The 71,720-nt window shown below is 36.8% G+C and overlaps 6 protein-coding genes across 6 annotated transcripts; 2 read left to right on the top strand and 4 right to left on the bottom strand.

The window, feature by feature from the left end:
- Positions 1-6,149: 6,149 nt before the first annotated feature.
- On the bottom strand, positions 6,150-7,223 carry LOC142608827 (uncharacterized). Its single transcript, XM_075780512.1, has 2 exons — positions 7,032-7,223; positions 6,150-6,737 (listed from the first exon to the last, which is right to left on the bottom strand). The coding sequence occupies exons 1-2, from the start codon at positions 7,221-7,223 to the stop codon at positions 6,150-6,152; spliced, it is 780 nt and encodes a 259-aa protein (XP_075636627.1).
- A 2,315-nt stretch (positions 7,224-9,538) lies between these two features.
- On the bottom strand, positions 9,539-11,558 carry LOC142630910 (aldehyde oxidase GLOX). Its single transcript, XM_075804976.1, has one exon. The coding sequence runs from the start codon at positions 11,474-11,476 to the stop codon at positions 9,839-9,841; it is 1,638 nt and encodes a 545-aa protein (XP_075661091.1). The 5' UTR covers positions 11,477-11,558; the 3' UTR covers positions 9,539-9,838.
- A 12,272-nt stretch (positions 11,559-23,830) lies between these two features.
- LOC142608675 (uncharacterized) lies at positions 23,831-26,122 on the bottom strand. Its single transcript, XM_075780393.1, has 3 exons — positions 25,618-26,122; positions 24,418-24,662; positions 23,831-24,268 (listed from the first exon to the last, which is right to left on the bottom strand). Exons 1-3 carry the CDS (start codon positions 26,120-26,122, stop codon positions 23,831-23,833), a joined length of 1,188 nt encoding a protein of 395 aa, XP_075636508.1.
- Positions 26,123-27,079: 957 nt separating this feature from the next.
- LOC142608594 (uncharacterized) lies at positions 27,080-27,728 on the top strand. The gene is made up of 2 exons (XM_075780318.1): positions 27,080-27,479; positions 27,718-27,728. Exons 1-2 carry the CDS (start codon positions 27,080-27,082, stop codon positions 27,726-27,728), a joined length of 411 nt encoding a protein of 136 aa, XP_075636433.1.
- Positions 27,729-31,294: 3,566 nt separating this feature from the next.
- LOC142638592 (protein DECREASED SIZE EXCLUSION LIMIT 1) lies at positions 31,295-40,262 on the bottom strand. The gene is made up of 13 exons (XM_075812632.1): positions 39,972-40,262; positions 39,778-39,840; positions 39,607-39,678; positions 39,446-39,502; positions 38,338-38,543; positions 37,766-37,824; positions 37,581-37,674; positions 36,725-36,791; positions 36,549-36,631; positions 36,362-36,453; positions 34,545-34,651; positions 33,023-33,086; positions 31,295-31,993 (listed from the first exon to the last, which is right to left on the bottom strand). The coding sequence occupies exons 1-13, from the start codon at positions 40,073-40,075 to the stop codon at positions 31,895-31,897; spliced, it is 1,167 nt and encodes a 388-aa protein (XP_075668747.1). The 5' UTR covers positions 40,076-40,262; the 3' UTR covers positions 31,295-31,894.
- A 17,367-nt stretch (positions 40,263-57,629) lies between these two features.
- LOC142621542 (lysine-specific histone demethylase 1 homolog 3) lies at positions 57,630-70,897 on the top strand. The gene is made up of 9 exons (XM_075794822.1): positions 57,630-57,932; positions 58,084-60,702; positions 63,662-63,803; positions 64,040-66,331; positions 66,502-66,595; positions 67,177-67,664; positions 68,760-69,476; positions 69,628-69,702; positions 70,133-70,897. The coding sequence occupies exons 2-9, from the start codon at positions 58,385-58,387 to the stop codon at positions 70,196-70,198; spliced, it is 6,192 nt and encodes a 2,063-aa protein (XP_075650937.1). The 5' UTR covers positions 57,630-57,932; positions 58,084-58,384; the 3' UTR covers positions 70,199-70,897.
- Positions 70,898-71,720: the final 823 nt, after the last annotated feature.

The following is a 71,720-nucleotide window of genomic DNA, read 5'->3' as shown; positions in this document are numbered from 1 at the left end:
CATGGGCGAGTTATGGCAAATGAGGGATCAAAATGTCTTTATGACATTAAAAAATGAGCTTGCTATGGTAAGAATCTCATTTAACTATTGCTCATTTCATTTTTTGTTACACTTAAGATTTTCTGTTTTGACCATATATTTTTGCTCCACTTTACTACTGTATATAGGCTGTCCAATCTGCCCACAGAGCTGAAGAGATCATCATCAGCACTTACAAAGCCTTTAAGGATGAAGAAATAAGGCGCAACAACCCAGAAGATCCTGGAAATGAAAGACAAAAAACTACAAGATATTATTTCCCAATTGAACAAGGTAGAAAGTGAAAAAAATGAGCTCCAAAGCTGCTTTGAAAGTAGCCAAAAGGCAGGCTGAAACCCAAAGGCTGCAGCTTAGGCAGGCCGGCGAGGATTACACTGCAGCGAAGAAGCTGATAGAGGACCTTTAAGAGGATCTAAAGGAAACTGAGAAGGCGAAGGAGGAAGCAAATAAAGCCAAAGAAGAAGCTACCAAAGCCAAAGAGGAGGTTGAAAAGGCAAGGGACCAAGCTGAGCAAGATGGATACGAGGTCAGAGTGGCTAAGACAACGAAAAACCTTAAATCACAGATCTCGGAGGTATGTAGGCATTATTGCCTCCAAGTGTGGACAGAGGCACTTACCTGAGCTGGGGTTGATGCCTCTTTTGCCCTTTGGAGGACAGGAAATGTCTACTACCCCCTAGTCATCCGAGCTTCTACTCCATCCAATACCAAGGATGATACTATCACCCAAGGAACATATGCCGAACAAGGTAGCTCAGCTGAAGCCCTCGCCTCCACTAAAAGTCAACCCAAAGATGTTAAGCAATCTGAGGCCACCAAGCCCGAAGGGGTGGCCCATGATGATACTCAGCCTCCCAACGCCCTTAAGGAATCTACCAAGGAAAAGGGATCCAACGAGACAATGGAGCTTGTCCTGGCAACAATTCCTATCGCCATCGTGGAGGATCCAAAGGGCAAAGGGATTGCCTCTGACTCCTTGGCTCCAATCCAGCCTCCAAGGGATCCTAAAGGCAATTTGAAGATAAAACTGAAGCCATGATTGATCCTCGTCTTTTCCTCTTTCTAGCCTAGTTTTCCTTTTATTTGATGTAACCTGATGCTTTGTAAGCAAATTATCTTTCCAAAGGACTTTAAATTAATGAAAATGTCAAACTGTTTCTTTTATGTACCTGGCATTTATACCTTTTCTTAGCATCGCCTCTACCTTACATAATGGTTAATTAATAAGACAATGACATACGCCCAAATTTGCCATCAGCATAAATAATAAATCTTTTCTGATGAATTTAGAATTAGTTAGTCAATCAAATCTAGCAAATTCATCTTATAATTGAAAAGTCAATATGTCACAACAGAACAATAGCCTACATCATTTCCAATATAACTTAACGATTAAAAGGAAATACTCAGGCTCGAACTAGTCAAATGAATATGTTTTATACACCTACAAATGCTTTAAGTGATGCTCATGAACTTTTATTTGTTCGTCACTACCTTGGGGAGCTTCAAGATACTCAATCAAGATGACAAAATAGAGCTAAAATCCAATTTAGATATTGGTTGACCCAAGAATAGATTGCCCTCGGACCAAACATAGTTAAAATTCTGACCAACATTCAATGAAATATCAATTTATACAGGTATGCAATGCTAGACGCCAGGCATGATTAAGTTGTCGTTTGATAGTTAGAAAAATGAACTGGAGTGTTAATTTCCCTAAGTAGATGATCCGAGGACCAGACATAACTAAGGTTCTGTTGAACACTTAATAAAATATCAATTTATACGAGGTATGTGGTCGGGGGAGCCAGGCATAATCAAGTTTCAGTTTGATACTTAAAAATATGAACTGAAGTGTTAATTTTTCCAAAGTAGATGATCTGAGGACCAGACATAACTAAGGTTCTATTCAACACTTAATAAAATATCAATTTATACGAGGTATGTGGTCCGAGGATCTAGGCATAACCAAGTTTCAGTTTGATACTTAGAAAAATGAATTGAAGTGTTAATTTCCCCAAAGTAGATGATCTGAGAACCAAACATAACTAAGGTTCTATTCAACACTTAAAAAAATATCAATTTATACGAGACATGTGGTCCAAGGATCCAGGTATAACCAAGTTTCAGTTTGATACTTAGAAAAATGAATTGAAGTGTTAATTTTCCAAAAGTAGATGATCCGATGACCAGACATAACTAGGATTCTATTCAACACTTACTAAAATATCAATTTATACGAGGTATGTGGTCCGAGGATCCAGGCATAACCAAGTTTCAGTTTGATACTTATAAAAATGAACTAAAGTGTTAATTTTTCCAAAGTAGATGATCTGAGGACCAGACATAACTAAGGTTCTGTTAACACGTAATACAATATCAATTTATACGAGGAGCCATGTGGTCCGAGGAGCCACGTATACCAAGTTTCAGTTTGATACTTAGAAAAATGAACTGAAGTGTTAATTTTCCCAAAGTAGATGATCTGAAGACCAGACATAACTAATGTTCTGTTCAACACTTAATACAATATCAATTTATACGAGGTATGTCTGAGGAGCCAGGCATACCAAGTTTCAATTTGATATTTGCAAAAATGATAATCAATGTAACACAGTGTCAATAGAAATAAAATGGCAGAAGTGTCTTTCATTAATAATAATACTTTCGTAGTTTATTTACATTCTAGGGACGTGGTACAATTTTTTCATCTAAATCTTCAAGATAATATGCCCTTATGCCAGCTATCGAAGTGATACGATAAGGTCCTTCCCAGTTAGGTCCCAATTTTCCCCATGCTGGGTTCTTGGCAGTACCCAAAACCTTCTTTGATACCAAATCTCCAGGTGCAAGTGGCCTTAGTTTCACATGGAAATCATATCCCTGTTTGAGTTTGTGCTAATAATAAGCTAGATAAACCATGACACTTTCTTGCCGCTCCTCAACTACTAAGCTTCTTTCTAATAAACTATCATTATTGCTTGGGATGAAAGAACTCGTCCTTAATGTTGGAAACCCAGTTTCCAGAGGGATTACAGCCTTGACTCCATAAGTCATAGAGAAGGGTGTCTCTCCAGTGGATTTTCGAGGTGCAGTTCGATACGTCCACAAAACATGTGGCAATTCTTCTATCCACCTCTCCTTAGCATCATCCAGTCTTTTCTTGAGCCCATTAACTATAACTTTATTAACAGTCTCGACTTGCCCATTCCCTTGCAAATAAACTAGAGTGGAATATCTATTCGTGATGCCTAGATCACAACAATATCTTTTGAAGGCCTTACTATCAAATTGTAGGTCGTTATTTGAAATAATAGTATGAGGGATTCCAAACTTGGTAACAATGTTTGTTCAGACAAATTTCTTTGCATCCACATCCCTAATGCTTGATAATGGCTTAGCTTCAACCCATTTAGTGAAATAATCTGTTCCAATGAGCAACCACCTCCTATTCCATGTTGCTTTTGGGAAAGGCCCTACAATGTCCAAGTTCCATTGAGCAAAAGGCCAAGGACTAGACAAAGGATTAAGGACACCCTCTGGTTGATGGATGTTAGGAGCATATCTCTGACATTGGTTACACTTCTTTGCATAATCCCGTGCCTCTCTCTGCATATTGGGCCACCAGTACCCTTGTGTAAGAGCTCTATGAGATAGAGACATTTCTCCTGTGTGACTTCCACAAATCCTTTCATGTAACTCTTCCAAAAGTAATTCCGTTGCTTCAGGGTGTATACACAGCAAATATGGTCCTGAAAAAGAGCGTTTGTACAACTTCTGGTCCTCGGATAGCCAGAATCGAGGTGCTTTTTTGCGTATTTTATTTGCTTCAGATTTCTCTTCAGGCAATATATCATTTTTAACGAATGACACTATAGGATCCATCCAACTAGGTCCCACCCTAATTTGATGAATTCGAATGGTGTATTCGTTCCAGCGGGCTTAGATAGATCCTCAATAAGGATGACCCGAGGTAGGCCTTGTGCTGAGGATGTCGCAAGGGTGGCTAGGGAGTCACTATGGGTATTCATACTCCTGGAGATATGCAACAAGGTAAAAGATTCAAATTTCGATTGTAAATACCTGACCCGGGTTAGATATTCTTGTATTCTCGGATCTCTAGCCTCTAACTTTCCTTCCACCTGGCCCACCACTAATTGTGAATCTGAGAATATTCGCACTATTTTTCCACCCATTTTCAGAACCATATCCATTCCTACCAGTAAAGCTTCGTACTCGGCCTCATTGTTGGTGGCCGAAAACCCCAGTCTCAAGGATTTCTCAAAAGTTATTCCCCCAGGAGACACCAAAACTAGCCCCACACTAGATCCCCTTTGTTTCGCTACTCTGTCAACGTACACTTTCCATATCAAAGGTTCCTTGCACGAGATCATGCTAACTGATTTTTCATCCATGTCCGACCTCTTGGCATTCTCTTCTAGCGAGGGCTTAGCAAATTCTGCCACTAGATCAGCAAGAACTTGGCCCTTCACGGAGGTGCGAGGCATAAATTTGATATCAAAAGCCCCCAAAATGGTACCCCATTTGAAAATTCTTCTCGTATAGTCAGCACTCTGAAGTATAGACTTAAGAGGAGGTTGAGTTAAAACAACAACGGTATGAGATTGAAAGTAATGGGGAAGCTTAAGTGTAGCATGCACCATTGCTAGGATCGCTTTTTCCAACGGTAAATAATGCACCTCGGCCTCATGTAAAGATTTACTTATATAATAAACTGGCCTCTGTATATCATTATCAACCTGTATCAGAACCAAGCTAATAGCATGATTAGCCACAGCAATATACGCAAACAGAATTTCATCTTCTGGCTGAGACATAATGGGTGGTCGCGAAAGATACTCCCTAAGCTGTTGAAAAGCTAAATCACACTCCTCGGTCCATCCAAATCCCTTCCACTTATTCAGCAACTGGAAGAAAGGCCTGCCTGCGGCCCGAGAAATAAACCGGTTGAGGGCAACAGTCATCCCTGTCAACTTTTGAACCTCTTTAGGATTCCGTGGTGGCTGTAAGCTATTCATTGCCTTGACCTGCACATGATTAACTTCAATTCCCTGATGAGTTACCATATAACCCATAAATTTACCTGATCCCACACCAAAAGAATACTTTGAAGCATTAAGGCGCAACTTGTACTTTCTTAGCGTTTGGAAGGTTTCATTTAGGTCTTCCACATGCTTGGAAACCATTTTACTTTTCACCACCATGTCATTCACATATACTTCAATAGTCTTTCCCAACTGTGGCTCAAACATCCTGGTCATCATCATTTGATAGGTAGCGTCTGTGTTCTTCAAACCAAAAGGCATTACCTTATAGTAATAGTTCCCTGTAGGAGTGACAAAGATAATCTTCTCCTGATCATCCAAAGCCAAAGGTATTTGGTGATAACCTTGAAAAGCATCCAAGAAACTCATCCAAGGATGCCCAACAGTGGCATCTACCAACTGATCTATACGAGGCATTGGGAAAGAATCTTTAGGACAAGCCTTGTTCAAATTTGTGAAGTCTACACATACTTTCCACTTCCCATTCTTCTTCTTCACTACCACTGTATGGGCCAACCATTCAAGATTAACATTTCTTTGATAGCACTGGCCTTTTTGAGCTTGAATACTTTTTCCTTGAAGGCCTTAATATGCTCTTTAGATGAGCATCGAGGTGGTTGCTTCCTAGGCACCACAGTCGGATTGACATTCAAATGGTGACAAATGAAACTCGAATCAACCTCGGGAGCCTCATAAGCATTCCATGCAAATACATCCGCATTCTTTCTAAAAAATATAACTAGCTCCACCTTTTCTTGAGGTGGCAGCTAAACTGCCACCTGAAAGAATTTTTCAGGGTCATCATCTATAAGAACCTTCTCAAATTCTTCACATGCAGGTTCTTCTACCGTTGCTACCCTGGGCGTGGCCAGAGACATTGATTGCTATGAACCCCCTCAGCTGAGGTCGAGGACTCCGGCCCAGGTTGACGCAGAATTGCAGTCGCCATACACTGTCTAGTCACAGATTGACTCCTAATTAGTTCCTGGATCTTATCCCTAGATGGAAACTTGACTTTGACATGTAGAGTTGAGGACATGACACCTAGAGTATGCAACCAAGGTTTGCCACAATGGCTGTGTAGGGAGAATAGACATCTACCACAATAAAATCCACTTTTACCACTTCTGGGCCTGACTGCACATGCAACCTAATTTGCCCCTTTGGTATGACGGTCTTCCCCTCAAAGCTTATCAGTGGCGAATCATAAGAAGTAAGATCCTCAAGCTTTAAATTTAGCCCATTGAATAAGTCTGGGTACATAATATCTGCACTACTACCTTGGTCAACCATCACCCTCTTCACGGTGTAGCCCCTTATCCTCAGCGTAACCACCAAAGCATTGTCATGCGGTTGGATAGTCCCAATCTTGTCTTCTTCTGAGAAACCTAAAATTGGTGGGACATTCCCTTTAGTCCTTTTCGGCTTAAAACTAGAATCCTCAGCAAATATTCGTGCTACAGACATCACCCTGGAAGGACGAGAACCAGTCCTCCCAAGAGCAGCAAAAATAACATTGATCGTACCTAGAGGAGGCCTTGATGAAGTGTTCCCCTGGTTCACCGAACCTGAATGGTCTCTTTGCCCATTGGGCCGATACAAAAATTGCTTTAACCTTCCCTCCTTCACCAACTGCTCCAAATGATTTCACAGAGTCCTACAATCCTCAGTGGTATGACCCCTTTCTCGATGATAGTGGCAATGGAGGTTCTGATTACGCCTCATGGGGCCCCTTGCCATTTTGTTGGGCCATTTGAAATATGGTTCATTGTGGATTTTTTCCAACACCTGATGCACAGGTTCTCGAAATACAGTATTAACCACCTGATGAGTGGTAGGATTAGATTGCCTAACAAAATCTCTTCGGGGCTTGTTGTTGTTGTAGTGTCTGTTCGACCTGAAATCCCTCCTCTCCTGAGGGATAACCTTCACTTTTCCCTTACCTTGCTGCTGATCTTCTTCAACTCGTTTATACTCATCAATGCGATCCATGAGCCAACGTACACTCCTTACAAGCTTTTTGGTCAGAGATTTCCTTAAATCGTGCTCAGTAGGGAGGCCAATCTTGAAAGTCCTTATCGCTACATCGTCAAAATCTCCATCAATCTCATTGAACATCTCTCAGTATCTGTTAGAATATGTTTTCAGGGTTTCCTCTTCTCGCATGGCCATGGATAGTAATGAATCCTAGGGCCAAGGAACCCTACTACACGTAATGAAGCGAGACCTAAACGCTCGAGTGAGTTCCATGAATGAATCAATAGAACTTGCCCTCAAGCCATTAAACAACCTCACCGCAACAGGTCCCAGGCTAGAAGGGAAGACTTTGCACATTAAAGTTTCATTTTTAAAGTGTACTGCCATCATCTAATTGAAATGACTCACATGCTCCACAGGGTCCGTTCGACCATTATAAATGGTGAACGTTGGTTGGGTGAATCGCAGTGGAAGCTTCCCTTTTCCACCTTACGTGTGAAAGGTGACCTGAAAATTTGGTGCAACGCCCTACTCATAGCATCATTTTCCAAGCCCTTGGAGAATGGCTTCTTGTCCTCACGACCATGAAGATAATTCTCCTTGTGGGAGAAAGACTCACTAGGAGGAGTTCTTGACCTGGGCTTATAACTACTACCCTAGGAGTCCTCAGAAGAAGGGTCGGAAAAAGAGGGAGTTCGCCTTCGCCTCTCGCGGCACAACTTCTTCTTCAGGTGGTCAATCTCCTGCTGCATGGCCTTAGCATTTTCCTTGTGAGGAATTTTACCTCCACCTCGTGAATGACTTCTACTGGTGTGCGCTGTATGCACGCTGCCCTCCCAATCTCTTTCCTGCTCATGCAAGAAGTGATCCTCACGCTAGGATCCTATAGACTTTGCATGGTGTGGACCTGAGCCTACCATAATGCTGAACATCCTAAAACACAAGATTTTTCATAAATGACGCCAATTGTAAGGTCACAATTTGCACCCAAACCCAACAGTAAGAAGGGGATAGGCCCAAAGAGCCTAATACAATGAAATTTGTAGAGAATGGGCTTGAAATCTAGGTTCTAGTGATGTTGGATAGCAAAAATGATGGGCTTGATTGCAATATCACACACAATGAACTGTTTCTGTAACAGAATCTATCCTTGGACACAAGCCGAGGATGAATTGTATTATCATTCCCTCTTTCAAAGATAGATTACAATTATGGATGGTGATGTGTATAGTGTTTCTCCCTCTCTTCTCCGATCCCCCATTCTGAGCGTTTTCTTTTTCCTTTTATATCATCCACCTTCTTCTCTCCATCTTCCACGTATGGATCAGATTACTGATTTAGATACTTGTCCCATCCACCTCCCCTGAAGTCTTTAGAGGCAGCTGTAAGGCTGCACCCTGATGCTTAGGCATCACGTCCCCATTAATGCGGCCAGAGAAGCAGTTGCAGAGCATTCAATGAGGTTGTAACAGCTTTATCTTAGATATTTCACTACCCTTCTTCTTATTTTGTACATCTACTATGCTTACCCTTACCTATAGGATTTTCTAGAATATTGCCTGTGGACGTTAACCAGCCCTTCTCCTACCTCGGCTTTACATAGCCAATGACATACTCTTTCTCGGACCACCTTCTTGGATATACTTGATTAGATATCACTTTTTTACCTATTAGTATTTCTTCTTGGGTTCACATTCTTACATCCTCGGACCATTCAGTGTCCTCGAATTGGGCCTTTAGCCCAATAAATGCTCTTGGACCAACCTCACACATATTCCTGGGCCTATTGACCCTACAATATGCATTCTTGGTTAACCTAAAGTAACTTTGTTTAGTTCTGCCTTTGCCAACGTTTTGTAAATGACATGGTACTATTTCTGCATCATCTTCTTTTCAGCTCCTTTCTTAGGTTGCTTTTTGCCTATACGCAATGTTTACAATAAGTCCCAACGCATGCACAAACTTTGACGTTGACAAAATAACATTTATCTAATAAATAATATTAAGGTATATCTTCAAGTTGATCGTGTTAAGAAAATGATTTGCGACAGAAACCAAAAATGTTATACTAAAAAAAAGTCTTAATTTTTATAACTCTTTAACTGTATTTAATTTTGTATCACTGTCACTTTCTATATCATAGTCAAATTTACATACAAAAAATTAGACTTTTAAAAATAAAGCCACATTGCTTGTCAGTTAATATAAACTTTCCTCATTACTTAGGAATCTCAAATAATTAGATGTACATATACCTCTTTTGCTAGCAAATTGCCATATAGTTTCATTCAGATTACCACAATCAAAATTTTCCGAGGCTACCAACTCTTTTATTTTCTTAGTATTATAATTAACAAGGGCGGCACGTTAAATTCACTCCTGTATTGGTCATGAATCGTGATAGTACGTATTATTACCCTCATAAGTAATAAACAATTTAGTAAAAACAAAAGGCAATGAGACAACAAATCCCCGTGACTTTTTATTCAATTATATATTACAATTTTCATTGGAAACTTTTACATTGTATACAAATATATAATAACAACTTAACCAAAATATATATATATATATATAATAACAACACCAGGTAATTACTAAAACAACCTCTAATCTATATCTTATTTAGTATGTAGTTTGGCATTCAAAATATTGATTATATTACAATTTTTTTTTAGCCAAATTATTTCAAACAAATACAAATAATTAAATTAGAAAAAAAAGAAAAAAAGAAAAAGAAAAAAGTCACGAGTTTGTCACTTGATTTGGACCCATATGCCTTCGCTAGGAATATCTTGATGAACCACAAAGAGAAGATAAAATCCCGATGGTGCGAGAATTCCCGACCCGGGTGTCGTGATCTGAACTTGATACGTCGATTTCCCAAGGCTTGTCACCTTCCCAGCACCAAGTACCAACAGCCTTTGATTCATGGAGAACGAGTGGGTTGTCAATGGCGGCGCCACCATTGTTACCGAGACCAAGTTTGGTGCTAGTGTTCCCGTGACAGTGAACCGAACAAACAAGCTCTGCCCATAGTTTATTTGGGTTTGTGAAGCCGGTGTCACAATTTTTGGACGCAAGTTTGCAACTTGTGCATCTAAATAAGCTGGAGAAAACGCCTCCAACCTCAACTCTGTAGGAAAAAGCACATTTGTGAATGAATAGCCTATGTGAGGGTTACTACCACCAACAAGTACTCGACCATCACGAAGTAAAATTGCTGTGGAGTGGTACATTCGTGGAATAGTAGTCGGGTTTTGTGTCTCGAACCGTGAACCCAGCTTGTTATCGGGTCGGTAAATAACCGGGTTCAGAACCGGGTTTCTCCCTGATTCCCAACCAGCTGTCCCAGAAGCCGCACCATTTATGATTAAAACGTTGCCGTTTGGAAGCAAAGTCATGTCACCCATGACCCTAGCTAGAGGCATTGTTTCCATGACCCACTGGGGATTTGAGTCCGTGATTTTGATCCGGGCACACGTGTCCAAAGCACCCACAAAGTTTTTCTTCGAGACCTGAGCATATGAGCCTTTGGGAGCTCCACCACAGACCAAAACTTCAGCTTCTACGAACTGTGATTGCAAGTTCTTCAATGGTAGCAAAACCGCTGAGCCAGTACTAGGATAACACCTAGGATCACCACCTGGTATTTGTGGGTATGTCTTAACGATTTTGTTGTTCTTGTAATCGAACAGAATAGCTCGATTATTAGCGAAGACAAATAGATTGCCATCAACATTGAGAAACACAAATGGGTACAAGTTGTTTTCTATGCCTGCGTCATTGGTTTGAGCTAGGAATGGAAAATTGAACGTGCCAGTGGTACCAGAACTCTTAGGATAATATTCATAGTTAAATTGTTTTCTACCACCGATGATGATCTGGCGTCCATCTGGCAGAATATGATTGGTCGCGTACCATCTTCTAGCTGCTAGTCCGTTTGGAACTTCTTGCCAATCACAAGTAGCACAAGGCTTGAAAATCCTGACCCTTCGTTCACCATCGTTGAATCCACCAGTTTGGATCAGACGGCCGTCGGGCATTACAGCGCCGGAGGAACACCAAACATCGGTTTGGACGAAGAGAGCTCGAAAAGTGTTTGTGACGACGTCGTACTCAGCTGAGTGTGCAGTACAGTCGACTTTCAGAACGGTGTCGTTTGGGTCGCTTCGGCATTCTCCGTTGGGCAATGAAAGGTTGGACTTTCCGAAGTCGGTGCGGTCGAAAATAACGACACGGTCGTCGTTGAGCAGTTGCATGTGCATGGCAGTTATGCCTATGTTGTTTTGCAAGACTTGCCACCGGCCACCGGCGGCGCCGGTGAGCGGTGGTTTCGCAATGAGGAGGAGGTAACAGAAAAGAAAGGAGAGAATGATGTTTGGTGGTGTCATTGTTTATTTGATGCTTTTGTTTTGTTGTAGTGTTTTTCGGCTTGGGTTTTGGTCGGGGACAAGTGTTGCAGTGTTTATCTCAGGATGTCTCGCTTTTTATAAAGAGATCCTTGTGAGGGAGTGAGATTGAGATAGAGGGATGTTCTCAGGTTTCAGTGTTTCACACGCATGTATGTACTCGCGTGGGCGGCCAAGTGAAAATAACAATTTTAGTCCATTATTTTTATAGAACCGGACCCTTTAGAATTAATAAAGAATCCCAAGAAGGAGAACAAAATATTTTGGCCACAAAGTTCAAAACAACATGCATTTAGCCGTGTGGGTAAACTTGCTCAATTAATTGGATTAATAAACTAATCGGCTTTTTTTACGTAGGTAAGAATTGAATTTTAAATCTCGTATTCAGTTATTAAAAGTTTTATCAATTGAGTTAACTGAAACACATAATTGTAAAGATTTTCATTAAAAAAAACAGTTTAAATTGATATATTTCAATTAATAAATTTGGAAATTGGTGAAGTAATTATCTTTTCTTTCCATTATGGTCATTAAGTAATTTGGGCAATAGAATCAACTTTGGGGTAATAATTAGTTTTGGTTGGTCTTTTATTAAATGTAGCACACTGGTTTACAAGAGTTGATTTCTCTCCCTAATGTTATTTGTTTGACCGTACATCAAAAGTAAAAAAAAAAAAATGATAGCCATGACTTTATGTGTATATGTCATTAACTCATTATAGAACTGAGTTACACTTGGTAAGAGGATGACAATGGCAATGTTCCTTTCAAAGTTTCAATCTGTTTAGGTGTCGAATTATTAAAAAAAAAAATCAATTATTTTTGACCAGAGAAGAGTTCAAAGGTAGAAATTCATTTTGATGACTCTTATGCTTTGAAAGGGCACACTATTACTTGGATAATAATTAATAAGTATGCATAAAATCAAAATGTGTCTAAGCATTCTTCAATCAAAATGGGATAAGCAGTTAAAAATAGAGGGAAAATAAATGAATTTGAAATGATTTAGCCTATGGTTGGCCAAGCTGAAATTTATTAAGCTGTGAATTATGTGGACGAATGGAGGTGGAACCAACAGTAGCCACCAAATAAGATGAGATTTTCATGATAAGGTTCACTGTTATGGTCTTTTCTTTCAATTAAGAGGCATTTCCATAACTATATCGAAAACCCATGAATGGGACCCGATTCTTAATGCCCCAGCTGTGGAGACCCATCTTTTCTAAGTTAATGATGTTGGTCTAGGTAGCTTCTTGCTTCCTGTCCTAAAAACAAATGAGTTTTGAGTTTCCCAAGCTTGATCTGGAGCACGTGGAACTGTGCAAGAGAAAGAGACTTTGCGATTGTGAGGGCAGAGAGAGTCAGAGAACCATTCTCGCTTGTATCTAATTCTAAACTGCTTTTTTTTCATCATCACTCTTTCCGTGTCTATTCTTTTTTTAAAATACATACTCTTTTCCTGTTTTGATTCTTCTCATTATCATAGAGTCGGTGACCCCCTTCTTTTATTTTTTTTACTAGTTCAATTTATTATTTTAAGAGTTAAAGACTTTAAGAGCTATAAGATGGTAGGACTTTTATTTGATTCTAGTACTTAGTAGTTAATGTAATTGTTAAATATGTCCATGTTTTACATTGATTGTGAGTTTTGACTAGATTATTTCGATGGATTAGTCTTTGTTGTTTATCTCTTTCATTAGGATCATAAAGTTCCTTCTCAAGTTGTCATTTTTCTCTTAGATGTGGTCTCATTCCCATGGTCGGCTTAATTTTTATTTTTATTTTTCTTTCATTTTGGCACCATTTATTCATTTATCAATAGTAGCAATTGAGAGAAAAGGGGGTAGACAAGAATGGTCTCTTACATTTTTTTTTTTTTGAGAAGAAGAATGGTCTCTTACATTATAGTATATAACAACGAATGTTCATAGCATAAGCCCTAAAATTCACACACTGTATTACAACAGGTGCATGAACTACTCCTTAGGGAGAATGAGAATCATATAAAAATACTAAGTATGATTCCTTATGCATTATATTTTAACGGTCTCTCTCCCTTGTATGCATGTATGTGTGTTTCTTAAAAAAATAATAATTAACCACATAACTGCATTAAAATATATATATATATATATATATATATATTCAAATAGTATTATCTCTTTTGACGATTATTTTTAAAATCCAATCATATGATTTATTAGTTAATACAATCACAAATATATATTTCAAAAATTAATCATATAATTAATACGCATTCACACAAAAATAAAATGTTATTAGATTAGGTTGGTAGGCGGACAGTTAATAAGTTCCTTAACCCAATTGTACGATGGGGTCTGGGACCTACCTTGACCTAGTAATTGGAGAATAAAGGAACATATTCAACTTGAGGCATCATTGTCTAACATATAAGTCAATTGCGTTCTATGTAAATAAACTTCTAGATGCCACTAAATAAAATAAAAAATGATGTAGTTAAGCATGTTTGGGTAAGAGTAATACTAGGATAGATAACCTCCTGAAAAGTTCTCTTGTTGCACCAATTTCTTTTATTCTACCAAAAAAAAAATTATCTTGTGCATTGAGAGGAAAAGATAAATGTAAATAAATTACTTTTTTGTTTTTTCATTTTCTTAGGAACACTAAATAATCAAGAAACAAACAATACACTGTAATAATTTATGATTGACATTCTTCAATTAGTTGATCAATTAGTAAGGTATATTGTCAAGACTCAAGAGTCTTGTAACTTAATATCAGAATCAACTCTTCTTCAACCACACGATTACTTAACAGTCATGTTGTTTGAATGATTTAATCAATCATTTGATTTAATACACAATAATAGTCCTATAAATCTCACATAATGAATTGATGGCCATGACCTAGTCTAAATTAAGTGTAACATTTATTACAAGGGATCTTATATTATAAATTGATAGCTAAAACTTTATAAATGGTTCACAATCAATATAACTTCATAAAGCATCTAACCTACAAGATTGCATTTCAGTATGAGGAAAGCTCCATTTAGACAAATAAGTCCATATAATCATAATCCAGTAGATATGTTATTGATGTGGGATTGCTTAACAATTTGTAAAACATTGATGGAACTTGGAAGAAGACAGTTGAAAACAGCTTCTATGAGCGCAAGTCTGAAATATGCCAAATAATATTGTGGCTCAATATTTTTGGGGGGGGGGGGGGGAATGCATGACGGCAACAAAATGATTGTTCCCGAAAAGAGAGAGAACTATGAAGGGATATTCTGTAAATAGCTCAACTTTAGATGTATGAGCTAATTGACCCCACTATCATTGTCACTGACGATTCTCTATCTCTTTGATTTTCTCCCATGGAAAGTAATAGCAAAACCATGCCGTTTCCAACAAGGTAACCGACGAACCGTGTGGGAAAGTATTTTCATATGTTACGACTGACAATTGGTTTTCTCCCATGATTAAATTTGAACTTATTTTTGGAAAAAATATTATGTTATGACATGATTAAATTAATGCACAATGACTAGAAAATTATAAACTTTTGTTGGTCATATACAATTTGTTTACAGCTGACACAATAGAATATCATAATATTTTTACAATAAGTTAAAATCTCAAGCTGCCAGCCAACCATAAGTCAAAATAAAACAAAATAATTGAATTCACCACATGGTGCAGCAAAGTTCGTGGCGGCTCTAAGAATTTTTTTTTTTAGGAGGATCAATAAAAAGATAAATTTTAAATAAAAAATGAATCTTGTGGTCTATGATATTTCTTTATTATATTACAAATTTGTCCATAGTATTAGCAAGAAAATAAAATATAAACTATTAGTTCGTTTGACATATAGCTTCATAATACAATGAACATATTAATTATTATTGCTAAGATGAAATATTGGAAATAATCCATCATTTTCAAATACAATAAACATATTAATTATTATTGTTAAGTGAAATTTAATTATTATTGCTCAGAATTCTTTTAACAATTCAACTCAATTTTGACAATTATTGTTTTTTGTAATTGTATTAAGTGTGTTTGGGTCTTGATAATAAGCCAACTTATTACTCCATCTTTTTTCTTACTATTTGCGAGTCTCACGTGAGTTCCTACTTATTTGAGTCTTTCAGCAAAAAACTACATAAATTGTTCCCAAATGCTAAGAAATTTTTTGTTGTGTTAATATTTGTTTTTGACTTTACTCAATCACTCTTGGCCTATCGCACACGCCTAGTCCTCACTCAACAAATAACAAATTAAAAACACTTCAAATTCAACGACTAATATTTATTTTCAAGGTTTTAGATTAAATTGGCTTGTTGTTGAGCTTTTTTTTTTTTTTAGCTTAAAAATGCCAAGATATTGGTAAGAGGATTATATTTAAGGTTATTTTAGCTATGCTTAAAAAAAATTTAGGGTTAGAGTAATCAAAATTTTATTTTAAAAGGTCAAAATAAATAAATTTTTTATATTATATATATTTTTTTTTGGCCAAGCCAGGGGGTTCATTTAAACCCCTGGGCTACAGCTAGCGTCGCCCATGTGCAAAGTATAAATAAAAATGTTATGACATTTTATTGTATCTCAGACTTTCTCAATCTAATTCAAGAATAGACTTTACCCAATAGGCCATACCCATGAGTATCTATCTTTTTTTTATATTTTTATAATCACCTACTAGTATCTATCTATTTTACAAGTCAGAGTTATGCTTAATTTTAATATCTTATGATCCACATTTCTTATTTGTGTAAAATATAAATGTGAACATATGTTATATATATATTCCTTATTATTCCTATTCAACAAAGCTTGGCCATGAAGAAAATGATATGGTTTGGGTGGAAATATTCCTCTTAGGTGATGTTAACAAAGGCTGGCTCAATTCTCTCTCTTTCGATGCCTTCCTAATGACAAGCTGGAAAGAAACAGTGTCCACAATAATTGTGAAGGCCTTCAAACAAAGTGTCTTTCTTTTTTATTTCAAGCATCTCACAAGTAAAACTTTTTCCCGGAAAAATGATAGAAAACTAGTGAAAGAATGAAGAATCTATGTTAAGAAAAAGAACAAACATAGTTTTAAACTTTAAATAGAACAAAGGAACAAGTTAAATTGAGTTTATATTAGCACCTACTTATGTTTAAGGAGCTACCAGTATTTCTGTGTAATATTCACCTGAATCTGATACGGTAGGTGTATCATATTATATAAAAAATAAATAAATAATAAAAAACAAAAAATGATTGATCTAGCTGTGTTCAAACTTATCAAACTATACGACTTTGGAATGTCCAGGTCGTGCAATTGCACGTCATGTAATAAAATAAATTTTGTTAAGTCATTGAGGCTTTTTTTTTCCCCCTTCATCATTATTGAAGATAACACCATTGAAGTTGAAACATTCCATGCATGATCCATGAATCTTCAATGTTGTTGTAGTTTGTTATACCAAAACAGCGAGAGAGATACAGAATGTCAATAGTTTGACCTGCACAAACATTTTAGGTCTTGAGGTCATCATTATTCTTTATTGTTTATTTAAATTCATGCCATTATATTTTATATTATTTGGAATTTAATGTGTCTATCAAATGAGTAAAATATGCAGCCTGATTTCCCTGGGGTATAATATAATATTGTAACAATAATATTGCAGAAATCTATGATGGATAGGAAAGATGACATGATTAATCATAATTGTGTGCCAAATATTGAAGTCAATACATGTAATTGAAGAACCAATAAACCCCAACAATATACTGTATTATCAGTACCACCAAGCCGAAATTGTAAAAACAGTTTTTCAAATCAATTACTGAGGCCATAGTAGCTATCGGCAATTTAGTTGAAGGTATTTTACACCAGATGAGTGATTTTTGAGGCATTCAAGTAACACATGTTCGAAGACAAGGAAATTGCTCAGCACATCTCTTAGCTCAGCATGCTAAAGATATTGATGTAACGAATTTATCTTCTCTTTAATAAATTATGATATTCTTATTAAAAAAAATTTTGAGGCCATAATAAAAAGGGAAAATTTGTGAAGACCACTAGGTCCACTACTACCAGTCCAGCAATATCTGATATTCAGCTAGACAAACAATAAGACAAGTACAACTTTTTGGCACATTCTAATTCTAAACGTTTTGAACATTTCTTAGCTAAAAACCTTAATTCAATATTTTGCCTTTTCTTCTTCTTCTTTTTTTTAAAAAATAAAAATAAATAAATGCATTGTGTCACAACTCTCCTATACACAAATTTGACAAGTATTAAAATAGTCGTTAAGAAATAAAATTCAAAATAAGAAATGGTTTACATTTCTTGCTTTTCCTTTGAAGATTGGAGCTTATGGATAGAGGAAAACCATCGAAAATGATTTGATTTGGTGGTTACAACTTTGCTATCAACAGCATCAAATTCAAGGTAATTCAACTTGGTGAAGTAAGAAGATTTGGCAGGCCAAGCTTCACAAGTCTTATCTTTTGCTCTTGCCGTATCTTGAATGAATTCTGTATTAATAATAATATCTATATTTCTTACATAATATAATATACATATTACTCCATTTGATAAGAGGCTACCATTCGAAGTTTAATGTCTATAAAATTTTGTCACGTGATTTTGACCTTTAGAAAGGGCAGCAAGACTCATAATATATTCTGAAGCAGCCAAGTGGGAACTATATGTTAAGTTGGATTAATTTGGTCTATAAAATTTTAAAAAGTTACAATCAAATCTCTAAATAATTTTAAAATTCCATTAATCTTATAAATAAAAATTGACGATTTTGATACATTAATTTTTTTTATGTGATTGTTGATGAGACTAGGTGCCGCTTGTCACTATTTAATTTGATTTTAAAAAGTCCACTTTTATTTTCTTATATAAAATTTAAAGCTTTGCTTTTTCTTAGCTGCAGTCTACTTAACATTTTTTTTTTTTTATCTCAGCAAAATTCTATATCAAACATACTATATTTCATTTAAACAATCTATGTGCATACTAACTTAGTAAAAGTCATGATGTTGTGTGCGTATGTGTGTATATATATGTTTTAATTATGTTTTAAGTTAAGTCACATACACAACATGAGATTTGGAGATATGATAGGCACCAATTGGACTACAAGCGCATTGGCTTTTAATTATCGTATAGAAACTCTATGATAGAGCATTATTCCATCAAAAATAAAAAATAACATATTTATAAGGTGCCACCAATTTTAGATGTTTTAATAGAATTATTAATTGATTCTTTTTTTTTAATTGCTGAATTGTTTTTTATCCATTCTATTCAAATAGATATAGAAAACATAAATATGAGAATCATTTGATCTTAGCGTGGAAGAGCATCCACATTAGTCCATGGAAAATCTTCTAAAATACAAAAAAACAACTCTTTTTACACATTTTGATAATAAAAAAAATCCACATCAGTGGGTGTAAAATGGTGCAAAATATACACCGGCTGTGTAAACAAACAAAAACCGAGTAAATATACACGGCTACTGTTCACGTTTAAACGATTTTTTTATTCTTTTTTTCTCTCTCTGTCAAACTCCTTCTCTTCCCCAACCATCACAACAATCCAACGCGCCAGAATAACCACCAAACCCAGCGCCACCACCAAACACCACAGCACAGAGAATTAACCCAAAATCAACAGAAAATTAACCCAAAATCAACGGAAAAACAATTAGAAAATCCAAGAACAAACCCACTGAAAACCTAACTCAAAATAAATCAAAACTCACCGGTAAACCCAACCCAAAAACAGTCCAAACCCATCGGAAAACCCAGCACAAACCATACTCAACGGAAAAATCACGTGAAATGCCCAACGGAGTTGGATCTGCCACCCGATCTGCTGCCACTGTTGCCGCCCGATCTGCTGCCGTCGAGTCTTCCATTGCTACTGCCAGATCTTCCATTGCTGTCGTCGGCTGGGGGTGGGAGGTGAAGGGTCGTCGGTTGGGAGTGAGAGCCAAAGGGTCGTCGGTTGGGAGTGGGAGGCGAAGGGTCGGTGGTGGAGGAGAGAGGGAGGGGCGAAGGAGAGAGGGAGTGGCGAAGGAAAGAGGGAGGCCGAATCAGTGGAGGGCTGAGGTGGCGAGCTGGATCGGCGGCGACGGCGGGCTGGGTGAGGCGGCTGTGAGGGAGAGAGTGAGGGAAGGAGAGGAACGGGTGAGACTGAGAGAGCTGAAAAATGAAAAAGGAAAAATGGAGAGGAACCGGTGAGAGAGTTAGGATTAATAAATAATAATAAAATGATAAATAATATTATTTAATTAGAATAGATGTGTAAAATAAATGAACTGATGTGGGTGTTTTGAAAATGTGATGGTGTAAAATAGAAAAAATAAGTTTTTAGTGTAAAATAGATGAAAAATTTTAAACGGACTGATGTGGTTGCTCTAATATCTTTAGTTATATATGAGAGGTCAATAACATCCTATATGCTAAAGGTACACCTTTTATTTATTTTATTATTTGGAAGCCCGGTACACCTTTTATAATTTCCACTTTAATTGCTATCTTTTTTATAAAGAGCACCCAAAAAATTCACCTATGCAATGATTCGAACATAGTTTCAAACACTTTGAAATCTCATATGTAAGTCGTAAAAAGCCAACAAACTCGCACTCCTTTAGCACATCATGCTCTACATATTGATCATTTTGTAGCATGCCTATAGGAGAATTTGTGTTTCTTAGAACACGCTCAGTTTACTCACGTAATTTCTGATTGAAGTTTATTCATTTCTCATAAAGAATTAAAAAAAAAAACATATACATCTGAATTTGATTTAATGTGATGATTCAAAGACTGTAATGTTTACAGAACAAGGGGGAGCAGCAATTGACCGCAGATGTTAATTGCTAGTTAAAACTTAAAAGAGAGGTGTGAAATTGAAATATGAGGAAAGTGACATAACATAAGCTTCTCATATTCTTTGTCTTTCTCTCAAGAATATGAAAAAGGTGTTTCTCAAAAAATATATATATATGAAAAAGGTTTTCCCAATTGAAATAAAGCGAAGTACAAAGCCAAATCTGGAGCCCGTGCGAGTAATTGCGTTTGCTAACCTATTAGGCTATTACAGTAATACAGCTGTGTCCACCAAAAGCAAAATGGCTATGTCAACGTGAACGTCATTGTTTTGATAAATCCTTCTACACAAGTTGGCCATATTAAAGCAAACCGTGTAAGCTTAAAAAGAAAATCTAATGGGACAAAGACTATAGTGTAAGAGTGTAGACTCAGTTTAAGCTTAGTATAGAAGAAAAACTACATTTAATATTATTTCGTATTTTATAATTTTGGTTTCCTTGTGTTTTAGAATGGGTATATGAGATTTTGTTGAAATGAAGAAACTGATTTCATTTAGTTTACTGTTACACATCAGGGCCTTTATATACAAAGCAGAGAATTAGTTTCTACAGTAACTAACTTAGCTAAGTAACTAACACTCTTAACTAATTTCCACGTGCTCTCTCACGTGCAACACTAAAACTATATACAATGAATTAAAACTACTTATAGTTTTATGCTATGTACAAAATATAAGTCGTTTAACCACTATGTTCTAATTCTGACTTCTGCTCTGAACCATCACATTGCTTCTCCTCTGACTTCTGATCTAACTTCTACCCTGAACCATCACACTGCTTCTTCTTTGAGTTTTGACACTCCCCCTCAAGATGGACACCACTGGAATGAATATTTAGAATTCTCATCTTGACAATCAAAGCTGTAAACTGATTTAAGTTCAATGCCTTTGTCAACAAATCTACCAACTGAGAATAACTCCTAATGTTCATCAATCTTATAATTCCATCTTGCACCTTATCTCTCACAATGTGACAATCTATTTCTATGTGTTTTGTACACTCATGAAACACAGGGTTGGACCCTATGTGGATTGCTGCTTCACTATCACTGAACAACAAGGCAGCTTTATCATGTTTTACATTCAAATCCTTCAACAAATATAGAATCCAAGTCACTTCACACACAGCCACAGCCATTGACCTATATTCAGCCTCTGCAGTTGATCTAGAAACTGTATTTTGTTTCTTAGACTTCCAAGAAACCAATGAATCACCAAGGAAAACACAAAAACCTGTAATGGATCTTCTAGAATTCGGGCAAGTTGCCCAATCTGCATCTGCAAAAGCCTTTAGGTGCAGTGAAGTGTTTGATGGAAATAATAGTCCTTGACCTACCGTACCTTTAATGTTCTGAATGATTCTATATGCTGCCTTCAAATGAGGCTTCCTAGGCTTAGACATGAATTGACTCAATCTGTGCACAGAGTAAGTGATGTCTGGCCTAGTTATTGTCAGAAATAACAGCCTACCTATCAGTCTTCTATACATTCCAGCATCATGTAATAACTCACCATCATCTTTACTCAATTTTAGACTAGCTTCCATGGGAGTTCTAGCAGGTTTGCAACCAAGCATTCCTGCATCATGAACAATTTCAAGGGCATATTTTCTCTGACACAAAGAAATACCCTTCTGTGATCTTGCAACCTCTAACCCCAAAAAATATTTCAAACTACCCAAATCTTTCAGCTTGAAATGTTTGTCCAAAAATACTTTGAGATCTTCCACAACCTTAGGGTCATTACTACCAATGAGAATATCATCAACATAAACTAGAAGAGCAATGAACATCTTACCATCTTGCTTGATGAATAAAGAATAATCGGCTTTGGATTGAACAAAACCATGTTGCAATAAAGTGGATGAAAACTTGGAGAACCATTGCCTTGAACCTTGCTTAAGGCCATACAGTGACTTATGCAACTTGCAAACCAATTCCCTTTTTGACTCCCCCTTGCCATCCAACTCCCTTTTACAATCCAACAACTCCCCCTTGCTGTGCAAACCAGGAGGAAGAGACATGTAGAATTCCTCATGTAGATCACCATTTAAGAAGGCATTATTCACATCTAATTGGTGAAGAACCCAACCTTGCATAGCAACCAATGCCAAGAACAGTTTGACAGTGACCATTTTAGCCACAGGGGAGAAAGTTTCAGTATAGTCTAACCCCTCTTGTTGTGTATAACCCTTGGCAACAAGCCTTGCCTTGTACCTTTCTATGCTATCATCAGCTTTGTACTTAATCCTAAACACCCACTTACAACCAACAACCCTTTTATTTGGAGGTAAAGGAACCACAGACCATGTATGATTCTGTTCTAGTGCATCAATTTCAGCTGCCATAGCAGCCTCCCAGTTAGGATCACCAACAGCTTGATGATAAAATTGAGGTTCCTTAAGGGCAGAAATACTATTGCAGAAGTGAGAATAACTAGGAGACAGAAGTTGAGAAGAAACAAAATTAGCAATAGGATATCTAGTAGAAATTGTACTGCACTGATAGGATTGAAGATAAGGAGGAGGTTTGGACACTCTAGTGGACCTTCTTAGAGAGGGAGCTGAAACAGTAGGTAAAGGTGAAGGAAGAGGATCAGGATGTAGAATAGGGGCATCAACAATGTCATGAGGTAAATAGACAAACAAGTCTTCTGGAAGATCAGAAAAATGTTGCTCAAGAATATGAGTTTCTAGAGTAGCATAAGGAGAAATAGCCTTAGAATGAGGAATAAGATCATCAATAGGTAAAGATGGAGCATTTGGAGTACAAATTTGAGATAAAGGATCATATAAAGAAGGTAAAGTGGAAGATGAAAGAGATTGAAAAGGAAAAACTAACTCATGGAAAATTACATCCCTTGAAACAAACACCCTTTTAGAATGTAAATCAAGCAATTTGTATCCTTTAATAGCAAAAGGATAACCCAAGAAGACATATTTGATGGCTCTAGGATCAAATTTAAGTCTGTTATAAGCCAAGGTAAAGGCAAAACAGAGACAACCAAACACCCTAAGAGAGCTATAATCAAGAAGTTTACCATAAAGCAATTCAAAAGGGGTTTTATCATGAAGAAGAGGAGAAGGAAGCTTATTAATGAGATGAACTGCAGTGAGAATGCAGTCACCCCTATAGGCAATAGGGATATTAGACTGAATTCTTAAAGCCCTTGCAACACACAAGATATGTTGATGTTTTCTCTCCATAATAGAATTTTGTTGAGGAGTGGCAACACAACTATGTTGGTGTATGATACCATGAGCCTTAAAGAAGTTAGTTATTTGAAACTCAAGACCATTGTCAGTTCTGAAAATTTTAATGGATTTGTTGAACTGATTTTTGACCATGAGATAAAATGATTGTAAAAGAGACCTAGTGTCAGACTTGGACTTCATAAGATAAACCCAAGTTGATCTAGTACAATCATCAACAATAGTTAAGAAGTATTTGTGTCATCAACAGTAGGAACTGAATATGGACCCCAAATATCACAATGCACAATATCAAATGGAAATTTAGAAATGTGATTGAGGAAAGGAAATGGCAATCTTTTGTGTTTGGCAAGTGGACAAATTTCACAATCTTTATTAAAGGTACAAACAATATCAGGAATTACATTCTTCAAAGATGAAAGTTTTGCATCAGAGGGATGTCCTAACCTAAAATGCCATAAGGAAGAAGGTACAACAGCATTATTGATTACATGAGATTGTGACTTATTCTGAACATACTTGAAAACTGAATTGAAAAGGGATTGGAATGATGAGAATGAACCAAAGTTGATTGGAGAGGTAGAAGCATCAGGGTTATGCTGCAACAAATACAGCCCATCATGGGCTTCACCCACACCAATCGTCCTCCAGCAAATAAGGTCCTATATGAAACAAAGATTTGCTAAGAAAATGAGACAACAAGAAGAAAGAGCTGACTGACTGACAAAAGGTTAAAAGAAAAGGAAGGAACACAAAAAACATTATGAATAATTAAGGTATCTGAAAGGGAAATAGAACCTATATGAGTTACCACAACTGTTTCACCATTTGGAAGTTCAACATTACTACTAATGGCAGTAAAATTAGTGAATAAATGAACAGAATGCACAATATGGTTTGTTGCCCCAGTGTCAATGACCCAAGTATCTCCATTAAAAGCTTTCTTATTCACTACTTGAGTAGAAAACATAGAATGCTTCAAATTACAACCTTTAAAAGAAGCCATACCTGCCATGTTGAAAACATCACTAGACTTTGCTTGTGATGGCTGAGGATCTGAAGAAGGCTTGATGACACCATTGTTATGAATTCCATTCCGTTCCGGCCGGAACGGACGGAATTTCTCGTACCGGTATATAATCCGGAACTAGAATACCTTTGTTCCACCTCGGGTCAAAATCCAGCTAGTTCCGGGGTATTTCGGTCATTCCGGTGTGTTTCGGCGAATACCGGTCGAAACTAAAGATTCGGCCGGTATGTGTTTTGGGTTTGTTTCACACTTCACAGTTCATAGAGATCGAAGAAAAAGAAGAAAAAAAGAAGAAGAAGAAGAAGAAAGGTAAGATTCACATCAGATCAAAGAAGAAAAAAAAATTCAAGTCATGGACAAAGCTCAAGTGCTGCCATTAAAACTCACTTCTTCAAGCTTGTGTCTCTGCCACTTCCATAGAGAAAAAGATTGAGTGTGAGTCTTTTATGAGGCTTTGAATAAAAAAGCTTTGGAATGTCTCTAAACTCAAAGCCACTGTTTTTCCTTTGCTAGAGAACACTTACCTGTTGAGCTTAAGGATGCATTAAAAAAAACAAAAAAAGATAAAAAGCTTTTTGAAGTAGAAGAAAGGAGGAGATCAGAGTCATCAGACGAAGAGGAAATAATAAGTGGAAAAATATGAGTGGGCTAATGGAATTGGTAAGGAAACTTCTAGGAAATTTCCTACTTGAAAACTATTCCTAGATACTTAGTTATTTACAACAATGCCACAAGTAAAAATTTAAAAAATATTTACATAATTTTTTTTATCCCCTTCACTTAATTTTTTTTAAGGTGAAACCTTAAAATAAAATTCCTTACTTTATATAAAAGTAATAATATCTAGTTACACACACACACACACACATATATATATAGGAACTCTGAAACACCCTGAAACGGTATGCCGAAATAGGCCGGTACCGAAATATTTCGTTCCACTGGACAAACCGAAACGAGGACCAAAACGGAATTAATAACATTGGATGACACTACTAGCCATATGAACCTCCTTATTGCCCATATTGAATTGAGCAGCTTGCATCTGATTACCCAACATAGCCAAAAATTGCTGACATTGTTCTTTAGTGAAAGGGAATTGATTAGTATTGGTGACTGGTTGATTGACCTCTGCAATATCTTCTTGAATTCCTACTTGATTCACCATTGTAGTCTTCCCTTTAAACTTGAATCCAGGTGGAAACCCATGCAGTTTGAAGCATTTTTCCACAGTGTGACCAAGCTTCCCACAATGGGTGCAAATAGGCCTATCCTTGCTCTTGAAATTCTTACTTCCAGAAAGAGCAGTAGTGGAATTAAAACCTTTCACAGCAAGAGCAGTAGACTCAATGTGATTGTTAGAACTTCCCACACGTCTCTGCCTTTCTTCTTGAATCAACAAGGAATAGACTTTGTTAATGGATGGAAGTGGTTCCATTAACAAAATTTGTCCTTTGATCTGAGAATAGGAATCATTGAGTCCCATTAAGAATTGCATCACTGAGTCTTGAAGATGAGCACTCTCAATTCTTTATGAAAGATTACAAGTACATTTTCCACAGGAACAGGTTAAAGCAGGTCTAAAATTCTTGAGTTGATCACAATGCATCTTTAATTGAGTGAAATAAGCAGTAATTGAGGAATCACCTTGATTGATTGAGGCAACATCCTTCTGCAACTCAAAAACCCTAGGTCCATTACCTTGAGAGTGCGTGTCTCTGAGATCATTCCAGATTTCTAAGGCTGTGTCTCTATAGGTGATGCTTACTTCGATCTGTGGTGAAACTTGTCAAAACTCAAAGAAGAAGCAGTGTGATGGTTCAGGGCAGAAGTTAGATTAAAAGTCAGAGGAGAAGCAGTGTGATGGTTCAGAGCAGAAGTCAGAATTAGAAGATAGTGGTTAAACGACTTGTATTTTGTACATAGCATAAAACTGTAAGTAGTTTTAATTCATTGTATATAGTTTTAGTGTTGCACGTGAGAGAGCACGTGGAAATTAGTTAGAGTGTTAGTTACTTAGCTAAGTTAGTTACTGTAGAAACTAATTCTCTACTTTGTGTATAAAGGCCCTGATGTGTAACAGTAAACTAAATGAAATCAGTTTCTTCATTTCAACAAAATCTCATATGGTATCAGAGCTTTTATTCTCTCTAGAAAATTCCCAAATTTTAGGGTTTCGTTCGTAGAAGCTTGGAGCTACTTCAATGGCTTCCTAATTCGTTTCTTCTTCTTGATTCAACTCGTTTTCACCATTGTTGGTTGATCTTCAAGTTTTCACTCTTTTTGATTCGTTTCTTCTTCTTGATTCAACTCGTTTTCACCATTGTTGGTTGATCTTCGAGTTTTCACTCTTTCTTTTTCTTTGGTGCTTGATCTTCATTGAAATCTTACTCTAAGATTCTTGAAGTTTCTGTAACCTAATTCAAGCTTTCCTTGAACTTCAATGGCTTCCACAATGTCTGCATCAAATCCTTCTTCTTCCTCAATTGAGCAAGATCCAGCGCTGGTAGAGGATATTCGTAATCCTCTATATCTTCATCATGCTGAAAGCCCTGGAGCTATGCTCGTATCAAAGGTCTTGAATGGTGAAAATTACCACGCTTGGGCTCAATCAATGAAGAAGGCCTTAATAGCAAAGAATAAGTTTGGTTTTGTTGATGGCACGATCACTCTGTCTTCTCCATTGTTGAAGACACCAGCAACTGTTGATGCTTGGATTCGTTGTGACAATATGGTTGGTTCATGGTTGATGAAAGCAGTTTCACCACAGATCAGAGTAAGCATCACCTATAGAGACACAACCTTAGAAATTTGGAATGATCTCAGAGACACGCACTCTCAAGGTAATGGACCTAGGGTTTTTGAGTCCAAGAGAAAGTGGATTAATAAAAAAAAGAGTTCCCAGAAAAAACTAAATTAAACACCCTGCTTTCTAAGCTGCTAAAACAGTATTAGAATATTACTTTTTTGAGTAAGTAAATCACTTCTAAGGAGTATGAATGAAGTTAATTGTTTTCATTGGCTTATTGAAAATTATGTTCTTAAATAAAATGCTATTTTTGGTTTCCTTTGACTACTCAGGTTTCCTTTGAACAATGACATTGATGTCCAATGACATCAATGTATATATTATGAAGTATAACTTTTCGTGTGGCTTTAAAAAAAGTTATACATAATCTATATTGATGATAAATAGTTAGCATTTTAAAGCTTGAACAAACAGAGCACACGAACACCTTATTTAAGATGTCATATATGTGTCGTACGTGTTATACCGATGTTGTATCGGTCGTTTCATGTGATAATTTTTTAGAAATTACTCATATTACAGTATAGCATCCACGTTTGTGTCCGTTATTTTTAGGAATCCTCCTAGTTGCATTCCCTTTCAATGTTGCATTATTTTCTCCCAGATAACATATCTCTTCTAAAACTTCTTATTTATTAATAGTATTATATTAACCATAATTATCGATAAGTCTTTTTCAAATGCATTCTTTTTCCTTTCGAAATCTTGCAGTAAACGTGATCAAAAAGACAAGGATTTAAAAAGTCATGAAGTAAACATCATAAAACTTTTCGTGTGGATGCATCCAATTACAAATGGATAATGATCTCCAATAATAAGATAGTTAGGTAACGACAATTCAGAATCTTTGTGCTGCTATGCTAAACTCTTCCTTTAAGCTCTTTATTGTCAGCGAAAAACTTTAAAATGTTAACGAGAAGTGAAAAATTATTAGCTTTTTTGGTCAAACTTCAGCTAAGCTTTATTGACCTTGAAGTGACTATTATCTGTTTAATTATGGCTTTGTTTGAAGCATTCTGGCTATAAATTGCCAAGCTTTCTTAATTCATATAGGTCACTTCTTTTGTCTCCACGTAAGACTCTGGGAATTTTGCCAGGCTGTGGTTTGAAACCGCGTGTTATACTTATATCAGCCTAAAAGTGATTACACGGCCAAACAGATTGGACTAATTACTCTTTTTATTACCCTTAATAACTAGTTGAAGGTCCATGGGTATGGGTTGTATGCCTTTGGTCATGAGTTAATAATGATTATATATTTCATAGATTGAACAAAAAGCCGTGTATAAAAAAAACTGTTAATATAAAGTCAATTGTGAACTTCTTATTAAAATCAACATAGGTAGTAGTTAGATAAGAGGACAGAGCTTGCGTCCAGTTCGTTAGTGCACTGGACATGTTGGGATATGAACAAGAGTGTCCAATTTGGACATGCGTCTGCATCTTAACTTGTCCAGTGCAATTGATATCATTAGACACAACCCTAATCATTAGATAGGGTATCTTTTTTTCTTTTTTTTTGTGAATAATTAGATAGTTGACTATGGGGGATTTGAATCTCTGTATGTTTAGGTTTAAAACACTAGGAGATGTCAATTGATTTAGTGCACTGGACATGTTGGGATATGGACAAATGTCCAATTTGGACATGTGTCTGCATCTTAACTTGTCCAGTGCAATTGATATCATTGGACATAACCCTAATCATTAGATAGGGTATCTTTTTTTTTTTCTTTTTTTTGTGTGTGTGAATAATTAGATAGTTGAGTATGGGGGATTTGAATCTCTGTATGTTTAGGTTTAAAACACTAAGAGATGTCAATCGATTTAGCTACAAGTTTCTAAGCACCTTGGCGGTATCCACTTGACACAACCCTAATCATTAGATAGGGTATCTTTTTCTTCTTTTTTTTGTGAATAATTAGATAGTTGAGTATGGGGGATTTGAATCTCTGTATGTTTAGGTTTAAAACACTAAGAGATGTCAATCGATTTAGCTACAAGTTTCTAAGCACCTTGGCGGTATCCACTTGACACAAGCATGACTTTTAAGCTCAACTTTTATTATATAGCATATAAATTATAAATAGATATATAAACATACAGATGTCTTAAGTGACCTTCATTTTCTCAAAAAAGAAAAAAGAAAAAAAAAAAGTGATCTTCCTTTTCTTTAAAAAAAAAAAAAAGCGACCTTTCTTCATATGAAAGATAGAAAATGAAGGCAATCTAAATAATAATTAAGAAACCAATGATCAACAAAAAGAATCTTGTTTTATCCAAAAAATAAACCTTGTAGACGGATTCATTATTGAAAAACAAATCACATAAACTTTTAAGAAAAAAATTCAAATAAACCGAAATAAAATCTTTTTAATAATAGTGTTGAAAAAAATTGGATAAGACTTAAGAGTTGGGGAACTATAGATAAGTCATAATCTGTTGGTATTTATCAGAATTTAAATTCTATCCAAAATCTATATATAATAATAATAGGTGAAGTTGAGAGAAAATACAATTAAATTCTAAATTGAAGTTTAATTTTATGCCACGTGTCTTATTTAATTTTAAATTTATGTGTCAAGTGAATTATTAGGTGCAAAAATCAAAGAGTCTAAATTCAATTAGATTCTAAATTGAATTTTAATTTAAGTTCAATTTTGTGTCATGTGCCCAATCTAATTTTTTAATTTTGGTGACAAGTGAATTATTGGATGCAAAAATCGAAAAGTCTAGATCCAATTAGATTCTAAATCATGTCTAATTTACTGCCATGTGTCTCATCTAATTTTTTAATTTTTGTGTCTAGTGAATTATTAGGTGCAAAAATCAAAGAATCTAAATTCAATTAGATTCTAAATTGAATTTTAATTGAAGTTCAATTTTGTGCCAGGTGCCCCATCTAATTTTTTAATTTTTATGGCAAATGTATTATTGGGAGCAAAAATTGAAGAGTCTAGATCCAATTAGATTCCAAATCATATATATATATATATATATATATATATAATTGTGATTGGTTTTAAGTGTTCCTATGCATATGCACAGAGTTACATACTAGTGATTATAGAACACTTATCCAATTATCTATTTAACATCAAATTAATTAAACACAGTCACAAACTATCCAATAAGTGTGCATTTTAATATTATACGAAGTACATATTAACGAAGGGTGATTAAGTTATACTTATGTAATTTCTTGTCAATGTCATGCAATTTAATAATGTTTAATTTGATTTATATTTTTGAATTTCCACATTTGAATTACGAGTTATTTACATTCTTAACACATACATCAAATTTTGTATATAATAATGTTTAATTTGATTTATATTTTCAATTTTTCACACTTGAACTACAAGTTCTTTAAGTTCTTAACACAAACATTGAATTTGTATAAATAAAATGTTATTGACCATCCACTGATTCCAATTTATTAACTCATACTTTTGTGTAAAAAAAATTTTAGTAGAGAAAAAATGAAATTATAGATAATATAGTTATCGATCTCTAATTATCTTAATATTTTGAAAGCAAAAAAGGTAATAGAAAGACGATATAATGTATTTTTTTGAAAACATGTATTGACAAATATATTACACTAATATCAATAAAAGTGACAATAATATAAGAGAAAAGGTACTATTTTAATTTTTTGAAACTTTGGAAATAGAGCATCTGTTTATTTTTTAGAAAGAATAGAGCTTCTGTTAATAACTTAATAAGGAAATATAACTGAAACGATTTAAAAAATCATGGTTTTAAGTGTAATTTTTTAAAAATTAGGGAAAAAGAAAGAAAGAACACGATGATTTATTCATATTATCCACACAAAAAAAAACTATGTTTGAGACAGAGAGAAATTGAAGCCGAACTCCACATAAAGTATTCATAAATAAAATTTTCAGCTTCGTCAAAGCTAACTCTTTCCCCTCGAAACATATATTTCTCTCTCCGTATGAACCACAACAAACATAGCAGTATAGCCTTCCATATCTGATACTTCACTTTTATTCCTCTCTGTCAAATATCCACTGTTAAATTAGACATTCCCTGACTAACAAATAAGCAAAAGACTAATGACCACATTTCTCTAGTTATATTGCAATGAAGGAACAAATGTGCAACTCACTCCCCATGGTTCTTACATATACAACACAATCCATGAAAATTAGCCCCTCTTCTTGAGATTGTCTTTAGTTAAAATTTTCCCCTAAGCAGTGAGACAAAAGAAAAAACCCATATCCTCAACGGCACTGTACAAATGTTTTGTCGCTCGATACCATTAAATATGGTTCTTCCATATACAACACAATCCATGAAAATTAGCCCCTCTTCTTGAGATTGTCTTTAGTTAAAATTTTCCCCTAAGCAGTGAGACAAAAGAAAAAACCCATATCCTCAACGGCACTGTACAAATGTTTTGTCGCTCGATACCATTAAATATTAAGTGTGAGGAGGATAAAGTTCCCATAGAGCAACAGTTGTGTCTTCCGATGCAGAGGCCATTAGCTTACAATCAGCTGAGAATGAAACCGCGTTACACTGTAAAAAGGACAAGTAACGCATTTTTTTTAAGGGTGATCACAACAATCAACTAGTCAAAAGTACAAAACTGAAGAGAGGAAAGAATTACAGGTGAACTAATCACATTCAGCAGTAGTAGAATGCCACCTCGCCAGCAGGAGGTGGGGTGGCAGGGTTTAATAGAATTATCTTTTTCCATTTCCCTTTATTTTCACCCATATATAATCATGGAGTACGTAAAAAAAAGCTTCTGCACTTAGGGCCATCATATCAGAAACAATGTGCCAATGATAAATTAATCAAGCAGCAAGGTGGGATGCTTGTGTTGGCCTTGAATTTCAAGCTAAAAAGCCTTTATTTTTTCTTTTGGTTAAGGTAAGACGAGGGACTTTACCCTAGGTGGGCTTTGAACCCAAGCTCATCCCCATGGTAGTAGTCAGTCGTGCCACCGGGCCAAGAGGCTCTTGACCTAAAAAACCCTTGTGCCTAATTTATTAGGTGATTGGTCCAGGCAAGGTTGGTGGCAGATAGACAGCCTATGTAGAACTCGTCAAGTACAAATACAGATTTGTCAGGAAGAGAGAAACTCCACTTGAAAATTGAAATGGAGCTCATAAACTAGAAAAGGGAAAATAAAAAAGAAAACTGACTTTTCAAGAACTTCTACCAACTAATCAGTATATCTGGAATTAAAAGTAATTCAACCTAGTTTCCATTAAAATTGAAAACCTATATAAGAAAGAGGCACACACACGTACCCAGTGGGTCATGAACCCACAATCTCACTATCCATCCATATTTATAAAAAGGGGAAGTTTCATCTAACTAGAGCTTGTTGGCCCTGATATAAAAGGATGAAATTTAAAACAACATCCAAAACATAAAACTAGGCATTTTCCATCAAAGCCCTGAATATCAAGAGATAAAATACAAGCCACAACAACTGATTTAAACTTTCTAATAAGAAAATAGAGATACGAAGTTTAAAATTTTAAGGAAAAAATAATAATATAGTATATGTTATAATACAAATATGAATTGACATACCGTAGCATGGTGATATTTCAATATTGCTAGAGCATTTCCTTTGCGGTAATTATATATCCTTACTCTGCAAACAAGTGAACAGAGACCACTTTAAAAGCCTACGTTATATAATGTCAAGACAAAATAACTAAAGATATCTTTTGATAAATGAATTGCATAATACAAAAATCACATTAAGTCTCAGTTTGATAGCAAAATAAATGAAGAAATGCAAAAAATTTGAATAAGATTTTTTTTTGGTTCTTTTAACTACTCAATAATGGACCTGGACTGAGCCAACTCCTGTTTTAGGCTCCAAAGTGGGATTATTGTTTTTGGGTTTTCAAAGGCTTATGCAAATTTTCATGGTTTGAGCTAGATCACTTAAACAGATGAATATTTCCCAAAAAGAAGTTTGTTCCATTTCATTGATGTAAAATCTAAAGTCTGACAAAGTTTTTAGACAATTTATGAGAATCCCATCATCCACGTAGGTGAAGTTTTCATGGTGAAACTCTGCATATCTACTCACAAGAAGATTACAGCAGCAAGTTATGGCTTTATGTCTAGTGACTGAAATTCCTTAAAACTGGGAGGACCAGGTAAGTTGGGGCACAAAATACTTGAAAGGAACAAGTCCAAGAGCCATTCTTTGCAAACTGTCTTGGTGGGCAACAATTTACCACTTGTGGATTATAAGAAATAACAGAATCTATGGTGGCAAGGTTGAGACAGAGGAGAAAATCGTAATCCTAAAGTATATCAAAAGAGAATTAAGGGGAAGAATGAAGGAAAGCAGGGAACAAATCCATCCTTTAAAAAAAAAAAAATTGTGCAAATTGGGGTATACTTAGATGAATTTGTATGTTTTATCACTTGATGTAAGGGATGGGCTGGGCTCTGGTAGTTGTTCAGTAGTGCCGTATGTGGACTTGTGTCTGCAGTTGAGTTTGTCTAGACTCTTCATTTGTGTTCCGTTGGCTTGGAATTGCTGGCTTCCAGCCTTGGAGCTAGCTTAGTCTGGGGTTGTAAACTTTGTTCTTTGTTCAATGAAATACTGAATTATCAAAAAATAAATTAAATTAAATTAAAGATTTCAAAATTTGCTGTCCAAACAGATTTTGAGGAACCCTTTTAGGGACTCGGTTGAGATTAAAAACAAATAAAAATTCATCAAACTAACCAAAGAAGAAATATATCCATTGTCAAGAGCATAAAAAATTAAATATTTAGATAGTAATGACAAATACGATTGTTCAATAATCTAGACAGTCAACTGAGTTGAAGAAAACCATTTCTATTGGATGAAAAATGTCCCACAACTAATTTGCTAGCACAACCCATTAAAATGAGAAGAGAATTTCACATAGGTAACCCCTTCACTGACTACAACTCTATATGCAGCAAATTATTATTAACATATTAGCCAATATTTGTGTGAGAACTGACTAGTATTCATATTTTACAGTAGAGTAACTGAAACTGTGCAAGAATTGTGCATGAAAATCCTTTAATCTTTCAGGGAAAAAAAATTATTAGCAACCTGTGGTCCCAGCCAGCAGTAGCAGCAATTTTGCAATCTGGTCTAATTGAGGTGCCTGCTATTCCAGGTCGTTCCAAATTAATTTCTTTCTTGACCACACAAGAACCCTACATCATACAAGGCATGACATGACATAAGAACAGTTATTTCAAATAGCAGGAGGCTAGAGGCAGCAAAAAGGTAAATCATCATTAAATATAAATATATATCCACAAAGTCACCAAAATGAAATAGATAAGAAAGCTGCTAAAGAAACAAAAAATAATGGAACATTAAACTGGTGACTTTTGCATTATCCAAACCAGATATGATCTCAAACAACTCACTAGTCATTTTCTGCTAATTAATTATTTTGCAGCCACTGTTTGATATGATTGTTATCATTCCCAATAGATGTTTGAATTTTAAATCAGCTTATTTAAAGTTTATCAGTTATCAATGATGTAGAACTCTATGTACAACACAAAGATATTTTACACCATTGATCTTTAAAGCTTAGAACTAAGTTGAAAACTGATGGAAGTTCTACCAATTTAACATTCTATATTGACAAATTAAATACCCTCAAGGTCCTAGATCATAATCCAAATATGAGCACCAAACAGTGGAATGGAAAAGGAGGAAAATTTTAAAAAGAAGAAAGGAGCAAGAGAGTGGTATAGAAAAAGAAAAGCTTAATTATATGGTGTCAAGATACAGGGGACTAATGGTCCATTTAGATTGAGGGGAAGGGAGGGGGAGTAGAGTAAAGTTGGCCCAACATTAGCTAATTTTTAGCCAATTCTACTCTACTCCCCCTCTCTCCCCCCTCAATCCAAACAGGCCACAAGAGGTGAAGAGGAGAGAGGAAGGAGGGCAGGGGGGGATACACTTATTAAACTGAAACAAACTAACATAATAGTGGCAACTGTATCATGACAAACCCAACAAGATCAATTAACTATTGAAGGAAAACACGGGCAAGATTCTCTAAAACCAGCAGTTTCTTTGTGCTAACAATGAATACTTCTTGGTGTTTGCCAGAATTCTGACTTGGGAATAACTTTGACCAATTGCCTGGCCCTTCATTAGGATTAGGAAGAACATTTTAGAATGGGTTCCCTTACTCAAAACTAAGGGGGATTATCTAAAATCCCCTGAAGCAATAGGACAAGTCATGGTGATCAATGGGGAAGGCGCATTGGCCTCTATCTCAATCAATAATTCCCCTGAAGGGCCACAAAACAAAAGGAGGAACATACTTTGGAATACTTGGAGTAGAGGGATATGATGTCAAGTGGATTGGAAGAAGCCCTAAGAATCAAACAAGGAATTCGTGAATGCAACGAAGAAAGCCAAGATCAATGGTGGGCCATCCAGTCAAGTACCCAAATTCCAATTACCAATCATGGATGAGCCTCCTCTACGGATGCAGAGAACTCCTGCACCTTATTTCATGAATGGGCAATTCACGAGGCCTCCAAAGCGATTTTCATATGAACATAGTTTTGGTGATGTGATTGACAGATTCACTAGCCATTAGTTGCACTAGGTGGAACATCTCCCAAACTCTGAGATCTAATGAATGAAAAAATGTAGCCTGGTTTTGAATTCATAACCTTTGTTAACCGATAGGCGGAATTTAGCAGCTAAAGCAAAATGGAATACAAAAGATGAAGATGCAGTACAAATGATTATCAATAACCAGAATGGGCCAATCAAGGGAGCGATGGTGCTAAGAGATTTCCAAACATTCCCTAAACTGTTTACCTTTTCTTTATTGGTAAGAGATGTAAATTGAAAAAAAGTATGATGAATCTATGAACATGTGTGTTTACCATGGAATGATCCAAACTATACATCACGATTTTGTCATCTGCAGCTCCTGAGATACCCCCACTACATGATTCATCAATGGATATGCTAAAAACTGTATACAGGATACCAAATGGATCACAATTTGCTTTCAAGGGGAAAAAAATTAGGAAGAATATGTTGGTTATCACTAAATACATGATCCCATACCTGGCTCTGAATGGAACTTTACAGAAGTTAGAGGAACTCCCGAATGCCGTATATCCCACCAAAGCATGGAACCATCTTCGTAACTGCCACAACACACCTTATAGAGTTGCTAAACTGATAAAATGCTTAGCTGCATTCATAATAGAAAGTGAATAAGAAAGATAAGAAGGATATACCCAGCCAAGACATTTAGGAATCCCTGTGATTCGGATGGTAAAAATGCTTGAACTGCCATGCACATCCCTTCCAAGTAATAATTGTTACATGTCAAAGTGAAGCTTTTGAAAAGAAGGGGTGAGAGAGAGAGAGAGAGAGAGACAGAGAGGTTCTTTACTGAAGAATAAAGGGCCAAGTGATGGAGATATAACTTAGCCCAATAATTAAAATAATTGAAGGCAATGTGTATTTACCCATGTTCCATGGAAAATGTGTGAAAGGCAATATGTATTTACCCATGTGAAATGGAAAATGTATTAATTTTACAAAGGAAAATATGAAAATTTAACGACCAAGCAAGAAACAATAAGTGAGCCAACAACAGACTTAAAGAAATATGATACTCAAAAATTGAATGATGATTAAAACATAAACAAAAAATCCAATAATGACACAAGCTATTCCAAACTATCCTAACACCTCAGGAACTATGTGATCAAGGTAGAATATTTTTTCTTAAAAACACCCTTACTTCATTTTTTAAGTGCAGATTAATTCCTACCCCCCCCCCCCCACCACCCACCAAAAAAAAAAAAGTCAGTGTTCTAGAATAGCATCACTATACATAACTCTAGGCTCAGGCTTCTTCAGCAAACAAAACCTCTAGAAGACCCCCACAAACGATATGTTGTATTCAAGTCAAGAAATTCAGAAATATTTGTCCAGTAGAATTTAAAAATCAAACTGATGAACGAATGTACATGATGGCACTGATCAGCACATTTAAAATATAACTTTGTGAAGCATGACGTTGCCCAAATAATAATATAAAGAATACCAAAAGTTAAAAGACATAAATTCAACTCAGATACAGACCTTTCTCATTGGCAGAAACATTTGGGGAGCCACCAACACAATTTTGAGGTAGCCGTGCAAACCTTTCTGCAGTATTGAGATCCCAAATTTCAACCTTCAGATATAATCCACATAAAAATAATAAGTGATATGCACCAAAAATTATATAGATGAATAAACAAAACAGTCAAAAGTTGGATATTGACCTCATGCGATTGCTCTCCTGCTATAGCCACATATTTTGGTCCTTCAGCATGTGTATTTTCTGGGTAACAAGAAATTTGATTAATCCATAAATTTCAACAGTATCCTGAAGCAATTATGGAACCAAGTATGGAACCACCACAAAACCAATATGACAGATGAGGCAGAATGATGAAAAGCACAAATGTGTAGGATATCAAGGGATGAGCCCCTAGGGCAGCACCTCCAAGTAGTATCAGTGCTAGGGTGAGCTCTAGCACAAATCTTCTTCTTCTTCTTCTTCTTCTTTTATTTAGTACACAAAATTTCATCTCTCTTTTTTCCATAGGGGAGCATGATACATAAAAGAGAATAGCTGTTGCAGATAGGAACTAACAATTGCATCTGGGTAATTAGTATACTAACCATATCAGATTTAAAATCCAGACTAAAGTAATATTGAAACTTGAATATAGATATCTTGAACCAAACTTTAATTCTAGAACATTTATTAGCAGATGAGTTTTTGATGAGTCCTGACACCAAGGGAAAAAAGTAAAAAGTAGATGCACAAATTCATCAATTTGAATAAAACCTGTAACAGTGTGTGAAGACTCTGGTAGACTTCCTCCAGCCTTTACCCCACTATCTTCCAGACTTTCTGAGTCAGCAGTTTCCCTAACCTCCCTTTCGTGATAATACTTTAGATCTTCAGCTTGCAGTGCACAAGCAGGAGGCTTCTTCACCAGGGAAAGCTTGCAAAAGTGGTAAGTGTTTGTCTTGATTGTAAGTGAGGGATTCCTGTAAAGAGAGAGAGAGAGAGAGAGAGAGAGAGAGAGAGAGAGAGAGGAAAAAAAGAAAAAAGAAAAGGAGTTCTTCAGCCTCAAGGTAATATTTCACTATGAAACTCATAGCTAATACTTACATTAATAAAAAAAAAAAATCATAGCTAGTACAAAGAACTAATCCTTATGAGGAAAGACAAGTCACGCACAGCTGGAGGAAGTTTGATGAGACAAATGCCACAATGAAGCTTGATACACCAGAAAATCAATAAAACTCATGCAGTATAATTCTGGGACCACAGCTCAACCCAGTTTTAATGACGTGTTATTGGAGATAATAAGCGCAGTAAATTCAATAAAGGAAACATATTGACTGGAAAACATCAAATAAGATCAGGTCTGCCTATGGACAAGACATGATTTTAAAATTTCCTATAGCTATAATTTTGGAAAGACCCAAATCTGATGATCAGTGGCAATTATCCTTTCAACTCAGGTCATAAAGACAAGAATATGCGATGAACATAGAAGTTTCCGTCCATTCCATGTAAATAATGACAGCCCATCAACCAACCCCCCCCCCCCCAGTAGCACCCCTCCTCCAAGTCCTCTTTAAATAATTAACAACACAACCTTAAATCACAAAATGGGTGCCAAACATGCTCTTGTAACTAACGACTTTTCCTAATGCCCCAGCATTCTGAGAAAGCACCTTGTGAGGTGCATCTAAACATGTTCAGATGTTTGAACTTTTAACAATTCTTTTATGTACAACATTCATTCACTACCTACACTCTCTTCGTAGCAACGCGCATGCACAAGTTATGCTTAGAAATTCAAAATCTTGCCATAATTCATAACCATACTCCAATGAGAAAAAAAAAGAAAAAAAAAAAAGCACTACAATTAGTTGCTTACCGAGACAATCCCCCATCTTCAATATCCCAACACTTAACAGTTCCATCCCTACCCTGGCTACATGCCCAATTAAAATATTACAATAATCACAACGCTTGTATCAAAAGATAAACATTATACAATTAGATTATAAAAAAATAAAAATAAAAAACAAGCAGCACCTGATAACTTTGTTTGGTCCGATCAAAGGACTACTTGCAACGCAAGTAATCCCGTGTGCCGCACTATGCACCCTAAACTCAGAGTAGACAAAAAAAAATCAATTCCCAACAAGCCAATAACGTTTAAAACAACAAAAACAAAAAACAAAAATGCTGAAACAATGTGAGTACCATGCAGATGATAGGGTTCGGTGCTGGACCGTGTCCCAAATTCGCAACTCACCGTCCGCAGAACTACCAAATATAAATTAAATTTACAAAAAATAAAAATTAATTAATTAATTAAGAGAATCGAATTTGATGGATGAAAGTAAAATAAAATAAAATTTGAAATTATTTATAAAAAAAAGAGAAAAAAAGAGTACCCAGTGAAGAGTAAAGGTTTGGAAAGATGAAAAGAAGCGTCCATGACAGAAGCGCGGTGGCCTCTTAGAACCGCCACGGGGTCCGGTGGGGGCCTCTTGCTCATTCTTGCTTCAAATTCGAATAAACACGGTGTCGTATCGTTTTGCGTTTTAGCTGGAAATACGTTGCAATGAATTGCCGGAAATGGGTACTGGAATTTGTTCGATGACTATAAACCCTAACGAGACTGGAATGTTCCGCGCCGGATATGGGGTTTTTTGGGCCGTTGGACCTTTTCATAGTTTTTTAAAAATTTTATTTTATATATTAGAAAAAAAAGGTTAGAAAAAGGGGGTTTGATTAATATGTATGTATTATTTTCTTTTTCTTTTTTTAACAAGATAGAGTTAGAGAAGAGGTTCAGTATTTAAGTAACAATTTACAAATATGTGACTCTTTTTTTTGTTTTTACTCATTAGAATATAAATAGTTAGCGTGGGTTTCAATTAGTAAAATTTTATAAATTGAAATTCTATAATATTTATATTTTTAAACAATATAATTGGTGATATTAGGGGGCTTTTGATTGATTCATTGCAATGTGTCTTTAATGTGATGCACATTACGATTATGTGACATTAAAATTTTTGTAATGTGCTTACCTTTCTAAATAATGTAATATTGTATTGAGATTACATTAATGTAAGGTTATAATAATGTAATATTACGATGTAATGTAACATCATGGCAAACTACACGTCCGTATATATGGCCATTTTAGTGTCATTTTAGTGTTGTGCAATTCAACTCAGTCTCGACCAAAACCGTCCAGTCCAAATTGACTCGATTGTATATGGTTGACCCCAAATAAAGCTTAGGGCTTATAATTGAAAACATTCCATGTTTGGTTTGATTATAAAGACTTCCGTTAGGAAAATTGGACACAATCAAACTAGCCGAATAGTTTTATATACATAAACCTTTTTTTTGTGTCTCTAAATGATTGACCCTTTACATTTCTCACTTCTCCATGGCTGACAGATAACACTTTTTTTTTTTTTTTTTTAATTTCTCATTGAAATCAAATGGTAAACAAGCTTAAACTTATCCTTTTAACTCTCTTTCTTCTCTTCGTATTGTTGTGTGGTTACGAGTAGTATAAAATGGTCGTCCATAAAGTTATTGTCATTACTAAGGACAATCATCATTACTAAAGATGATCATCATTACTAAGGACGACCATCATTACTAAAGATGATCATAAGCACACATTAATGCTCAAATATAAATTCTCCACTTAAATGGCACAAGTGTAACGAACTTACAGCTATTCCAGTCACCAACTCATAGCTGTTACAACTATCTCAAGCTAACTATTACACAGCTGTTACAGTACATTGAATGAGAAAGCTAAATGGCTATTAAATAAGCCATTTAACCCTTTAGCTCAACCATAACTGATAGATAGAAATGCTTGTCCATATTGCAAACCATCCATGTTAATGATGAGTAAAAGTATGGACGAGCATAAGCACATTAATTCCAAACAACATTTAATGTCCAAATGAAAAATGAGTGCGGAGCCGTTACTACCGTCAAATTATGCTCATTTAATAGCCGTTACATACATTAAAGGGTTGAGGATAAATGGTCATTATTAGGTCATAAATCCTCCAGCTATGATACAATGTTAGAGAGGCCAGTAGACTGAGCATTTACTCACACAAATACTATATAAAGCTAGGAGAGACAAGTAAGTGAGACATGTTGAACACACACATAAATTACTCTACAAATTATAGATTTCTAAAGAGTTTAAGCTAATTTAAGCATTGGAGAGTCCTTGGCAGACCCCAAACCGATGTCATTATGTGCTTAGTGTTTTCTTGAATACAGTATCTCCAAGTTGTCCATAGTACTGACGAGCTCCAAGTCATCCATCGTACAGACGAGGAACATACTAACGAAGTGAAATTCTGCTTCATCATGTGACATACTTTATACTTGCCCAAATTTGTTTGGGATTCTTTTGTGTTTGGTTGCATATTTGAATTGTAGTGTGGCCAATGGCCAATCCAACCGAACATGCTAGTCAATCTAAAGGCAAATGGTGGACAAAGGCTTGTAGATTGCGATCAATAATGGACGATGTCTTCCAACATCTGATGAGATCAAGTTAAGTCCTAGTTTGAGAACACCCTTTCCAAATAACGTTACTGTGCAAATTATTTCGTTAGTTGGCCGGTTTTGAAAGAATGTGGGAAACTAACATCTCGAGTTTTAGAAACTCGAGATTTAATTAAAACTCGAGTTTTTAAAACTAGAGTTGTCGTGTTTGTTCTTCGATTACGTGGACAAAGTTTCCACCTGGAGGAATTTAGCCACGTAGAAATCGAGTTTATAAGACTCGAAATATGAATTAAAAATCGAGATTTTAAAACTCGAGTTATTGGGTTTGACGGAATTTAGCCACGTAGAAATCGAGTTTATAAGACTCGAAATCCACACAATTTTCCCCCACTTTACCTTTCAAACGCGTAACTGAAACACTCTCAATCTCTCAACTCTCAGTACTCTCAATCTCTCAACTCTCAACTCTCAGTACTCTCAATCTCTCAATCTCTCAACTCTCAGTCTCTCAACTCTCAGTACTCTCAATCTCTCAACTCTCAGTCTCTCAAACGCTCTCTCTCAATCTGTCACTTTCAAACGCTCTCTCTCCTCTTTCAGAATTCTCTCTCTCTCGCTTCTCAGCTGCTGCTACACCGACTGCCGGTCCGCCGTAACACCGCCGGTAAGCCTCTCTCCCTTCTCTCCATTTCCTTTCATCTTTCTTTTCTTTGCTCCATCTTTTCTTTGATCTTTGGTACCAGTGCAGGTTGTGAAAATTTGTGGGGGGCAATTAATGTGGGTAATGGGTTTGTGAACATCATAGGTGTGAGAAATTAGGTCTAGTTTTAAGAGGCCAATGCTGAGCTTGATACTTATTGATGAAGAGGTAAGATCCTCCTAATCTTTTTACCTTTTTCCTTTTTTGCTTCCCGTTCTATAAATTTCTTTGGGGTTGGTATCATTAATGGCCAAGGTTTGTATCATGGTATCCACCTATCCATATGGTTGCATTACTACGACATAGGTGCGAGGGTTGGATACCGAAATGCGAAAAGGTATTGATGGAGATTTAGTTATATGTATAAGTTTGTGTCTTACGGGACTTTTAATAAGATTTTTTTTTCTCTACTTATGGACTTCATATAAGCAAAAAGATATTTTGGGATCAGAGTCTTTTTTTTTTTTTTTTTTTTTGTTAAGTTACGAGGGTCTTGAACCCTCCACCTAGCACTTACAAGGGAAGGAGGTGCCAATTGAGCTAGAGCTCATTGGCGGGATCATAGTAGTTAATGTGAAATAGAATTGAACAGTTAAATTTTGTACTCGCGCATGTGAGTGGGTTAATTGATACATCCTTAAATCATGCCATAATAATGCCGTAGTTTATAGAAAATATATGGATAGCTTGCCATTTGCCCGGCAAGTTAGATTGACATGATAGTTAATGTTCGCAGCTTTTTTCATTCTAATTTATTTCACCTTTGCCTTAATGTTTCAATGTCTATGATGCCCTTGTTTCCATCTTTGGTTTTGATGACTATGACCATCCCCAATCTGTAGATGATGCTTTTTTGGTTGGCATATGTACATTATGTGCTTTGACAAGGCCGTTCTTAATATTACTGAAAATAATAATGAAGATGAATTTTGGTTGCTGACTTGCTTATAGTCTTGAAATTTGTTAAACTTAAGATAATTTAATTTTTTAAAGTGAAATAACCAAGTATTGATTCAATTAGATGGTAAGGTGAAGATCTCTTGCATCTGGACCAATTCATTACCGTTTTGTTCTTCTCTATATTATGTTGCATCGCTTTCAAATTTTTTATTTTATAAATTAAAATCAAACTTGGAACTTAGAGATGCTTTGATATCCTAAATCACAAGTTCTATTCTCCTATCGTATAGAGATTTAATGGCATTGGTCATATGCCAAAAATAAATTCCGGTAGATGCCAACCAAATACAAAATAGCGGCAATAAGATGTCTCGAAAAACATAATGAAATATACAATTACTACGTCTAAACACCCTAAACCATGTAATATTATTTTTAATTCGACTACAATTGGGTTAGATCTGTCGCTAATTTACATCGATCACAATGTGAACATCCCTTTATTTAAAGCTATTAACATTTTTCCACTAATAATTTATTTCTTATTAATAACCCCGTCATAACCTTGTCATAAGGGACAGTCACAATTTAGTCTTCCTACCAATCTTGATCGGATTTATATTTGAATTAATAGGTGTGAGAAATTAGGTCTAGTTTTAAGAGGCCCCGCAATTTTTTTGAAGTCATTGTTTGTAGTTTTTGGTTGAAGATTCTATATCCTTAAAAGAAATACCTTAGTGAGATAAATTTTGGGTTTTTGAGTATCTTATTTTGCAGGGAAGTGTAGTAGCAATATTCATACTTGCTATGTAGGTCATTGGTTTGGGGACGAACTAGTTCATTAGCTAATGAAAAAGTAAATGTAAAAAATTGGTTAGATTTGTCGAGTTCAACTCGCCAAATTTGTTCACATTTATGCGATATGTGTTGGTTTAGACCAGTTTAGAATTAGATCCCAAGAAAGGCTACCATTTTTCAAACTCGATTGACATTAAATTGTTCTTTGAAACTTTAGTTTCAGCCCATCAAATAATCATGGCTTAAAGATTCACTTGGACAAATCACTTTAATGTCAAGCTTTATTTGATATGGAGCAGTTTTCACTACGCACCATGTGGTCTCACTCCACATTACTACCCAAGTAGGTTGATATAAGTAGTAAGCAGATTTATTGCTTCCCTAAAAAAAAATTTCTTTGTCACGGAAATTTGTTTTGCCATGTCTATTAGTAGATAGATTCACTCATTAGCATCACTTTGACTCGTCCCGAGAATTTCGGTTAGTGTTTTGTTTCTCTTTCCCTTTAGTAACTAGACTGAGTGATATACACTACATGTGCACCTTATGACCATCCGTCCTCCTACCGTCCCCATTTCCCTTAGTAAGTATGAGAAGCTTATTATGTAGAATTTGATGGTGGTCCGATTTGTTTGGAAAATGGGTCATGAGCTGACAATATTTACATACCGTTAAAATACTATTTTACTTGGAATGCCTTTTATTAAAAATGTTTCAGGGGATAGAAAGTGGTTTTTGGTCGGCACTAGACAAGCTTCTCTCGCTTAAGATCAAAATTTTCCACCTAATTATCATTCTTTGGATACCCTCTTCAAATAACTTATTACCATTAGAATTCAATCACTTGAAGCATCTTAGTATCTTTTTAATTATTGTAGGAGGCATCAAATAATGTTACCTTAGAGTTATTTATGAAGACTTAATTCGTGGAATATTGTTGCACTCTTTGCGGTATGGAGCCACGGGATCGATGAGGAGCCGAGAGATTGTGCGCCCGGTCCAAAGATCCTTCATTGCTGACGCAACAACGAAATCATCGATCAGAGGACATTTGGAATGGCGAGGTGAAATATCTAGTTTTAACAACTGCTTTAATTTTTACGTTGTCTTTGACTTTTAGCAAGTTCTTTGAAAGTTGTATATCTAATTCTAACGACCGCTATAATTTTTATCCATTTTACAGGACTCGGGCTCACTTACATGCCGTGGTCGCGCTAAGGAGATGGCAAAGATAACGATGCAAGATAATCGGGTGATTGATATTATCAAGTTGGTGGGGTTAGAAGGATTGTTTAGGGTCCCTTCTAGAGAGATAGATCATTGCCTAATATCGGCCCTAGTTGAGCGATGGCGGCCGGAGACTCATACGTTCCATCTTCCACATGGTGAGATGTCAATCACCCTAGAAGATGTGGAGGTCATTTTTGGACTTCCTATAGACGGTGAGGTCTTGGTTGGGCCGACTACCGTGGTGGATGGGAATTGGAGGCAACCGTATGCGTGGAGTTGCTTGGTTTTGGCGTTCCGGAGAATGACAACAAAACTTTGGTGGGGCAAAGAATTCTCATTAGTCGCCTTGTTGAGCGCATTGCAGCCACCGCCTCATGATGCAACGGAGGAGCAAGTACATCAGTATGCCGGTGCTATATTTTAGCACTACTAGGGGATAAGATTTTCATGGATAAGTCGGGAGATAGGGTGCATCTGATGTTCTTGGAGTTCCTGCGGAACCTTCATGATCAGCCAAAGTATAGTTGGGGTAGTGGTTGACTGGCATCGGTGTATAGGGAGTTGTGCCGGCAAGTGATAAAGAGGCATCGCATTGGTGGGGCGTTGCAATTGGTTCGGTATTGGGCATGGGCGAGGTTGCCATTCTTGTGCCCGAGGATAGAGCCTCCACTGGATGCGATTATGGCCAATGGCCAAAAGCTCCACTTGCATTTAAGTAAGTATTTTCCGATACTTAGTGTGTGTTATGCAATGTACTATTCTTAGTAACTAAGTGGTAATATCTTATGTTATTCGATCGTGCTGTAGGTGGGTGCGGGTGCCAAGCCCGAAGAGTAGGCCATCCCGGCACGCGTTGATCCATTATCGTGAGCAATTAGTTAGAATGCAGCGGACCGGGTAATAATATACAAAATTTCGTGGAAGTTATGTTAATTTTCCTTAAGAATATGTTGAAATCATTGCTTTAACATATCTTCTATTTTAATTTTTGTTTTTCCCTTTATCTATGTATTCTCCTTTGTTTCACATTTTAAGATGCTATGATAATTGTATTTTGTTTCTACCGTAGATTATATGGCAGCCATATGAGGCGGAACTTCGGCCACCTTCCCGACCTTCGCGTCGGCAGGGAGGGATACGTGGACGGCAAGGGTGCCACCGGTGTGTTTTTGCATAGTAGAGACACACCACCCGCATCGTGTCCTTCGACAAGCTTGGGTTGGCGCAAGAGCGGCCCGACCATGTTGTGTACGATGATAGATCGCATAGAATAGACTTACGTGGGAAGGTGGAAAAAAATTGGAGGGAGGAGCATGGACCGTATATCCTTACATGGGATACGAGACAACAACGAGTTTGCCATGCACCTCCTCGATTGGTGAGATGCCTCGCAATCATGATTATTACCGCCGGTACCGTTCGGTCACTCGAAAGTATGTCGACCGCAACGGCGCTAAATTAGATATAACGGTAATGTGTTAAATTAGATTTTATTGCCTACTTTGTTTTTTCTTCGCACATGTAGGAACGTAGAATCAATTGATTTCTTTTTTCAAAGAAATGCGGTTTTCGATCCGACCGACCTCCAATTAGAAAGACTTTCTATTACATATAGTATTCTAATAACACTTTTTGTTCTTAGTTGAGTATTTGAGTAGATCAAATCGATTGTACTTGGTTCTTTCTCCGTTTTAGATTGAAAGCCATTTAAGATCATTGGAGATGCTTCCTCGTAGGCGCCGAGCACACAACCATGTCCGACGTGTCCTAAATAATGTGGCCGGGCTTGGTGGTGGTCTTGCAAGGCAAATGGGCGGGCAAACAATGGGCATGAGGCGAGTCAACGGCTACCGCAACCCCAAGCACAAACCCAAGACTCCCGAAGTACATCGACCCGTGGTCAAGGTGCTCTGCAAGCCCAAGCACAAGTGCGGCTAGGGGCCGTGGTCGGCCTGCGGCAAGCCCAAGCACAAGTGCAGGTAGGGGCCGTGGTCGGCGTGCAACAACCCCTCGAGTTGTAACTTCAGTCCCGAGGTACTGCACCCATCCCACACGCATCTCCTCCACCCGAGGTTCCTCCACCCATCCCGGATGCATCTCCTCAACTCGAGGTCCCTTCACCCACCCCTCCTTCGCGGCCTAGTTTTGATCTCGGTTTTGATTTTCATATGACCCCTCCTACGCACCCCGAGACACCCTCATACCCACCCACCAGCTCCAATGCACCCACTTTGCCCATGACAATGATCCCCACTCCTAGCTATACAGCATCATTACCCACCTACCTCATCCTCATCCGACCCTTAGTGGCCTCCACTGGGATTGACACCGATGTACCTGGACGAGCATCCCCCCGGCAGCCCTCACCCCCACGAGGTAGACCACAACGTACTAGAAGAGCACCCACTTGTGGACTCGGTGGACACAAAATAGGACACAAAGGCAGGCTCTATGGTATGATAACATTACCAACAATGTAATGATATATCTTGTGGTTCACTTTATTCTTATCATTACACCGAATATTGATTGTATGCATCTAATGTCTTTGCAGCACGATGATGAGCCTAAGGATGATGCCCCACGTACCTCCTCCCCCGCGCCCAAACATTACATAAGGGTTAAAAAACGCAAAATTGGTGAATCTTGAAAAAGAAGCAATACACGAAATGTGGTGGATGTGGATGTGGATAATGTGAGGCAATGAGTTACAAGTAAAATTAATTCCAAGCTTGTTGCTTTTTAATTCATTTTTGCCACATGCTTTTTAGGAATTTTTTGATTTCTTTACTTGTTGAATTGTTTGTGATAGTGCTTCTAAATCATGTCCGTTTGCTTTTAAGGATGTAATTTATTTTCATATTGATAAGTGGAATTTGATATTATTTCTAGAGTGCGAAGTGATACCCACGTAGAAGGTTTTGTTCTTGTCGGCACGCAGTATTCCTCCATCGTCCGTCATTAAGCAACCGGCCGTAGCTGTTGAGTAAGTTTTTGTTGTTCAAATTTTTTGCCTTTATTTTTTTTGCTGTTAACTTTGGCTTTCCCTTTTGTGGAGGAAGAAAATACATTTCTCAATTCGAAACAACCCCCCCCCCCCGGCACCCTCCGCTCCGGCGGCACATGCATGGCATGCATTTGCCGTAATCTTTAGTTACCACAATATGAGATTTCATTTCTTTGTTCCGGTGTATTTAACTTGCTTCCCTACAACCTTTGCGCATCTTGCCCAAGCCGGAAAGAAGTTGAAGTCATTGAAAGAGCCTCGGCATCATCTGCAAGTTCTTCACCTCGTGGAGAGGCTCGGCCTCGGTCTCTCTCGGTCAAGTCGTTAGTGCTTCGTGAAAAGGAGGAGAAGCTTACATTTGATTATGGTGATAATGAGAAAGTTCTGTCTTTGGTTAATTCACTGTTTGATGCGGGTATGTGCACTTTTTTGTGACTCCGGTTGCGAATCTTCCTGTTGGATGAACTTTTTATCTTTTATTTTTATGCATTCTCCCGTGATGATCTTTCACTTCGTTGTAATATATGCAAGATATTTGCAGAGGGAAATTTTCTCGAAGGAAGATCACCGTGATTCGAAGGCAACCACAAGAACATCTTTGCCAAGGGATATTCATGGTGCTCCGCCGAAAGCCTTGTTGTTAAGCTACCGAAGTCATTGGAAGCTTCAAAACCCCGCGGAAAATGGTGCCGTTGTTTGGAGCAGGGGTAGTTGTGGAAGTAAGTCGGTTTCATAGAACTTGAATTTTACGGTCTTTTCAAAATGGTTTCTATTTAAGAATAAATATTATACATGCTTTACAAGTCATTGGGATCTCGGTTTTTTGAGTCTTTTCTTCGAGGTATACGAAATGCGTTTGTGAAAAGATATGTTGTCAATGCGATGAAATTAGTCATCTTAAATTAAAATTCATCCATCATCTTTGGAAAGGAAAAAAAAAACTGCACATGTTCTAGTGATATTTACAATGTTAGTGATCACTTTCGGTACATATTGGTGCACATTTCTCCCGTTAAGTAATATTCTTATACGTTTTCACCTAGAGCATAGTTTTTGTTATAATATCACTAGTTTTTGAGATAGCAATATAGTGTCGCTTTGATACATTGGAATAGGATGCATTAATGCTTCTTTATCATTAATCTTCGCATAACATATGTTACGAATTCTATTGCATATGTAGGCGAGAAGAGTTTGGTCCGAAGGGCAATATGTGGCCGGGATTCCTATGGATGAGATTCCGGATCTAAATTCCTGTCTATTGTATCAGCGGTTACAAGCTATTAATTGCTGTGTTTCCCGAAAAAGGCGTCGAGGGCTATTGCCACTAAATCATTAGACTCGTCATGAGGGAGGTCACTACGATCTTTGAGAATCGGCTTCTTCTGAAGACATGCTTCCTTCAAGCCCTATTTTGTATGCTAGAATAAGCACCGGAGAGCTTGTTCTTCGACTAGGTGCCGATTGTCCATGCGGTAATCTTACAATGTTGAAACCGGTGAACCTATGTACTCCCCAGGTGACCTGTGTCCGGTTAATAATTTCGCTAAACAATAACTCCCGTTGTATTCTCCTGTAACCGAGATCTTTATGTACCGATAAATGTAGGAAGCACCTTTGCTACGAAGATCTTATCAAAGAAATCGAGGAATTTGTGCTTCGAACGGGCAGGTTAGTATACTAATAATTTCATCTAACTCATTCATTGTATTCATGTTTTGAGCCTTTTTCTGTTGAATTATTGTTTAAATGGTCCTTATATGTACCCTTTAGGTATGTAGCCTTTGTGAATGTAATCTGTTAAATACAAGTATCATCTCTCGTGCCTTTCATATGCTTGACCCGCATTCATTCATTCATTCCACCTCACCCCATTATCCCCCGAGCAGGGCCTTGGGGCTATATTCTTTATGTTCAGTGGGCCTTAAAATAGCTTGATTCATTCTTCATTTGAGGAAGCCATGCGAACATGTTTTCCTTCATCTCTCGCCGGCGTATTTGATTGTTGTTTTCAAATTCAACTGTCACGGATTAAGGCAGCTAATATTTTTTAATTAGAAAAAGGCTTATCGTCCGCACACACGTAAATGTGTGTATAGGTCTCCAAGCTTTCTCATTGTGATACAAACGTTTAAAAAATGTTATTTTAAGCTATGAAGTGAAATACATAAATGTGGCTGAAGAGAAGTCAATTTATGCATATCATTATCATTTATATCATAATATCATTTACGTATCAAAAAAAAAAATATACATTATTAATTCTCGGTGGCACTCCTATAAGATGCTGTATATTTAATAAAGGCTAGTCATATATGGACATTTTGTTTTGGTAATGAGCTCTAGCTTAAAGGATATTTCGAAGCTGGTGGCTTGGTTTGCAACTCTCCAGTAGAAGCAAGTAAAGGTAGTTGGAGACATATGGAAATATATACCAATATAAGCCATAAATGAGTGAACAAATGAATGAATAAAGAATTGATAGAAAAATTTTCAGTGTGATCTTTCTATGGCTACAATGAATTTTTTCCCCAAATGTAAATTTCATGCTTCAATACAATAATAATTTTTACTTTCTGTTATGATTGGTTTTTCTTTCCAAACACTTTCAGATCATATCTCTGTTAGGTTTGATTTTACCTTTGAAACAAAAAACAAAAGAAGTCCATAAATGGGGACTAAGCCCATTTTTGTTATCATTGGCAGAGGCCCTGCCCTTGGGACCTTACTCTATAAAGCAGCAGCCTATCATATGGCTACTACTTTTTTGTTATTGGAACCTCAAAAATATTTTTTCCATTACGTAACATAAGTTACATATATGATCTACATAGGCACAAGCTTTCATACTCCTTATGATTATTTTTGCACCAATGCTTCTAAGAGCAAAAATCGATGTATATATGATTACACATTAGCTGTAGCCTAAAGAGCGTAATCCAAATTTTCCCTTGCACTAGTTAATTCCGTCGATTTTATAAGCACCAAAATAGGAAATCGATATGTCAATCTACCGTTATATTTTATGAAAAAAATTTGCATTTCAAATTATTTTTTTAGGAGAAAGAACTTATTTTCTTGTGACACATTTTCTATTCTAGATGTTCATGTGGTTGGATAATATTAGTCATATTGGATTGTCCTTTTTTTTTTTTTGGGGCCATCACATGATAGGGGGTGTGAAAGAGATAAGTTCCACATTTTGAGTTTGGTATGGTCTTGGTTGTGAAATTATGTACTAGTTAGGCTTCTCCACATACTCGCTTAAGCTTTTGGGCAAGAAGCTTTAACAAGTCTCAAACTTATTAGTAAATAATATGGGACAACAAGAGTATTACTCATAGTTTTACTATTGAACGGGTTCTCTAGCCGGGGGCCGTAAGCCGATTTGGTGTGGTTAAGGTAAGAGCAAGTAAGCTGAAGAAACATAGTCAATCTAACGTGTCAGGCTAAATTGGACCGTTCAAATGTCCATTGGACTGTTCAAATGTCCATTGGACCGTTCAAATGTTTATTATGGTGATTTTTAAAGATGAGATAATTGTGAACTGTCCATTGGACTGATATTTTAGCATGTTGGAGGAAATGGGAGGCCGAATCAATTTTTAGTCTTTGGACATAGAAATGCTTATGATAGTGACTTAACCAAGTAGTTGTGTTATTCCTTTGTTTTCTCTTACTATGTTGGCAAATTGATTATTGTAGAAGATAGCATTGGCAACTCGTTGGCAACAAATGTATCTAGCAAATTTAACTACCTGACTAGCATATCCCGCTTTCAACGCCGCTGACTTTAGAGTCGAGTTCTGAAAATGGGTGTTGAAGTTGCTAGCAACATGTCGAAGACAATATCTATGAAATACCCTTGCTTTTCCATCATCCCTTCTAGGCCAGTTTGCAATGGCGTTTTTGATACCGAGATGTCGGTCAGAAATTATGCAAATGCCGTCGTCAGGTATCAGGTGGCCAATCGTTTCTCTGAGGCATCGTAAAAACCACCTCCAAGCTGGACCCCCGACTCACAATCCACAACAAGAAAGGCGAGAGGGAATACCTTGTTGTTAGCATCGGTTGCCATTGCGACCAACAACTTTCCCCGATATTTACCATACAGATGGGTCCCATCAATGCCGATAACCGGCTTGCGTATTTGAATCCCGATATGCATGGACCGAAAGACCAAAACACATAATGCAACAATACGGTGTGATCTTCATATCGGTGGGTGTGACACGATAGCAAACCGGGTAGTCGGGTCACGATCAATATACGCCATTAGCAACTTTTGCGGCCTTTGGTAAGATTCTTCCCAATCTCCAAACATAAGCGCAATCGCCTTTTGTTTCGCATCCCATACCTTGTAGTAAGAAGGCTTATGGCCATTATATTTCGCCTCATCGGAGATCCGAGATGCTTAATTTGAGTGGTGTGATCCTCAAGTAACTTGTTATGGATTTCTCGCCGCAATAAAATTACAACTCATCATTCTACCATCATTTCGCACCCCGGTCGGTATACACGTGTGAGGACCCACATACACAAGTGACCATCCATAGATTTTGGAGCTCGGGCTTCATAGCTGCGTAGACATACCACTTGCACGACTATGCACGCATTTCGCACAAAAATTTTTCCTCGTCGACCTAGTGATCTTAAAGTTTTTGTTTTCCTTGAGGGCACAAATTGTTAATACGCGCTTCACCTCCACTTTACTCGCAAAAGTCAACCCTTTGCACAAATTCATCCCCTCTCTCCAAGTAGACACAAATGGCATCTCAATATGCGAAGGATCAACCATATTTTCCCAAGTATTTGCGAGAGAATGACAATGTAGGAGGTGCGTAGGCGGGATTGTGTTTGTAATGTTTTGGACACTAATAACATTGTACGCATCGAGTTCACCGCCGTCCAATGTCTCATTGTCATCAATGTCCCTCTCAAAGTCCCCAAAGTCCCGAAAGTCCCCTCTCTCAATCATGTCTTCATAGTCATCTTTATCGGCAAAATCTTCACCGTTAATGGCAAGATTCTCATCAACATAGTCGTCATCATCATCATCATCATCATCGTCATCATCATTGTTAACGACAGTAGTCTCATCAACATAGTCGTCGTCGTCATCATCATCGTCATCATCATTGTTAACGGCAGTAGTCTCATCAACATAGTCGTCGTCGTCATCATCATCATCATCATCATCTCCATCGGCATGAACATCATCATCCTCTACATGTGTAGAATACTCATATTGAGCATCCGGAAGCGCAACTTGTAAGCTTCTAGTTGTTTGTTGGATATCCTCTTGCCATCCTGCACGCGGCTCCAACTGTATGTACAACTCAATGTTACTTACTTCAGCTATACTCTCCAACTTGTCAAACATGATCTTCACATGTTTGTCTTTTTCTATCAGCATATACTTGTAATTAATCCGGTGCTTCATGATTTCATTTGGCATACGATAAGTAATTTGCATGTTGTACGCATCAGGATTCTTACCCAACTCTTCCATGACAAATATCTTCAATTCATCAAGGGTTTTCAACCTACGATCAACTTCGGCATAATAAGTTTTCATACCCGGCCCCTCAAATGGCAATCCCTTGTTCGCATTGGGATTCTTAAGCGGACCACCATGGTATATGATTATAACAATATTTGCATTGTGAACCTGTTCAAGTCAAGTCCTATGTTAGTTAAATCACATAGTCGTAAAGTGAGGGAAAAAAGTAATGCAATCTTACCAATGAACATATTCAAGCCAGGTTATAGAGTGCCTATTAATATCTAAAGGCCAAGACGTAAACCTTCTAATCCTAGTGGATGGAGAGACGGAATTATCTATTACTCCATTGTGTGGTGACCTATAATGCCTAAAAGGGTTCTGAAAGAACTAGGTGGGTAGAGGAGCATGATTACATACCCATTCACTACATTCATTCACTACCCATTTCATACCCAAACCAATGATAAATAAAGTCAAAAAAACTTGAAAGATCATGATAAAAATAAAAGCCTAGAAATGATGAATAAAATTTTGATAATTACATACCCATTCCCATTCATTACATTCATTCACTACCCATTTCATACCCAAACCAATGATAAATAAAGTCAAAGAAATTTGTTAAATCATGATAAAAATAAAAACCTAGAAATGATGAATAAAATTTTGATAATTACATACTCATTCCCATTCATTACATCCATTCACTACCCATTTCATACCCAAACTAATGATAAATAAAGTCAAAGAAATTTGTAAGATCATGATCAAAATAAAATGATGAATAAAATTTTGATAACAAAAACTATACAAATAAATACTCAAAAAATTAACACTAACAAAACAAAGTTCTATAATTCACAATATTGATAAATTAACTAAGTTATGTTAACTATCTACAAAATAAATGGTAAAACTCTTTAACCCACACCCATAGACAACATACCCAACTATAATGACAATCAAATTATGCAAACCCTTACCTTAGATATGAATCCGCGAGAGGGAAGAGCAAAGAGAGTGGAGAATGTGGTTTTGTGAGAGTGAGTGGTGTGAGAGAGTTATGGGTGAGTGAGTTAGTGAGGGTGAGTGAGTGAGAGAGTTAGTGAGGCTGAGATTTTAGGTTTTCTCTCGTGTGTTGAAAGCGAGAGTGGAGAATGTGAGAGAGTTAAATGCCACGGGCCGAGTTTTAAATAAACATGCCCAGAGGAAATCGAGTCTATAAGACTCGAGTTCTTCGCATAAAACTCGAGTCTCTAAGACTCGAGTTATATGCGTATAAACTACATAATTTATAATAAGATATAGTCAAACTCGAGTTTATAAAACTCGAGTTTAGGTAGACTTAAAACGAGTTTTAGAAACTCGAGATCCAAGTGGCATTTTCTCCACCTCAGCAAGCCCAAGCGAGCATAAAGCGAGTTTTTGAAACTCGATTTATTATGTAAATCTCGAGTTTCAAAAACTCGAGTTGCTATTTTCCTACATAGTTTCAAACTATGCCTAACTTACTATATTCATGCCATCCACATGCCTAATCTGCACATTCCCCCCCTAGTTTGATCCTTAACCCAAGTCCAACTAACTAATGAATACCCCTACTTCTCAAAACAAATCAAGATTGCCACCCCCTCTTGCCAATGAAGTTTACCGCCCTTTGTTACCAATCAAATAACTATGGTGCGGTGTGGATGACCACTTAAATAACTAAGTTCTATCTATATAATTTCATCACAAGATATAAACAAAAGAAGTTCAAATTGCATATCCAACTGTGGCAAAAGCTTATATTATTCTTTGGGCCTAACTAAATGGAGAAGCTGCAGAACATTACCATGGAAGAGGTTGCTAAAGCTTGCTTCGATGCTTTCAATTGCGAATATGACTTGGTGGTTCTCTCTCCCCCTCAGTCTGTAAGGCTTGGAGAATCTTACAAAGTGTACAGAAGTTTGGAGAACGAGAAGAGTAGAGCGTATTAGGGCCGAGAGGGGGGGGGGGGGGAAATTCTCTTTTGTTTAAATGTTTTGAAAAACTAAGTATGGGAAGAATGATAAATATTCATCTTCTTTGTTTGAAAAACTAAGTATGGGAAGACATCATATACAACAATGACAACATAAACCAAGCCTCAATAAAGGCTGACCATGTGTATGTATTTTTTATTTGCCAATTTAGTTTACTTGAATTCGTACGCTTTATTACTTTCATAATGGACGTGTCATTTTTTACTACTTATATCAATGTTGATTTTAGAATTCTTATATTGTTTCCTTAACTTGAATTATCTCATTGTTTCACATTTGTGCATCAATTACTCACCTCTAAACATTAACAAACCATCTCAAACGATTCTTCCTCATTTTTCTATCAATAGGGTCACCTCCATCTTTAAGTGAATTTACTCATTTCAAATTACAACCTTCCTAATTTTTTTGTTCACTTATCAATTTTTACATTCTCATTTCATTTTTACTCTTGATATGAATAAGTTGTTAATTGATAATTATATCACTCATTTGTTCAATTTAAAGAAATACAAATAAAATGACACCATACAAGTAAAATCAATAATTTAAGTAATGTAAATATAAGTGAAACTCCTCTCGTTAAATTCCAAAATTTCGGGGATGAAAATTGAGGGGCTTGGAAGGAATCAAGGGATATCTCACACCTCCAAATGCCCTTAAATCCACTCCCCACTCTATTTTAAAAGAATCAACACATAGTGAATTAGAACTCTAAGTCCCTTCTCCCTTTACTTATCTCCCTTTCATCCAAAAACAACTTTAAGTATAACATTGATACATTGTCATTGCAAACAAACAATATAAAATTATTTTGCTGGAGAACATTGTCAAAAACATTTTTAGTAAGAAAATGTTTGTATGTCAAGACAAATAGAGCATAATATGATTCAAACATAGGTCTGCCATTCCCTGATTCCATGGATAAAGAGATAAAATTTTCTTGACTCGTAAAATATATACAAGCTTGACATAGAAAAAGAATGATTAGAGTTTATCCAATAATTTCCCTCAAAAGTATACAAGTCACTATCAAGGTTTGGTACGAGCATTAAAAAAATTAAAAGAGATGAATACTTTTGCAAAAAAAAAGTCATTATTTATTTTTTTTTTCCCCCCTGGAAGAGTGAATTTAATAATGGGTCTAGTACCCTAATGTTCTCGTGTCCGCATGTGTTTTGGACTCTTCATTGAAAAATTTCCCCTTGAAGACTTGAAGTTGCCATAAATGAAACCCTTCTAGAAGCTCGTACGTTTCCAACTCCCTGGTAATTACTTAGAAACCTCTCTTTTTTTATTGTTTTTTGTTTTTCTTTGTGCAAAAGTAATTAGAAACCATTTATTAGGAAGTCAAATTTTATCGATTCCAAACACTGCCTCCGTGGTCTGCCCTAACTCTGTACTCTCTCTCTCTCTCTCTTATCACATAAACAGTGTGCCGTGCAAAAAATGAGAAAAAATCCCTCGTGACGGGATTTGTTTTTCCTCCGAATTTCATTTTCCAAATTTCTAATTCTCCAATTTTGTCAGTAAAATTTTTTATTTTTTTATTTTTCTCTCTTTCACACTCACTCATCTCCACGGCGCAACTTTATAGAGCGGACCTTCTCAACCTGTGACTCGACGCTAACGTGCGCACCTCACTTTCTTCGTGAAATTCCATTAACGCAGCTTCAAAGCTCTCAGGTCTGACACAGTGACACCCCAAATTTCTCTATCTCTTTACTTTCTTTAACTGTAGGGCTTAGTCATTTTTATTTGAAACAAACCTAGGGCTTTATTTTTGTTCTGTTTTTAATTTATTTTTTGTTTGTTTTGGAATTTTTGGTTGTATCAGAGAGAAGCCATTGACAACCTTTGCCCTTGAACTGATAGATAGTGATTGTTTTGATTAATTTGCGATTGGTTGTGTGTTTCTGATGGGTGTTAGGATATTGGGTTAGCTTGGAATTTCATGATTATGGGTTTGAATGGTTGAAGAACGAGTTGTATACAAAACATGAGCTTCGAAAATTTTGTGATAGAGAATTGGAAGGTTGTGGTTGGTATTCGAGTTTGTTTTGTGCCGATTTTGGCACTGAAGGTGGGTTAGGGTTACGTAAAAAAGGGGTTTCTGATTGAGGATTTGTGTAGCTACAATGGATGGGGAGGATAAGAAGTGTGGGATAAAGAGGAGATCGAAGCCGGTTGAGATTGGTTTGGTTTCGGACGATGATGAGCCCATTGGGGCTTTGTTCAAATTGAGGAGAACAAAAAACCCTAAGAAGGTTAAGTCTGGGTTAGAGAGTGAGGGGATAAAGAAAGCTGATATTGGAGAAGAGAAATTGAAGGTTGAGGGAGAGGACTTGGGGGGTATGGATGATACTTTGGCGAGTTTCAAGAAGAAGTTGAAGGGTCCAAAGAAAGACTGTGGATCTGGAATTCTAAGGGGAAGGAGTTCTGCTTTGAATGCGGTGGATTCTTCGGATAGATCATCGAATTGGCCTGTGGAGGATGTGGAGAAAGGGCGTGTAATGGGTGGTGATGAAGGGTCTGATGTGACTATGGATGTAGGGGTAGAATCCAAGTGTAAAGGGAAAGTGAAGAGACCCAAGATAAATTCAATGGTGAAAACAGTAGATGGTCATGTTGCTTTGGATAATGATTTAGAGTCTATGGGATCTGGGTGTAATTCTTTGAGGGAGGAGTCTGGTTTGTGCCCCAGGGAAGGTCCTAACCAGTCTGTGGATGAAAATTTGAAAGACTCGTTATCGGAATTTGTTCGTAAGGCCCAGTCTGGTTCAATTAAGAAATATCGGTTTTCTCCAAGTTTAAAGCAGAAAAGTGAGGCCCAGACTTTGGAGGATGGGTTGAGCCCGTGCTCTGAAAGTTCTGTAGGTGTTTCAAAGCCCGTAACCCTAGGGAGACTTAGATCTGGTTCTGCCTCAAAATTGGAGTGCACCAGTTTGAAATCTAAAAATAAAAGATCAGATGACAGCTTTTGTGAAGTTTCTGACTGCGTAGAAGAGAACCATGATTCAACTAGAGGGCTTCCTTCTGATTCAGCAACTAAAGAAGAGAGTATGAAACCTAGTGACAATGGATATGAGAGATCTTCCAAAATTATTTTTGAGGATCCACCTCTTCTTTCACTGTCTTCAAGATCTCCCTCCAAAGGGATTCAAAATGAGGCCATGGAGGATCCTTGTGGTTCAAATGTGCAGGAGGGATATAAAGTGGACAATGATAGTTTGAATGAAGTTTGTGATGGAGAGTTTACTTGTGTTCAACTCAAGGGCAATTACTCAGCACCTAGCCAAAAGGCTGCAATGGGAACTCAAAATTTTAAGGATAGATTAGACCATTTTCCTACAGTTAGCACAAGCACTTTGGTTCATGATGTTGTAAAATTGCCAAATTCTGTCTCTGGCCCTACGAAGATGGAAGAAGACAATGAGTTTGGCAAGGTTGAGTTTGACACAGGTTTTAGAGATACATTCACTCGACAGTTGGAGGGTATTCCAACAGTGCATGTATCAAATGCAAGCCTTGAAATTTCCTCTTCTATGGTCCAGAAAGAAATTGTGGGGACTTTCCATGATGATGAGTTGTTAAAGAAATCATGTATATACAATCCCAGGGATATTTGCAATTCAGTTTCTGGAAAAGTTTTGGAGGTTTCGTCAAAATGTATATCTCAATACTCCTCTTCTCATATCATGAAGACGGGAGATGCTTGCAGTGATGGTGATGGTGATGGTATCAATACTTGCACTGAGGAGCCAGATCTTGCTTCAGATTTTATGCAAAAGGAACATGTTATGGTTTCTGATGTTCAGCTATCTCCACATACTATGACATCTACCAGAGCACATAAGTCAGGACTTGCTTTCCAGTTGAATCACCAGGACAAATTTTCAGAGACTTGTCTTTATCCAAATAAGTCTTTGGCATCCATTCAGAAGTGCTGCTCCACTTTACATCAAAATCAGCCTTCTGATGATGCATCGAAAGGCATTTGTGTTCCTAGTCATGATTATGTTTCGGCCAATGAGGAGGCTAATGGAGCTTCTTCTCCATCTATAACTCGAGATGAGAATGACAATTACCCAGAAGATGCAACATCTGTGCCTGATTTTGAAAACAAAGATGGAAAGCTATCTGCTGTCCAGCGTGTTCTGCGCAAGCCTAAGAAGCGTAGGCATGGAGACATGGCTTATGAGGGGGATGCTGACTGGGACATTTTGTTAAATGAGCAAGGATTCCTCGAAAGTCAGGGTGTTGTAGATAATGAGCATTCTTATAGAACAAGAGCAAAGTCTGATACCTCCTCAGTTATTGCTGTAGAGGCTGAAAATGGTAGTGCAGCGGCAGTATCAGCTGGGCTGAAAGCTCATGCAGTTGGTCCAGTTGAGAAGATTAAATTTAAGGAGGTCTTGAAGCGCAAAGGTGGGCTTCAGGAGTATTTAGAGCGCAGGTTAGTTATTATTTCTGAAACCTGGCTTTATGCAGTGGCGTTTTTGGATGCTGTCTTGTATATAAGTATATTTTTCTGCCATTCAAAAGAGTTAATATTAATTATTTCGTATTATTGGTAATTTGTTTCAGTGAAGCACATCTGTTATGTGTGTCATGTCTATGCAATGCCAATTTTTTGAAGTTTGTGCATAAAATTCATAATTCTAATTCTGTATTTATTAACCAAAAAACGGAAAGAAACATATTTTTAGTTTCTGTTGTATTTGCAATTACCGTCACTGAGGTTGATCTGGTATGGATATTTGTTTTCATTGCTAACCCTTGTTATTTTTGTATATATGTATTAGAAGCAGGACAAAATGCTTTTCTTTTTTGTTTTTTTTTGGGGGGGGGGGGTCGGTTTAGTTTTTTATGATTAATTGGAGATTCACTTAGTTTTGAATGCATAATACTGATGTTCAGGCAACCACTGAAAAGCTTTCCTGTGGTTTCCCAACTGCTTAACTTGGAAATATGCTAATATCCATGAAAGTATATCAAATGTTGTCAAAAGCCCACTTAGTCATGCTCAAAGCCCCAAGGTGTTAGTGCTTCACTTGTGCATCTCATGCACACTGTTTGGGTGCTTTTTGAAGAAGTGCAAATCATGCCTAGGCATTTTTTTTTTATAAATTTTTTTGCTAAAAAAACATGAAACATTAAAATTAATTGCTTGATCTTGAAGGAAATGATGTGGACCATTGATTTATCATACAAAAACTATTTTTATGGTGCTATATTACACAAACAATTTTTGTTTACTTATCAAAAGACACAAGCAAGGATAAATTTACTATTGTACTTTTTGGTCTTTGCATTTTGGATATATTATGATTGGACCATATAGATAACTATTGTAAATCATAGTTATTTATTTGTATAAAGCTCAAGATAAAATGTAATGTTTAACTTTCTAATTATTATTAAATTGTCCAATGATAATTGTTTTCAAATTTACTATATTAAAATTCTAAGAAATATAACTTATGAAAATTTAAACTTACAATTGTCCACTTTTCCTGTTAGACAAAATATATTTGAAGGAGTCCATTGTTGCCCGATTTTATGCTCTAGTTATTATTTGAGCTACATCTGGACTCCACATCCCAACTAATGTTACCTAAAGACCGACTTATCAAAAAAAGGATATATATATGAGTTTATCACTCTTTTTTTAATTGATATTTTATGAATATTTATATTAGAGATTAGTATATAATTTTTGGAAAATGTAGCCTGTGCGCTTGATGCTTTTACCAACACTAGGTAACACTGTCACTTAAAAAACAAAAAGTTTGGTGACAGACTTAACTAAAAAAGAGGTAGGTAACTGTTTCCCCATTTTATTGGATAAAGCTTTTTTCAAAGTTGAACCCATGTAGATGTAATCTTTAGTTAGGCTAGTTTTTAGACTAGGATTAAGAGAAACTACATGCTTTCAAGTTTCAATTGGCTTTGCTTCTCCTGGCATTATAGTGGCGGGTTTGTTATCTTGTTGGCATCAGTGGCTTGGGAAACATAATTCGGACATTTGGAATTTGGTTCCAGGGTGCTTAATGTGGATTTTGTGGTTGGAATGAAATCGTCGTTCCTTTGAGGATAATGAGAAGACGTTGGATGAGTTAAAGGTTTTATGCCAACGTAGTCTTTTGGAGTGGTCTCGTTGTTGGGGTTTTACTGATTGTTCTTCTCTCTCTGAATTTATGTTTTCCCTTAGCTTAGTTTTCTGATTTCTTTTTTGGCTGTGCTGTTTGTTTTGTTTTGTTTGTTTGTTTTTTTTTTCTTGTTGTTCATCATCATGAACAACTTGTACTTTTTTTTTTCTCTTTAATAAAACTTTTTTGATTACCTATCAAAAAAGAAAAAAGAAAAGAAAGACTATGGGCACTGAATCTTGTAGACGGAAAGCTAATAGTCATAATGACAATTTTTTTTATTACATGCTGGCTTTGCTGGCCTTGTATTTAAGATCATGTTCAGTGGCTTGATGCTGGGGCAAAAGGGTATGTATTATTTAAAAAAGACAACTGATTAATTTATGTATTATTTATATAATAATGTCTTTTATTGAAGTTTTGACAGCAAGTCAGCAACTCCCTGTTGAAACCTTTTCTATAGATTGGGGTGGTGCTATTCCATGACAGAGGTGGCCACAGCTACTTAGAATCTAGTTCTGTGATAATGTGATTTTATTGCAAGTAGCCCCTGTTAGATTAGCCTTATATATGTTGGTTCTCTAGGCGTGTTCCAATTTTATATAATTGGTCTTACCCCTACTCTGTTTTCTTCTTAAATCCTAGGGATTTTTGCCAAGTAAATCATCTACAACGCTGGTTTCTTTCTATGCCCGTTTGGTATAGCGTTTTCAAACAGCACCTTTTCAAAGTACAGTTTTTTTAATGTTCAATCTTTTCTAGTTACAGCCTTTTCAAGCAACCCTATACTCAAAAAAACTGAAAAATAAGCTGTACCAAAAATGGGCTGACTGTCACTTATTGTGCTGCTGTTGGTAGATATGTAATTTATTATTAGTGCCTTGTTTGACTTTGTATTTTGAAATTAAGTTTAATATGGTAATACCTGTATGTTGTATCTAACTGAAGAATACTCTGCATTATTTGAAATTGTTTTAGATTTGCTTTCTTCTCTAAGCGGAGGTTCTGATATTGTGGCTTCTACTCTTCTGTGCCTTTTTGTATGAAAATTCTACAAACATTCCAGCCTCTCTGTGCATCTCTATCAGCTTCTGAAAATTTTCAATTATAATGAGTAATGATTGGGTCCTGCGTATTCTTTTTATTTGAACTAGGAATACGCTAGATATTATTTTTAGAGTTATACATTAATATTATCTTTTACCCAGAACTGATGTTTCTAATGACAAGTTCACTTCCTTTTAATTGCTTGGTGGCATGCAGGAATCGGATATTGAGTCTTTGGAGTAAAGATGTTAGCCGTATATTACCACTTGCTGACTGTGGGGTCTCTGATACTCCTTTTGAGGACGAACCGTCACATGCTACTCTTATCAGGGAGATCTATGCATTTCTTGATCATAGTGTAAGTTTGTAAAGTGTATTGAGTTTTATTTATGTTCTGTTTTTTTTTTTCTTGTCAAAATGATGCATCTGTTTGTTTGCTTCCCACCCCCCAGGCCCCCCTATTTTTTATTTGTTTTTCGGTAATTTGTGCTTGTTCTAGGGATTGAATAAGTCTTATTAAAAAAAAATGAATAAGTCTTTCTATATTGTTTGTTTCATGCATATATTTAAAGCTTACCATTTTTTTTTTTACAGGGATATATAAATGTTGGAATTGCTTCTGAGAAGGAGAAAACAGAAACTAATGCTAAGCATAATTATCAGCTTCTAAATGGAAAAAATCTGAAGGAAAATTCTGGGTCTTCAGTGGCTGATTTGGAGGATGGAGTTTCTTTTATTGTTGGTCAGGTTAAGAGTTCTGATACTTCGATGGAGGCAAAGAATGATGTTATCCTTGAAAATGCAACTCAGATGCTTGGAGCTATTAGAGGTAGCAGGGCTGGTACTCCTGCTGCACCTGAATTACCTGATGCAACAGAACGTGATGAATGTCTAGCTGATGATTACCCAGAATATGGTAGCATTGACAATATGCCCGTTCTAAGTACTGGTCCATCGTGTGAAAAACTGGATGGTCTAACAGACCCTGTCATCACATCTGAGTTAGTGAATGACTTGTGCACCATTCAATCTGCCTCAGATGATCAGGTTGGGGGGGATCACTCTCTGCAGTGTGATTCAGATGTTAGAAAGAGAATCATTGTTGTAGGAGCTGGTCCTGCTGGCTTAACTGCTGCACGCCACTTGCAACGGCAGGGTTTTTCTGTAACAGTTCTTGAAGCTAGGAGTAGGATAGGTGGCCGTGTTTTTACAGACCGCTCATCTCTGTCTGTTCCAGTGGATCTTGGTGCTAGCATTATTACTGGTGTTGAGGCTGATGTGGCCACTGAAAGGAGACCGGATCCTTCCTCATTGGTTTGTGCTCAGTTGGGCCTCGAGTTGACTGTGCTAAACAGTGACTGCCCTCTTTATGATATTGTTACAGGTCAAAAAGTTCCTGCAGATCTGGATGACCGCCTGGAAGCAGAATACAACAGCCTTCTCGATGATATGGTATTGCTTGTTGCCCAGAAAGGGGAACATGCAATGAGAATGTCCCTTGAGGATGGCTTAGAATATGCCCTTAAGAAGCGTCGTTTGGCACGATTAGGAACAAATAAGGAAGAGACTGAACTGCATGGTTCTAAAAATGCTTTCTTTGATTCCAATAAAGGTAGCGTTGATGGCAGTTTTCCTCTGAGAAATTATTCTAAAGAGATTTTGGATCCTTTGGAGAGGAGGGTTATGGACTGGCATTTTGCCAACTTAGAGTATGGTTGTGCTGCTCTGCTTAAGCAAGTATCTCTTCCCTACTGGAACCAAGATGATGTTTATGGAGGATTTGGAGGAGCTCATTGTATGATTAAAGGGGGTTACAGCACTGTTGTTGAGTCTCTTGGAGATGGACTTCCCATTCATTTGAACCATATAGTTACAAATGTTTCATATGAAACCAAGGACTCTGGAAGTAATGGTAGTGGGAGTTATAGAGTCAAAGTTTCTACGTCAAATGGCAGTGAATTTTTGGGAGATGCTGTCCTGATTACAGTGCCACTTGGGTGCTTGAAGGCAGATACCCTAAAGTTTTCCCCACCTTTACCCCAATGGAAACATTCTTCTATCCAGAGGCTTGGCTTTGGAGTTCTCAATAAAGTGGTTTTGGAGTTTCCGGAAGTATTTTGGGATGATTCTGTGGATTACTTTGGAGCAACAGCCGAGGAAACAAACCGAAGAGGCCAGTGCTTTATGTTCTGGAATCTTAGGAAAACAGTTGGGGCTCCTGTTCTTATAGCTTTAGTGGTTGGTAAGGCAGCTATAGATGGCCAAAACATGAGCTTGTCTGATCATGTAAACCATGCATTAACGGTTCTCCGTAAACTTTTTGGTGACGCTTCAGTTCCTGATCCAGTTGCATCAGTAGTGACAGACTGGGGCAGGGATCCTTTTAGCTATGGTGCTTACTCCTATGTTGCTGTTGGAGCATCTGGAGAAGATTATGATCTATTGGGAAGGCCTGTAGAGAATTGTTTGTTTTTTGCTGGTGAAGCCACCTGCAAGGAGCATCCTGACACAGTTGGTGGTGCAATGATGAGTGGGCTGCGGGAAGCAGTGCGTATAATTGACATATTGAGGACTGGAAAAGACTACACTGCAGAAGTAGAGGCAATGGAGGTTGTCCACAGACAGAGTGACTTTGAGAGGGATGAAGTTAGGGACATAACAAAGAGACTTGATGCAGTTGAGCTTTCTAATGTACTCTACAAGGACTCTTTAGATGGAGGCCAGATTTTGACAATAGAAGCTTTACTACAGGAGATGTTCTTCAATGCAAAAACTACTGCAGGACGATTGTGTGTGGCCAAAGAGTTGTTGAATCTTCGTGTTGAAACCTTGAAATCCTTTGCTGGGACCAAGGAAGGGCTTGCTACACTCAACTCATGGATACTGGTATTTCTTGCCTTCCATAGTTTTTCAGTATTATTTATTTATTATTATTTCTATAATGAATGGAATATGGAATTAGGTAATGTATTTGTTCTTTGGCTGTTGACATCATCCAATGTTCATTATTTTAAACAAAATTTCTGATGCCATGTATTTTGTTTGACTTATGATAGGACTCTATGGGGAAGGATGGGACCCAACTCTTGCGGCATTGTGTTCGTCTACTTGTACGAGTTTCAACTGATCTACTTGCGGTGCGCTTGTCAGGTATTGATTTGTCTTTCTGTTCTTTGTATGCAGCATTTACACATGCATACACACATAGAGGATTGCTTATGCTGAAAAAGAAAAAGAAGAAGATTAATTTAGTTATTAGTGATTCACGTTTTTAGATTCTGTCTTCTTAGTCTGTTTCTGGAAGAAAGTTTCAGGAAGGGTGATAAATAAATTTCACTGGGAAAATGATACACATGTTCAGCAGAAAACTGTGCAGGAGAAAAATTATGTGGTTTCAGCTGATATTAGCTCTTTGATTGTTCAAGATTTGAATTGTTAAATCCATTACTTATCAAAAAAAAAAAAAAAGAAGACTTGAATTGTTTAACTGGATCATGCTGAGGTAATGTGCTTATAGTTTCTGCTTAAGTTGTTTGATATGAAAATTTAACTAGAATGATTAGAAGTCACTCTTTCTTAAAATTATGTGTAAATGCACCCATATGAATGCGTTTGGATTGACTTGACTTGATATGAATTCATTTTCTAGAAGTAATTTGATATCAACAATGTTGACGATGGAGTATGCTTTTCATTACAATTATTATTTACTTGTTGATACTGTTGTGTAGGCATAGGGAAAACTGTGAAAGAAAAAGTTTGTGTACATACTAGCCGAGATATACGTGCAATAGCAAGTCAGCTGGTTAATGTGTGGCTTGAAGTCTTTCGCAAGGAAAAAGCTTCTAATGGTGGATTGAAGTTATCAAGGCAAGCAACTGCTATAGATTCAGCAAAGAGAAAATCTCTCAAAGATCCAGTAATGGGAAAGCCGCCTCTGCACACGCATCATGGTGCTTTGGAGAATAAAGGAAACGTGCAGGTTCCTGCATCTGGAAGTTTTTTGCTTTCTAATGCTAATTTGAAGAAAGTGAATGGCAAAGCAGCCCAACACGAAACTACAAATGACTCAAAAATGGAGATTACATCAAGGTCCCAAGGTTCAGTAGGTACTCTGGATACTGAGCTGGAGGGCAACAATGTTGCTATGTCTGAGGAAGAACGGGCTGCCTTTGCTGCTGCAGAAGCAGCCCGTGCTGCGGCACTTGCAGCTGCTGAGGTTTGTTTCTCTTGATTTGGTACAATGCTTCTTTTCTTTTGATGAGTAAAAGATCTGTATTGAAGAAAACTCATACAATTATATAGGATAAGGGGGACAGCTTTAGTTTACTGGATGTATGCTCAACTATCTCCTCAAGATCACACAAATTCAATGAAACTAAAAAAATTCTGCATCCAATTAAATTAAAGAGCTAATAGACATTGATTTAATTCGCATAACTGACAAATCTCCCCCCTCAAATGTTCTTTCCTTCCATAGAGTCCATGTGAAACACATTGGGACTATGGTCCAGACTCCAAATATGAATGATTCGGGTTTCCTTCTCCAACATTGAAGCAACTCCTGGATGGATATAGGCACAATCCATTTGGCTCCAAATAACATGAATGTTGAAGCCGTAGCGATTGTGCAATGTTGTAACAAGAGGTCCATGGTTGCACCACTGCATTTGCACATATAACATCAATCAACCACTATCATCCCATATTTGATAAAATTTCCAACTGTGAGGATAACCCCAAAAGTGCAGTACATACAAAAAATGTAACCTTGCAAGATGCTTAGATCATGGTTATGTGCTGACCCACTTAACGTCTTACATGTGTAAATATTGCCATACCTTGTGTTCTTGTTAATGTTCTTAGTGTGCCTGAAAAATGCAATTTTCATGATACAGACTCTTCACTTTTTTTTACACATTAAATATGGCTATCCTTCACCACTTTTATACAAACTTTCCAGTACTATGATGAGGTTTTGATACTTATTTTTGGTATCAATTTGGAGTAAATTGCTGTGGAATCCAAACATAACCACTAAAATTTTAACTACACAAGCATCACTTGTAGCTTGGTTTGTTGATGCCATTATTTTTATTTGTTTTTGTTATTGTTATTATTTAATTAGGTTGATCGCAATTTAGATAGCATGCAATTATGTTGATATTTACCTGGAATGGATGGTGCCATAGCACTTTATTTCTGCAGCCATATTTAGTCATAGGCTGTTCTGTTTTACTTATCTTTGTGAATCTTTTCCTCTTTCTTCTGGTCACTATCTCTAAAGGAGTTTAGTGGTGGTTTTGTATTGCAGGCCTACGCGTCATCAGAGGCCAAATGTAATACATTGCTGCAGCTTCCTAAGATACCATCATTTCACAAATTTGCTAGACGGGATCAATTTTCCCAAATGGATGAGGTTGATACTAGAAGGAAGTGGTCTGGTGGAGTTTTGGGAAGACAAGATTGTATATCAGAAATAGACTCTAGGAACTGCAAAGTTAGGAACTGGTCTGTTGATTTCTCTGCTGCTTGTGCTAACCTTGACAGTTCAAAAGTTTCAGTGGATAACCTCTCGCTGCGGAGCCATTCAAATGAGATTGCCAGCCATTTGAACTTCAGAGAGCACTCTGGTGAAAGTGTGGCTGTGGATAGCAGTATTTATACTAAAGCATGGGTTGATACAGCTGGTAGTGTGGGGATAAAGGACTATCATGCAATTGACAGATGGCAATCTCAGGCAGCTGCCGCTGATTCTGAATTCTTCCGTTCGACTGTGAATATAAAGGATGAAGAGGATTCAGACACAAGTTCGAGACTACCCACCTGGAAGCATGATAGACTGGCAAATGAGAGTTCTGTTTCACAAGTTACGGTAAACAAGGAGTCTGTAAAAAATCTTTCTCGAGGGGCTGACCGCATTAAGCAGGCTGTTGTGGATTATGTTGCATCATTGCTTATGCCCCTTTATAAAGCAAGGAAAATTGACAAGGAAGGATACAAGTCAATTATGAAAAAAACTGCAACTAAGGTTACTTATTTTTCATCTTCCCTATTTTCTCCCTTCCTTTTATATCTATCTAGTTGCAAATTTAATCCTGATGGATTTTATATGACATGGTTAAACATGAGCTTGCAACTGTTCTTTTATTTTTTCCTCAGTCTTACAGTTCAATTTTCAGGTCATGGAGCAGGCCACAGATGCTGAGAAAACAATGTCTGTTTCAGAGTTTCTTGATTTCAAGCGCAGGAATAAGGTGTGTATTACATTTTTATGTTATTAACATTGGATCTATTTGTCTGGGGGGATCTTTTTCCTCCCTATATACATATACATATATATATATATATATATATATATATATATATATATATTTTAAAATATACGAATCCATGTTGGCCTTGTTGGTTGGTTCCTTTGGAAAAGCACCCGTCTTATATTGCTTTCTTTAGGGTTGGCTTGTGCACAAAACTTCTCCTTGACAAATTAATAGATATCTATATATATATATATATATATATTTTATAGAATTGTTCTTTCTAACAAGAAAGGAACCAAATTTTCTGCAATAGCTTTTATTTGTATCCGCTGAATAACCTTATTGCATAAATGAAGCCTTAGCGGTATTTTGTAATGTCATGGTATGTCTTTTCTTCTGATTCGTCCTCTTATGTTTAAACTTGCAGATCCGTTCTTTTGTAGACAAACTGATTGAAAGGCACATGGAAATGAAGCCAAATGTGAAATCTTGATAATCCCAGGGATTGGGTGACCTTTTTTTGGTACCATTTATGTGCAAGGCTTGAAGTGGTCTGGTTCCTTGTTTCTGCAGGAGTTTGTTGCATATATTGTGGTGATGGGGCATGATTGGTATCCTGTTAATGATCCAGAAGGCGTTGTGGAAGAAACGGGATGGTTTTTTGTAGCCTGTTTGGTCATAATGGCATTGCCTCTCAATGCAAACTGTTCAAGGTCTGATGCCTCCTTGCAAGTGTGATCAGAGATGGTCATGGAGTACAACAAAGAAGGCCATTTTTGGGGGTGGCATAGACTTCTTGCTTTAGAAATCGGCTCAAGTATCGTAACTTGGATGGTCTGGACTGCAGGCATCTGGGTGGGACGATAAGATTGGATTAGTTTCAGCAATTGGTTCATCATCCATCAAGGCTGCACCTCCTAGGGTGAAAAGTTAAGCCCTGTTTTTTTGTTCGGGGATCTTCCTTGATGAGACACTTTATCTTGACATTCTTGTTTTCAATATGTACAGATTAGGATATTTTAGTGTCAACAAGCATACAGAATCTTTTTCCATCCTTTCAACAAAAGGACTTCAACATTGTTCAGATTTTTTAAGTTGAACATTAGTTACTGACTTATCTTTTGTTCACTAAATTTTGAGCAAAGGAATTGCATTTTGCCTTCAAAAGTGCATCTTTGATGGCCTTGACTTCCACTTGGATTTTGTCTTTTATTCTGTTCGCACTTGCAGGGCATCCTGGATGTATGCTTGTGTCTGGTGTATTATATATTATTAACAACATTTAAGTTTTAAGGGCATCTATCACGTGGTTTGTGACACTGAATCGACATAAATATGCTAAGGTGCCTGTTTCATATTTGATCACCTAAATTCATTTGACATTGTATGACAGATAATGCCTTCAAGATCAACTTCCAGGTATTGTTTTGGTGTTACACTATATATACTGAACTTCATCAGTGTATGTACATTTTGAAATTAAGTGATTTAATCCTTCCTATCCTAATCTGCCTTTCTGTTTCAGCTGTTGTTTTTTTATTTCTTTTTTATAAAAAATTTTATCTTACTGCTTACACTCATTTGTTGGCTTGTTGCTAGGTTGGGGAAAATATTGTGGCTGTCTTGCTCATGAGAGGTGCGTCTGCTGTTGCCTTACAAGTGGTTTGCACCCGTAAGTTTTGGTCTTTTATGCCATTGATTTCACGAAGAAATTCTTTGGCTGCTTGTTAAACCCCCACCTCCTCGATTAATTATAGTTGGGTCCTTTTCTCATTTGCGGTTCATCTCTGCATTTAATGCTGGCATGGCTGGTATTATAGTCCTGAAGGGTAATTATGTTTTTTTTTCCCCCTCTTATTGATTAACAAACATGTGTATGAAAATTTTCTCTAGGAAGGGTTTCTTAAAAATGGTTATGAAGTGCAGCTCTGTGGTTCCTCCAGGTACAATTCAACAGTTTTTTCAGACAATTGGATACAGTTTTGCTTGCAGCTTTACCTTTTTTGAGTGTGCTA

This window comes from Castanea sativa, chromosome 1 (genome assembly GCF_040712315.1).
Source record: "Castanea sativa cultivar Marrone di Chiusa Pesio chromosome 1, ASM4071231v1".
NCBI classification, from domain to species: Eukaryota; Viridiplantae; Streptophyta; class Magnoliopsida; order Fagales; family Fagaceae; genus Castanea; species Castanea sativa.
This window is presented reverse-complemented; position numbering and strand designations above follow the sequence as displayed.

What these genes read in the sequence shown, in the direction of transcription:
- LOC142638592 (XM_075812632.1), bottom strand. Translation starts at nt 40,075, where the DNA reads ATGAGCAAGAGGCCCCCACCGGACCCCGTGGCGGTTCTAAGAGGCCAC. An exon ending in CAGGAGAGCAATCGCATGAG is followed by an intron (nt 37,675 to 37,765) that starts GTCAATATCCAA and finishes TTATATCTGAAG; the next exon opens with GTTGAAATTTGGGATCTCAA. An exon ending in AAAGTTCCATTCAGAGCCAG is followed by an intron (nt 36,454 to 36,548) that starts GTATGGGATCAT and finishes TCCTGTATACAG; the next exon opens with TTTTTAGCATATCCATTGAT.
- LOC142608827 (XM_075780512.1), bottom strand. Translation starts at nt 7,223, where the DNA reads ATGTTCAATGAGATTGATGGAGATTTTGACGATGTAGCGATAAGGACT. An exon ending in AAGGTAAGGGAAAAGTGAAG is followed by an intron (nt 6,738 to 7,031) that starts GTTATCCCTCAG and finishes CATTTGGAGCAG; the next exon opens with TTGGTGAAGGAGGGAAGGTT.
- LOC142630910 (XM_075804976.1), bottom strand. Translation starts at nt 11,476, where the DNA reads ATGACACCACCAAACATCATTCTCTCCTTTCTTTTCTGTTACCTCCTC.
- LOC142608594 (XM_075780318.1), top strand. Translation starts at nt 27,080, where the DNA reads ATGGCTTCCACAATGTCTGCATCAAATCCTTCTTCTTCCTCAATTGAG.
- LOC142621542 (XM_075794822.1), top strand. Translation starts at nt 58,385, where the DNA reads ATGGATGGGGAGGATAAGAAGTGTGGGATAAAGAGGAGATCGAAGCCG. An exon ending in CAGGAGTATTTAGAGCGCAG is followed by an intron (nt 60,703 to 63,661) that starts GTTAGTTATTAT and finishes GGTGGCATGCAG; the next exon opens with GAATCGGATATTGAGTCTTT. An exon ending in ATTTCAAGCGCAGGAATAAG is followed by an intron (nt 69,703 to 70,132) that starts GTGTGTATTACA and finishes TTAAACTTGCAG; the next exon opens with ATCCGTTCTTTTGTAGACAA.
- LOC142608675 (XM_075780393.1), bottom strand. Translation starts at nt 26,122, where the DNA reads ATGGGACTCAATGATTCCTATTCTCAGATCAAAGGACAAATTTTGTTA. An exon ending in GGCTAGTAGTGTCATCCAAT is followed by an intron (nt 24,663 to 25,617) that starts GTTATTAATTCC and finishes AGCCTTCTTCAG; the next exon opens with ATCCTCAGCCATCACAAGCA. An exon ending in CAAATGGTGAAACAGTTGTG is followed by an intron (nt 24,269 to 24,417) that starts GTAACTCATATA and finishes TGTTTCATATAG; the next exon opens with GACCTTATTTGCTGGAGGAC.